Below are 72,089 nucleotides of genomic sequence, written 5' to 3'. Positions count from 1 at the left end.
TCCGCCTCGGCCCCGTTGATGCTGACGGGGGTGTATACAATACTTTGCTTCCTGAAGTCAATTACCAGCTCTTTAGTTTTGCTGGCATTGAGGGAGAGATTGTTGTCGCTACACCACTCCACTAGATTCTCTATCTCCCTCCTGTATTCGGACTCGTCGTTATTCGAGATCCGGCCCACTGTGGTCGTATCGTCAGCAAACTTGTAGATGGAGTTGGAACCAAGTTTTGCCGCGCAGTCGTGTGTGTACAGGGAATAGAGTAGGGGGCTAAATACACAGCCTTGCGGGGTGCCGGTGTTGAGGACTATTGTGGAGGAGGTGTTGTTGTTCATTCTTACTGATTGTGGTCTGTTGGTCAGAAAATCAAGGATCAGGTTGCAGAGTGGGGAGCCAAGTCCTAGGTTTTGGTGCTTTGATATGAGCTTGGCTGGGATTATGGCGTTCTTGCATTTGTCCTGATGAGTATAAGATGAAAGTCTTCGGCAGCATGTCTTTTTTTCAGCAGCATACTGGTCATTCAAAACGTTCAGTGTGCTCCTCCTTTGAATTTAGCAAGATATAATTGGTTTGTAAGTCTGACACTCTAAATCCATATCTAATATGTTATAAAGTATGGGTTCCAAATAATTTTTCTGTATTGAATCAAAACATCAGCAATCAATAACATAAAGCTACTTCTGTAATGCACATATTCTAACATCCCTATTTCATTGTTAGTTATCAAACAGTCTGGTCTGGAGCTTCCACTTCTTTCCACCCTTTTTATCAGCACAAATGACCTGAAAACGGCCAACCTAACTCTGAAGACTGTAATTTTAACTGCAAATTATCTTCAGCCTAACTCAAGTTTCCATGATCTTTGTGCTAGTTTGAGAAACATTGCACTAGAAGCCAACCCAACCCACAAAACCGCAAGACTCCAGATAATTGCCAGTTCTTGCTCAGGGCAAGATCTGGGGATTTGGGTTCAAAGCCTGCCACGGCAGATGGTGAAATTTGAATTCAATACAAATCTGGAATTGAAAGAAGACTCTAAAAATTGAGTTTTTGTTTTGATGCAATGACAGTACCAGGCACCTTTTAAACATTTACTGAGAAATTACACCAGTGTAGGAAATAGTTTTGTATCTATTTTTAAAGCTGTTTCCAGTCATTTAAAATTCAGATATTCACAGGTTCTGGACAAGACACACTTGATTAAAATGCTTCTTTTTTTGACAGACCTTTTAAGTCTATTCAGGATACTGTAAAAAGTTACCACTCTTAAATATTCCAAGGGATATTTTAAACTTTTTTAAATGTTGCCAGATTTAGCTAGTTCTTGGAAGATTTTGCATTCAGTGATAAACAAGTGAGCTTGAGCAGAAAGCTCAGAAAATAATTCACTTCTCAAAACTTACCCCCAAACTGCTGTCTGTGGCCAAAGCAGAGATCCTACTACCCTGCTATTTATTAAGATTATGTTAGTGTCCTTCCTTTTGATGTCCCTTTGTTGCAATTTCTTTTGTTTTATTTTATTATTTTTGGTCAGTGGACTCATAATCGGAATGTGCCTTTAAACAGTGGACTTAATCTGAGGCAGCCTGATGGTAAGGGCAGTGTGTTTCAGGATGTGTTTTATTGGAGTGGGGAACGCAGACTCATTGGCACTGAGGGAATCTTAAGAACCAGCTTTGGAGGAAGTCAGTTTTAATTGGCTGGCTGGTAACCTGCGGGTTGGCCAGGGATAGTGTTCTGGCTGACAACAGTCAGTGATTGGTTCCTGCGTTATGCTTCTGCCAGAGCTGGGCAGAAGTGATTAGGCCTTGAACGAAGAAGGAATTCTCTATCCTCTCTCTCTCTCGCTTTGCTGAAGTAAAGGACTGCTTTATTGTTCTAAAACCAGTGAGTGCCCGGCACATCTTTACTATAACGTTGAAATGATCTTGAATCTACAAAGAAAGTAGATAGCGTTTCCAGAGAAAACCCTCTCAAGTGTAGAAGGAAGAAGTGTCAAAGCAAAATCTTTAACTTCAGAAAGACTTTAGCGGGAAACCATCTGGTGCACCTTCATCCTTTTTATTTTGTCACTATTTTTCTTCCCTCTTGACCACCCTTTCCTCTATGTTGTCTGTATGTGTGTGTAGAGTGGGGCAAGTTGGAAAAGCGGGATGGGGAATAGGGGGAGGGTTGGGTAAGGGGTGTTATGTAGTCAGTTACATTTACTATCAGTTTAAGTTGTATTACTGTTATATAATAAAGTTATTTGTGTTAAATTTACAAGCCTGGTGATTATAGATTATTGGGCTCAGCCAGGGCCCTCACGTGTTTTGAAATAACATCTAGGACACAATTCAATGGAAAAATGTCAAAGTCGTTTTAGCTTAGACGCGTTTGAAAGGGAGTTTCACAAAAGCCTCGTTGACAAAATCGTGGTCGGTGTTCAATGGCACTTAGTGCCACAAATGAACCCTCACGTGTTTCTCAACATTACTGGCTTCCTCGCCGTCTAATTTGCCCGCCTCAGCAGCTCACCACTGACAAAGGGGAGCTGTTTTTAAACGCTCCCTCACTACTCACACCCAGTCAACACACAAGCAGGGCAGCGTGTACACCTGCTCCTCACTTTGGGGATGCCAACCTCTCAAGGCTTCTCGACGCTGTGGATGAGAGATGGAGAACTCTGTTCCCCCTTGGGAGGATCAAAGAACCAGCAGCAGGGTCAGCAATGCTGCCTGGGAGACAGTGGCAGTGCTGTCAGTACGGCAGTATGACAAGGAGGACTGCCGTCCAATGTTGGAAGACCAACGACCTCCAATGAGCTGCAAGGGCCATGCTAAGTTGTCCAAAGATTAGGTGCGGTTACAGAGATAGGGTGGGGGAATGGGCCAATGCGGGTTCTCTTTCGGAGGGTTGGTGCAGACCCAATGGGTCAAATGACCTTCTTCTGCACTGTAGGGATTGTATGATAGTTCCGCCTGCCACCCCTCAAATTACTGAACCTCGTCTCCCCCCCCCCCCCCCCCCCCCCCCCCCACAAACAACCGGCTGTCACCTCACACCCTACCCACATCCGATCTTTGTGCTTGTTCCTCTGAACCCCGGCACCCACCACAACCCTTTGATGCCCAGCTGCGATAGACCCTCCTGACCCATCAAGTGTGCGGCTCACAATGCTCTCTCTTTGTCCCCGCAGGAGAAGATAGACCAGAATAAAAGGTGAAGGGACAAGATTGGGGGGAGGAATCCCAGAAATTCAAGTCCTCGCCCTCAATGAGAAATGGACCATGGAAGTTATGGGGTTGCCTGAGAAGAGAGCAGTCACCGACAACGAGGTTGACCTGCAATAGAGAGGTGAGGGTGCACTGCCCTTCATACAGATGACCTGTCTCAAGTGAGTTGTTCATGTCAGACAAAATGATTGCGATGAATGCAGGATTTTAGATATATTGGAACATTTGGCAATTTAAAGGTTAAAAGTCTGGGGTAGAGTGTGTTTGACAGCAGTAGTCATGTTTTTCAAAGAATCTTGTTTTGTGAGACAAGAAAGTTTTTAGGAGCCAGAGTTGAAATTGACCATCGTATAAGCCTGGGCTAATGCACTGTTAGCTGACCAGATGAGTCTGAGGGAGTAAATGTGTTTTCAGCCGGGGAAGTTAATTGGTTTCAGTTTGAGGAGATGTCATTGGTGGGTGGAGCTAAGGTTTTCAGACATTGTGAGAAAGCTTTCGAATGGAGTTCTCACCTGGCTAACAAGTAAGGTATTCTGCTCTTACAGTAGGATTGTTTTTTTTTAAAAGTAAGTTTTGAAGCAGTACAAACTTGTTTGAGGACAAGGAAGCTGAAACAAACCAGTTGAAACAAATTTTGAAGATATCCAGCCAGAGTCTGCAGGGGTTCTAACAGGAGCCAAATCTGTTCTGGAAAGCAAGTTTTACTCTGTGCCATTGGGAAATAGGATGTAGGATGGATTGAGAACTGTATGTTTTTTCTTTCTTGTTGTTTGATTGGGAATAGAGATAGTAATTAAGGGTATTCTATTTACTGCATTTAGTAGTATTGCTTGAGGGATAATTGTAAGCTATTTTGGGATGTGATTGTGATGTTAAAGAGTTTGATATTGTGTTAATAATAAAGTTTTATTTAAAAAATACCAAATGCCTATTTGCTTCGTGCAATCACTCCTGGAACGAAGTATTCTTTTTGCACAGTATTACAATATAAACTAACATATTGGAGTTTTGGCCCAGTATCCGAGACACTGTTGGGGTCTTGACTGGGATTGTAATATGATCTTTCCCTCTCACTGACCACATGTCCATTGTCTCGCAGGATCATCATCTAAAGAAGCCAGACCAATCAGAGTCGTTTCGCCACCTCTGCCACCCAAGAAAACACCTTGGAGGAGAGCTCCGAGGAGACCACCAGTGATGCGTCACAGCTATCACCTGCACCGTCCACCAACACAGAGACACAAATTCAGTGGGTGACATTAGTGAACAGGCTTCTGGGGCACAATCTGGTGAGCACCACACATTTGCTGATGTACACCAGGTGGAAGCAAGAACATCCAAGGGAGACAGCATTCGGGGGTCTGCTAGATCCCATGACACAGCTGGGTCCCAGCCAGATGCCGAGCATCTGGACAAGGTTCTCCCAGAGCTGATGCAGATGATAAGGCACAGCCATGAGAATCAGGCGTGTGTGTCAGTCACATTCCAGTGACTGCAAGGCCGATTGGAGGAGTCCGAAAGTCTGCAGGAGCAGGAGATGGAGCAAAAGATGCGTTGCACCGAGGCCAACACTGCTAGGCTGGCAACTACAATAGAAAACCTGGAGCACGATGTCCATGTCTTGAGTGGTGATGTCCAAGGCATGGCTTAGTCTGTGATGACCATGGCTGAGAGCCTTGACATCCATGTCCCAGTCGATGAGGAATGTGTCCCAGACACTGTCCCGAAAGACGTGCTGTTAGGTAATTCGGACATTCTGAATTCTCCCTCTGTGTACCCGAACAGGCGCAGGAGTGTGGCGACTAAGGGCTTTTTACAGTAACTTCATTGCGGTGTTACTGGAATGTTAATATGACAACAAAGATTATTATTAAATCATGGTCCAGTCACTGAGAAACATCAATGAGGACATCGACACCATGGGCAGACAATGGCGAGCCTCCAGGACTGGCAGCGCCAAATACGACAGAGGCCTCTGGAGCTCACTGCAGCAACACCTCCGTCCCATGGAGTCCTCAGGGGCCCTCAGGCACCATCATAGGGTAGGAAGCGCTGGAGGCCAACCTGGGACGTTCCACCAAGGAGACCATGGTGGTCTGCAGTTCTTCGGAATCCCCCCTTCTGACGCTGGTGCATCTCGAGGGCAACGGGCAGAACAGGATGGCATGGCAATGCAAGTGACACCAGTAAGTCGGCCAGAGGTCTCTGCCAAGGGCATCAAAAGCCACAGGGGATGAAAGGCAGCAATCTGATTGTTGTTCACTGCATTTAGTAGTATTGCTTATCTGATGTGCATCCAGGGGTACACTTTCACGCAGTAGTAGACCATGGAAGATCAAGAAGTGCGTGGGTTTCCTCCGGGTGCTCCGGTTTCCTCCCACAGTCCAAAGATGTGCGGGTTAGGTGGATTGGCCATGCTAAATTGCCCATAGTGTCCAAAATTGTCCTTAGTGTAGGGTGGGGTTACTGGGTTATGGGGATAGGGTGGAGGTGTGGACCTTGGGTAGGGTGCTCTGTCCAAGAGCCAGTGCAGACTCGATGGGCTGAATAGCCTCCTTCTGCACTGTAAATTCTATGATAAAAAAAAAGTGTGAGGAGCACTGATGGGCACTGATGATCTCTGAAGCCGGGGAATGGATGTCTGTCATAGTGAAATGATCACTATTAAAACATGTCACACCTCATAAATGTGAAGCCTCTGTCACGTTAATCTTCACAAAGGACCTGCCTGCAACGTCCCATCCCACCCCACCCTGTTGCCCTATGCTCCCCCCTCCCCCCCCCCCCCCCCCCCCACGGGTACGATGGTCCAAGATCAAAAGACCCCAATGCAAGGGCGGCACGTGGTGCAGTGGATAGCACTGGGATTGCAGCGCTGAGGGCCCGGGTTCGAATCCCGGCTCTCGGTCACTGTCCGTGTGTAGTTTGCACATTCTCCCCATGTCTGTGTGGGTTTCACCCCACAACCCAAAGATGTGCAGGTGAGATGGATTGGCCACTCTAAATTGCCCCTTAATTGGACAAAAAATAATTGGGTACTCTAAATTTAAATAAATAAAATCCCCCGATGCAGACCCCATTCAGAGGATGGGTGTGAGTGCGCCGTCATCAGAAAGACAGGAGTCAGGCTTTAACAGAAAATTAGGAGCAGCAGAGTTTTCCTCACAGCAAGTTATCATCACTCTCCTGCCTTGTATGGTGACTCGCTGACAGTGACGACACAGGCCCATCACCTTGGAGTGATGTTACACAGATCCTTGGAGCACGAAAAGGGTAGTCTGGAGGGGGCGGGAGGAAAGGGGCGTTGGATTGGGGAGGGAAAGGAGAGGGGTTCTTTTTGACCACTAAGGGCAATTTTAGCATGGCCAATCCACTGAACCTGCACATCTTTGGACTGTGGGAGGAAACCGGAGCACCCGGAGGAAACCCACGCAGACACGGGGAGAACGTGCAGACTCCACACAGACAGTGACCCAAGCCGTGAATTAAACCTAGAACCCTGGAGCTGTGAAGCGACAGTGCTAACCACTATGCTAATGTGCTGCCCGGTAGCACAATGGTGCTACCTCGGGAAAGTCAAGTACACAGCGAAGGGAGCATTTGAGAGGGGGGTGGGGGGAGGGAGTTGGGGGGGAGGGTTAAGTTTTGTGAGGGGTTAGGTTGTGCCTTGGGGGATGTATGTGTGCATTGGTGTTTTATTCTCTTGGTGTATTATTTTGTATTGTATAAAATAATAAAAATATATATTCTTAGATCTTATCCGTCCCAGGATCTGAGATCATGTATCATGTTCCTTTCAAAGAAAAACTTCTGTGCATTTTGAGCATACACATGAACAAACAAATTAGCTGCAGGGGTATTCCATTCAGCTGTTCGCGCCTGCTTCGTGTCATTGGAATCTTGACGTTGAACATTGCAACTCACACTTGAATACATTGAAATCTAATTGTCAGGCCTTTACGCCTGCTAGTTCCTCCAGGCATATCCCCCAGGCACTGCCCCACGGCATTGCCCCAGGCACTACCCCTTGGGAACAGCCCCTTGGCACTCTAGCCACTGCCCCTTTCCACTGTCCTAGGACTATCGCTTTGCACTGCCCCGGCAATGCCTGGGGCATTGCCAATGAGCAGTGCCAAGGAGCAACGTCAGAATGGTGCCGGGGGCAGTGCCAAGGGCAGTGTTGCGACAGTGTCAAGAGTGCTAAGGGGTAATGCAAGGGCAGTGCCAATGGGCAATGCCAATGGCAGTACCATGACAGTTCCAGGATTAATGCCAAGGGCAGTGCTAGGTTGCAGGTCCTGGACAGTGCCAGGACAGTGTTGGGGCAGTGCTCTTGCAATGCCAGGGGAAGTGCCCATGCAGTTCTAGGGGGCAGTGCCCATGCAATGCCAGGGAAGGTGGCCAGACAGTGCCAGGGGCAGAGCCCTGGGCATGACTCTCTCCTCTGTGGTGGATGTACTCACCTGCCCAACTCCTACATGTTGTGCTTGGCTGGTGCATGTCATGGGGAGCGGTCATGATGCACGTCAGCATGCCCTCACCAGACCAATTGAACAGGGAGGAATTATCAGGCGCAAAGGTAATTAGATTTAAGTTTATTCAAATTGGGATCCCAACATTCAGTGATTGGCAGGTTGCCTGGGACAAACAGAATGGGACATCCTGCCCATGCAAACTGTATTTTGGAACTTCCTCAGGATTTTCTGCTCCCACCACTGATACCATCCCCTGAAAACAGGAGTGGACAATCCATCTAACCCCCCCCCCCCCCCGCCCCCCCCCCCGCCCCCCCCCCCCCCCCCCCCCCCCCCGCCACCACCCCCAGCTCTTTGGCCAAGCATTTAATCATCTACCCTATAAGTATCTTTGCAAATGCGTGATCAGTGATCTAGGATCAAGTTCCTGTCAAATAGAAACTTTGGTGTGATATGAACATGAATACGAACATACAAATTAGGAACAGGAGTATTCCATTTGGCTCCCCAAGCCTGCTTCACCATTCAAAAAGATCATGGATGATCCGATTGTGGACTCAATACAACAATCTTGCCTACCCCCGATATCCTTGGACTTCTTTGTTCGTTAAGAATCTATCTACCTCGTCCTTAAAAAATATTTAATGACCTTGCCTCCACCACTTTGAGGAAGAGAATCCCACAGACTCAAAACCCTCTGCTGATAACCCCACTTCCATCTTAAATGGGAGACTGCTTATTTTTAAACTGTATCCCCTCGTTCTGCTCTCTCCTTCCAGATCCATCTTGTCAACACCTCAGGATCTTACATATTTTTAAAAAATATCTCATTCTTCTAAACTCAAATGGATACAGGCCCAACCTGCTGAATAATATTACTACATTACTAATAACATACATGAATCATAATATATTCATAATAATAATAATCCAAGATATTTTTAGATTGGATGGTTATTTTTTGTGATTTCAGTAAGCATTTGTTTAAGCCAAGCCAAATTCTTCCTCAACTCTGTCTTCAATGGGCGACGCCTTACTCTGAGATTATACCCTCTGGTCCTAGACTGTCCTACAAGGGGAAACATCCTCTCAGCATCGACCCTGTCAAACCCCCTGAGAATCCTATTTGTCTCAATAAGGTTGCCTCTCATTCTTCTAAATGCCAATTCGTCCAGTCCCAACCTACTCAACCTCTCCTCATAAGAAAATTCCTCCATACCCAGGATCAACCTTGTGAACATTCTCTGGCCTCCAATGCCAGTATATTTCTGAAATAAGGGGACCAAAACCATTCACAATGTTCTAGCTGTGGTCGAACTACTGGATTGGATTAGATTTGATTTATTGCCACATGTACTATAAAACAGTGAAAAGTAATGTTCTTTGTACAGTCCAGATCATTCCATACACTTTAAATATATAGGCCAGGCATTGGGTGAAATATACAGAGTGTAGTACTATTTTTTAAAACTTAGACTACCCAATTCACTTTTTCCAATTAAGGGGCAATTTAGTGTGGCCAATCCACCTACCCTGCACATCTTAGGTTTGTGGGGGTGAAACCCACTCAAACACGGGGAGAATGCCCAAACTCTACACGGACAGTGACCCAGAGCCGGGATCGAACCTGGGACCTCGGCACCGTGAGGTAGCAGTGCTAACCCACTGCGCCACCGTGCTACTCTCGGAGTATAGTACTAATCAGTAGAGAAGATGTGTGAAGAGATCAGTTCAGTCCATAAGAGGGTCATTCAGGCATCTGGTAACAGTGGGGAAGAAGCTATTTTTGAATCTGTTTGTGCGTGTTCTCAGACTATTGTATCTCCTGCCCAATGAAAGAAGTTGGAAGACTTCTAAGGTGGGAGCGACAATGATGTGTTGACTAGTCTTGCCAAGCCTTCCTTATATTAATGCTCCATTTCCTTTGAAGTGAAGGCCAACATTCATTTGCTTTCCCTATTACCTACTGAACATGCATGCTAGCTTTTTGTGATTTATGCATGAGAATCCCCAAATCCCTCAATTGTGCAGATTTCTGCAGTCTTTCTTCATTAAACTAATATTCAGCTCCTTTATTCTTCCTACCAAAGTGCATAGACTCACATTTTCCTACATTATATTCCATCTGCCAAGTTTTTGCCCATTCACATAACCTGTCTATATCTCCCTGTAAACCCTTTGTGTCATCGGCATCACTTGCCTTTCCATCTATCTTTGTGTCATCCGCAAAGTTGGCAATAGTGCATTCCCTTCCCTCATCCAAGTCATTAATATATATCGGAAATAATTGTGACCCCTGCTTAAAGCTAAGTCCTGGAGAGGGACTTGAATACAGAAACTTGTGATTTGGAACAAGTCATGTTATCAACTGAGAAGCAGCTGACAATAACCTGCTTATGGAGGCTCAGTTTGGGTTCCGCCAGGGTCACACAGCTTCCAACCTCTTTATAGCTTTGGTTCAAACATGAATAAAAGCTGATTGCCAGAGGTGAGGTGTTAGTGACTACCCTTGACATTAAGGCAGTATGCATCAAGGAGTCCAAACTAAACTTGAGTCAACGGGAATCAGGAGGAAAACTCTCCGCTGGTTGGAGTCATACCTGGCACAAAGGGAGATGGTTGTGGTGGTTGCAGGTCAGTCATCTCAGCTCCAGGGCATCACTGCAGGGGTTCCTTGGTGTAAACTCCTAGGCCCAAACATCTTCAGCTGCTTCATCAATGACCTGCCTTCCATCAGAAGGTCAGAAGTGGGGATGTTTGCGGATGATTGCAAAATGTTCAACACCATTTGTGACTCCTCAGATAATGAAGCAGTCCATGTCCAAATGCAACGAGACCTGTGCAATATTCAGGCACGGGCAGACATGTGGCAAGTTACAGTCGCGCCATACAAATGTCAGGCAATGGCCATCTCCTATAAGAGAGGAACTAACCACTACCCCGTGACATTCAATGGCATTATCATTGCTGAATCCCCCACAATCAATATCCTGGGGGTTACCACTGATCAGAAACTGAGCGAGACTAGCCATATTAATACTATGGCTACCAGGACAGGTCATAGTCTAGGAAACCTACGGTGAGTAACTCAGCTCCTGACATCCCCCCCCCCCCCCGCCCCCTGCACAAGAAAGCTTAAGGGACCTAAGGCTTCTTGATGTGACAGATGGATAATGCAGGTAAATCCTAAAATTAAACTGGGAAATTTCTATTAGCCTGCTACCTCTTGGTAGGGGAACGTAGCTGGTTGTTATATGCCGGTTCACAATGGAAGTATGTGACCCATACAATAACTTTAACATTGCTTTTATGAGAATGTAGAAAGTGGAGGCTGAATTTGATTGAGTTTCTTAGGATTTTGAAAGGAACTGGTAGGGTAGGTGGAGGAAGCCTTTTTTGATGGGAGAGTCTCGGACAAATAGCAGCAGCGAGTGTTTGACAAGAAAGAGGCTCCGTAAGTAAACAAACGTCTTGTGTACAGAGTCGTTGTCGGCAGCACACTCCTGTATTGTAGTGAGACCTGGACTGTGTGTCAGCAACACACAAGATAGCTCATTCAGTGCAATGTTCTGTCAGTACTGCACTGACGTGTCAGTTCTAATTGTTGTGCTCAAGCCCTTCGAGACTTGAACCCAGAGGCTTGTGAGTCAAAGACAAGTCATATTACCAGCTGAGTCGTTGTTGACACAAGAGATACAAAGCCAAAGAAGATGGATGGAGTTGGGGTACAGATCAGGTATTATCTAAATCGTTGAAGAAAGAGACTCAGTGGGCTGAATGGCCCACGTTCATTCCTATGGGCTGGATTTTCCCTGCCCTGGGGTGGTGGGGTAACCTGGGAAAATAGAGGCGAGATGTGTTGGCATGACACCCTGACACATTCCAACTGTGAGAACGTTCCCATGTCTCCTGATGGGGACACTGTACTGCTGTCCTCCGATGGGACCAGTAACATCAGGAGCCCACCTATTGTCCTTATTAAGATGGCAAAAGTAGAGTCAACCAATTAGAAAGATTGCATCGCCAGTCTTGCTGTCAGCAAGTGTGGTTTCAGACACCCATTTGGTCCTGATGTTGGCGACCCAAAGCCTGGGGAAAATGCAGCCAAATGTTTCCAATGCACTGAAAAGTCTAAACAATATAGAGACAAAGTTTAGAAAATTAAAGATGAAAGATGTGCCTTCTGAAAACTCAACCATAGATTACATAGATTACATAGAACATACAGTGCAGAAGGAGGCCATTCGGCCCATCGAGTCTGCACCGACCCACATTAATCCCTCACTTCCACCCTATCCCCGCAACCCAATAACCCCTCCCAACCCTTATGGACACTACGGGCAATTTTTTTTTTTTAGCATGGCCAATCCACCTAACCTGCACGTCTTTGGACTGTGGGAGGAAACCGGAGCACCCGGAGGAAACCCACGCAGACACGGGGAGAACGTGCAGACTCCGCACAGACAGTGACCCAGCGGGGAATCGAACCTGGGACCCTGGCGCTGTGAAGCCACAGTGCTATCCACTTGTGCTACCGTGCTGCACAAGTGGTAGCGCTGCACAACCAGCGAGAGAAATCTTGCCCATCATTATAGCTATTAGTTTTTCAACTAGATCCAGGCTTTTACAATGCTGTGGATATAGCCAAGGCTACGAACAGAGTCCTGTACCCTCCCCGTGGCAAGTTTGGTGACAGGGGGCATTTAATTGGGCAGGAGGATAGCTACACCTTCCCGCCTCCACTCCCATTTAAGGACCTTATCCCACCGCTGCTGCTATTAACCCAGTGGCGGGCAGGGAGCTCACCACGCGGGAAACATGACAAATAAACTCCAGAATGTTTGCTTGCAAATTCCTCGGAGGAATCCTCATTCAAAGTCGCTCAATGTCTGATCGAGGGCCCACTGAAAGCCATCACAAGACTTCGTCAGGAACACAGAGGTGAAGTGGGGGTACTGGAGAGAGCAGGCAAAACCTCCAAACAACTCATCCTCCCGGTAGTCCATTCCCCAGCAGCTCCACATGTGGCAGAAACTGCAGATCAAACTGGATTCATCAGCCATCTCAGAACCCATTGAAACACAATGGAAGCAAGTAATCTTCGATTCCAAGGGACTGCCTAAGCGAAGAGATGCATCCTCTGTATAACGCATAATTTCATCAATCCAATCATCTCCCAAACTGTGACATTGCTTAGGACAAAATGAATGGAAAGTGGGGCGGCATGAGGCGCATTGGTTAGCACTGGGACGACAGCATTGAGGACCCGGGTTCGAATCCCGGTCCTGGGTCGCTGTCCGTGTGGAGTTTGCACATTCTCCCAGTGTCTGCGTGGGTTTCACCTCTATAACCCAAAGATGTGTTGGTTAGGTGGATTGGCCACGTGAAATTGCCCCTTAATTGGAAAAAGAATAATTGCGTACACACAATTTAAAAAAAAAAAAATGAATGGAAAGCTTTTGCACTGATTGTTCAATATACACAGTTAACTGAGAAGGGTGAGGAATTTGGAGTTAGGATTCAAATAGAATGCCTTCAATCTTGCTGGTAGTAAGTTCGAATAATTTATGTTCTATGTAATTTGATGCCACACAGGCACGGTAACCATGGGTTGGGTAGAGAGGTAAAGCTGGCAAATATTAGCTTATGTGGAGAAGCTGGCCCCAAGCTCAGAATAATATCAGGAATGGGCAACGTGCAGATAACAAATGGGGGTTGGGGGCAAACACAATGAGGTATTGAGGTACGATGAGGATAAGGAGGGAAACCATTCCAAATGAGCTCACAATGTTGGGATAGATTGAAGTCAAACCATGACAGGGCAGTGCCAGGCAAATGTACTGCCTAGGAGAGGTGATGGAGGAGAACGGAGTGAATGACTATTAAAAGATGCAACAAAGATTATATTATTGAGGAAGGTGAGTTGTGCCAGTCAAAGGAATAGTTTTACCAAACCCAAACCACATACAACACATTTATTGGGTATGTTTATGTATATCAACAAACATAACATCTTAATTAAAGTTTCAGTAGAGAAACAAAATGCTGCAAGTAATATTTTGTTGAAGAAAAACACACTGCTGCAGATGGAACTGCACACCATGGTTTAGCATCCAACCATGAAAGTGCAGTGTTCCTAATTGAGAACGCAACAACTGTCAAGGTATTTGTTTAGTCATTTTTAGTGGCGTTTTTTAAAATGAATTTTAATCATTTGTTGGGCCACTTCGATTTTGCATAATTTCAAATGATCTCTTGGGTGGCACGGTGCCGTGCCCGCGTTTGATCCTGGTCTTGGGTTACTGTCCTTGTGGAGCTTGCACATTCTTCCCGGGGTCACACCCCCCACAACACAAAAGCTGTGCACAGTAGGTGAATTGGCCACTCTTTTGAGGTCCACCAAAAAAATATAAGAAAGGAAATAAATTTTGGGACAAAGCAAAAAGGGCCGCTCCTGTTAGGGGCACTGCTAAATAGACTTATCAGTGATAGGCAGCATGGTTTTGTGCAGGGAAGGTCATGTCTTACAAACCTAATAGAATTCTTTGAGGAAGTGACAAAGTTAATTGATGAGGGAGGGGCTGTAGATGTCATATACATGACTTCAGTAAGGTGTTTGATAAAGTTTCCCATGGCAGGTTGATGGAAAAAGTGAAGTTGTATGGGATTCAGGGTGTACTGGCTAGATGGATAAAGAACTGGCTGGGCAACAGGAGCCAGAGAGTAGTGGTGGAAGGGAGTGTCTCAAAATGGAGAAAGGTGACTAGTGGTGTTCCACAGGGATCCGTGCTCGGACCACTGTTGTTTGTGATATACATAAATGATCTGGACGAAGGTATATGTGGTCTGATTGGCAAGTTTGCAGATGATACTAAGATTGGTGGAGTTGTAGATAGCGAGGAGGACTGTCAGAGAATACAGTAAAATATAGATAGATTGGAGTTGGGCAGAGAAATGGCAGATGGAGTTCAATCCAGGCAAATGCGACGTGATACATTTTGGAAGATCTAATTCAAGAGCGGGCTATACGGTCAATGGAAGAGTTCTGGGGAAAATTTATGTACAGAGAGATCTGGGAGTTCAGGTCCATTGTACCCTGAAGGTGGCAACACAGGTCAATAGAGTGGTCAAGAAGGCATACAGCATGCTTGCCTTCATCGGACGGGGTATTGAGTACAAGAGTCGGCAGGTCATGTTACAGTTGTATAGGACAGGGCAGCACGGTAGCATTGTGGATAGCACAATTGCTTCACAGCTCCAGGGTCCCAGGTTCGATTCCGGCTTGGGTCACTGTCTGTGCGGAGTCTGCACATCCTCCCCGTGTGTGCGTGGGTTTCCTCCGGGTGCTCCGGTTTCCTCCCACAGTCCAAAGATGTGCAGGTTAGGTGGATTGGCCATGACAAATTGCCCTTAATGTCCAAAATTGCCCTGAGTGTTGGGTGGGGTTACTGGGTTATGGGGATAGGGTGGAGGTGTTGACCTTGGGTAGGGTGCCCTTTCCAAGAGCCGGTGCAGTCTCGATGGGCCGAATGGCCTCCTTCTGCACTGTAAATTCAATGATCTGTGACTTTGGTTAGGTCACATTTGGAATACTGCGTGCAGTTCTGGTCGTCACATTACCAGAAGGATGTGGATGCTTTAGAGAGGGTGCAGAGGAGGTTCACAAGGATGTTGCCTGGTATGGAGGGTGCTAGCTATGAAGAAAGGTTGAGTAGATTAGGATTGTTTTTGTTGGAAAGACGGAGGTTGAAGGGGGACCTGATTGTGGTCTACAAAATTATGAGCGGTATGGACAGGGTGGATAGCAACAAGCTTTTTCCAAGAGCGGGGGTGTCAATTACAAAGGGTCACGATTTCCAGGTGAGAGGGAGAAAGTTTAAGGGAGATGTGCGTGGAAAGTTTTTTCACGCAGAGGGTGGTGGGTGCCTGGAACGCTTTGCCAGTGGAGGTGGTAGAGGTGGGCACGATAGCATCATTTAAGATGCATCTAGGCAGATATATGAACGGGCGGGGAACAGAGGGAAGTAGATCCTTGGAAAATAGAAGACAGGTTTAGGTAAAGGATCTGGATCGGCGCAGGCTGGGAGGGCTGACGGGCCTGTTCCTGTGTTGTAATTTTATTTGTATTCTTTGTTTTGTTTTTTAAACAAAGATCAATGGAAACTTAAAAACATCAAGTAAGCGTGCAGCTAAAGGGTGCAATAAAGCACCTCAACCCCTGCAGTGCCCACCGGGCACGGAAGGCCTTGATGGTGCCCGTGGACACCAAATGCTCCCTTTCTAGGGACTTCCGGCCAGGAATTTAGCCGCGAGTGAGGGGCAGACAGTCTGGCTGGACGACCCTGGTCGCCCGCTGCCTGGACCTGTTTATGGCAAGCTTCGCCAGGCCCAGGTTCACAAGGAGGTCCTCCGCCATACCCGCCCCTCTCCGCACCGGGTGCCCATAGATCAGGAGCGTGGGACTCAAGTGCAAACAAAACTCCAGGTTGGTCCAAAAAACTGGAGTGCAGCCCATAACATGTAACATAGACATGGTCCACGGACTCCATGAGGCCACAAAAATGGCAGGCGTTTTAGGAGTCCCTGGACCGGTACAATCAGTGGTTGTATGGCACTGATGCATGCAACACCCTCCACCCCACGTCCCCAAGATGGAGAGGGAAGAGAGGGACCTCAGCCGCCGGACGGCAACAAGGCACGCCACGCCTTGTCCGGACGAGGGTAAGGAGATGAAGGGTGCGCAGCAGCAGCCCGTACAGGAAATCCCTCCGGGCACTGCGAAAAGGCACGGAGGTATTGCCACGAGACAGGATAGAATAAAGAAAGCTTTGTCCTAACTGAAGGAAATAGTGATCAGCTGGGAGAACAGGGAAGGGCCCTCAGCCCAGGAGGGGCCCAGCAAACAAGCAGTCCAAAGGGTTTTACTCCCACCTTGATGTTGAATTCACCTTCTTGTTGTCCCTCTCTCTTCCCCTCATCCCTACTCAGCTCAGCAGCAACCAACACTGGAAACAGGCAGCAAACTGAGTAGCAGCAACAGGGAGAGGGAGAGAGCAGCAATAACAGCAGCCACTCTCCACCACAGCCACAACCTCACAACTCCAAAGTCTGCACTGGCCTTGGATTGGCCTGCCAGATTTACTATGCTAAATTGTCTATGCCAAATTGCTCCTTAATTGAAAAAAAATAATTGGGTACTCTGAATTTATTTTTAAAATACAAATGATCTCTCATTTTGATTTATTTCTTTGGAGTGTTCAGAGATTTAACGTTTTTTGGCAAGAGACTTGTCGAACAGCAATGCTAGTCAATAGTGAATTAACTGGCTTGTAAAGTGAGCAAAATGTGTTGGTGGCGCCATTGTTAACCATGATGAGTGACATGTAATGGAGCCACAAGAGGACGCTGTCTGGTGCATCCGCAATACATATCGCCTTATTAGTCATCTTGCTCATTAGGCCACTGTGGGGCGTTTGGTGCTGGAAGCTTTGAAGACCTCAAATGGTGTACCTTCAGGAAACCGTCTACATGTAGTATTCAGTCGGTGCATTCTCAGGTATTATTTATTGCTTTTTTTTTTGTGGGGTGGCGTTTTTTTTTTAAAAAAAAGCTTTTACAGGTGTGACTTCAAAGTAAAATCTCTTTTATCTTCTCTTCCTGATATGTTGAAGGTACATAGATCTCGGTCTCAGAATGACCAGTTTGAACTTTCATGTTAATTGTAGCGACTTGGCTGGTGTGTTTCATAGGCCAACTGTGGGTTTATTTATCTATTGTTCTAAAACCAGCGTTGCGAAGTAATTTAAACCCAATCCTTATAGCACGAATCAGAAGGTATATGTTTTAGCACTATAGATTCTTTCTGCATAGTTGTTGAAAAAAAATACATGGGTACTTTTAAGATCATGTTAGCAGTTGTTATGGTTGTTTAACCCTGCTTGGCTGTATTCGATAGGCCTATGCCTATGACCAAAGCAAGAAGCAGAGTTTTGCTGATGCCTGGAGATACCTTTCGTATTTATTGAGGATCTTGGAATACTAATTTGTTATAATCCATAATTGAAAGCCATTTACATAAAATAGTCAAAATGCCAGCAGCTGTTCAGAAGTACAATACGTATGATTTCCATCATGCAAAGAATAAAAACAGCTGAATCTTAATTAAGTGTCTCTCTAATTCCCCCTAAACAATTCTGCTTGGATGAGGATTACATTTTAATTGTGTAAATTGCAAATGAGAGCCCGAGGAAGTAGATTAGATGTTTGGGTGGGGGAAGTGAGGGGAATAGAAGTTTTTGTTTTTAATATTGCAAACTGTTGTGTGATGTGAAATGATGGTGTTGGTAATGCGTGTTTTTATGTTGTTGTTTTTTTTTGCAGAGAGGAGCTGTGCTCCAGCAACCGGGACTCCAGCCTCTCGCTGCCGCGAGCTCCGGGGGATGGGGCGCATGCGCCTGCCGCTCTGCTCCGGGCCCTGTGACTGAGCGGCCCGGCCTTTTGATTGACAGGTGGAGAGCGAGGCGCGGGCCCGGGGGGTGCTGGTGGGGGGAGGGGGCAGCGCTCGCTCCCGCCCGCCGCCGCCGCTGCTCCCGCAGCATTCCCCTCCCCCACCCCCGCACCCCGGCGTTTACCCCCCCCCATCCGCCAGCGAACATGGCGGCGCTGAGCCCGGAGCCCACAGCGGGGCGGCTCCGAGCGGGCGCTCGGCTCTCGGTCACGGTGGAACACATCGTCAGCGGCACCTTGGTGGTGTCCACTAACTATGGAGGGAGCAGCTTCACCGGGATCCTGATAGACATGGCCAAGAAGTAAGTCCTCTTTCCACACACACGTACACCCAACACCCTGAGCTGGGAACCACCCACATCAGACAGAGTGAGCACCAGGCCTTCAGCACCAAGAGGGGGTGGGTGGATAATTGGCATCAAATCAAACACGCACTCGGTTTTGACCAAAGATTTGGGGGGGGGGGGAAGAATCATTAAAAATATGTATACAGTTCCTCCAGTGGAACCTAGTTCATCACAACATCGAACTATTTTATGATGTCCAGTACGCCATTCCACATAACCATGATATTAATGGCACTCTTGTCATTGGAACCCTTGTGTTATCCAGACCAAGAATCTCAAATTTTGGGAGTGTCATCCGACCAGGGTCAATTAAAACTGTATAGGGTAACAATTATTTTTATCATCAAATGCAATTTCTTTGAGGTAACACCTTTACAAAACCTAGTTTAGAATGGGCATTGTACAGTAAAACAATTACTGTATCTGCTATGACCTACTTTTTAACCTATTGATTGACACCATTATCTTAAGCTTGCAGCTGCATTTTTCTTTAACACATAGTTAAGTTACCATTAGTAATTGTAAGAATTTACATTACAATGTATGGTATGTAGACCCCCCTCCCCCAATTGTTTATTAATAAAGAGCAGCATGAAAATGCATATGCATCTTCACAAGCAGGTACCTGGTTGACTTGTAAACCTTGAATTCAAATGTTAGCGTGACTTTCACATGCATTGCCGTAATCTAAAAATGTAATGAAAATTGCAAGCTGGAATAGTGCATTTTAAAAATCTTTTTTAATCGTGGCATAAACATGAGATGTTTTATTCAGACTGGCTGGATGCTATACATTCAACCTTGTTTAAGGATAGCTAGGCATGATGCTTACAATATTTCCTGATATCCTATCTCATTGTAGTAATGAGAGATTTTTGGATATGTTTTTGTAACCAATGCATATTTTAAAAGTTGCAAAAGAGAAAACGAATGTATTGACTCAAACTGGAAGAAAGCCTTAGATAGTAATAGTGGGCTCTATCCATGTAGTTCCGAGAAATCAAGCTTTTTAAAAAACTAAAATCTGCAGAATTTTGCTGTTTCTCAACTTCCCTGTCAAGTACAAATGGTTCTCCACTTATAGCTTGATTCAGCTCAAAATGTACTTGAACGACACTCTTCACATTGTGAATGTACTAGGCACAATATGTGCACTACTATTTTTGGCCCTTTTGAAGGATAGAGGTGGGAGGGCAAAAATTACCTTTTGAATTCGGCTTCATGGCATTGGAAAAGGTTATATTGTCTTGTGTCTCTTGTTTTCCTCTTCTACTGCCCCCCTCTTTAGAATAAGAAAAAAATCTGCAATAGAACAAGAAATAAAATCAAACCTAAAATGTTCATTACTGTGGCGCAGCTGTAGTGCAGTTGCAATCCTTTTCCCTGGTGAGTCTACTCCATTAAAATAAAATGCGTGCCCTAGGTTCAATCTCAGTTGTGCAGGGCTAACATTGATTAGGGCATCAATAAGGAAACAAATTGTTAAGCATCAAACAAAACAAACAGATTCCCACTCCTAATTGTTATTGGGGATTTCAGTTCTGGCTGTAATACTGCCAACCCCCTCCCAAGATTTGCATGTATAATAATGGCCACTTGGATGACTCATGAAATGTCCCATCTATGTATTTTTCTTTTCTTCACCTGCCCCTCCTCCACACCTTTCCAGATGTTTATTTTGGTTTAGGGCAGAAGAAGCTGGCTGTACTATTTTGTAAGATGTTCTCATTTGAGTTTTTGGCAGATGTGCATAACCTATGTGGGTGATTGGAGCAATGCGTTGAGTTTCTCAAGTTCCTTTTTTCCAGAAGGGAAATTTAACTATCACTTAATGTTTCTCCACCACCACCAAACCTCCATAGCTTATCTATTTATCATTACTGGCTTATTGCAGCTGCAGACCTGAATGTGATAAGTCCTAGGCAGTTATCATTTGCAAATCAGAACTGCCTGGGTACTGTCATGGAAATGCTGCAGTTAATCTTTTGAATTCACCTGAAATATCACCCTAATAAAATATTGTAAACTTTGTCTAAGTTTCTTTAATTTCATGAACAATACTTTTTTTTTTAAATTTGCAAACGTGATCTGATAGTGTTCAAATCTGCTTCCTCCCGAATGTTTGCTGGAAATAGAATATTATAGAGAAGTTTTTAAAAAACAGTAGGTTCTGCTTTGTTGTTTTTTTCAACTTTCATTTTTCTCACTTCTAGCTTCTAGCCTATCTAGCCTTGGAATATTAGAATATTTAATCCCAGGGAATCTAGACAATAGGATAGTGAAAATATGACTGAGCGGCCTTCAGTGACTACGTAACTAAATTTTCATGATTTGATTTATGCAATATCAAAACCTTAAGCCTTGCAATTGGATTTAAGTGCAGGTATTAAAAATGAGAATTTACATGCAGTATTAATGAATACACTTTTATGAATTATGTTCAGAGTCAGGGTGGCTATTCATTTTATACTTGTATTTGCCAGGTCTGGTCTGTACGGTTTTCTCCCAAACCAGTTTGCCAAGCAAGAGGAGTTTCCTGCAGAGTCCTGTACCAGTGAAGTCCTTGATGGTAAAGAACAGACTGTCTGTCAAACTGAGTCACAGCCTTGCAATGTGCAATTTTCCAAGATAACAGTCACAGAACCAGCTTCACCCTCTTCAGCAGCCATTAACAGAAACTGTGCCTTGCCTTCCACCTTATTGTGAAGGTGTACCTCTACCACAACCATTAGTATTGAGACAGACTTACAATCAACGGGTGCCCCAGCCACCACTTCGGACAATCAAGCGTACAAAAAGGCGTTTGTCAAGGAATCGTGACCCTGGTAAGCTTATAATGAGCACCATTAGATTGCGCCCGAGGCAAGTACTTTGTGAAAAGTGCAAAAACACACTAAATCGAGAGGAGGAGGACGATGATGACAAAGATAAACTCAACAGTAAGAATGAGAAAAAGACTAGTATGGAGGAAAATGAAAAAAGGAAACCTGAGGTAATGTGCTGTGAAAATAGGAAAATTAAAAAGGAAAAGAAGGATGATAAATTTTTCTGCTGAGCTGGTGCATCGAAGCCCAGTGATCAAAATATCATATAGCACTCCTCAAGGTAAGGGAAAAGTTGTAAAAATTCCCTCACGGGTACATGGTTCGGTTGAGCCCTTTTGTCCTAAACGGTTATTGCAAAATGAAAGGGTGGATGACGGCAAGCATTCAAGCTATGAGGAAATGGAAGTTATTCCAGAAAAGTCATTCTCTAATCCACCTGGAACCATTCCAAAGCTAAAACTGACTAGACCTTTGCATTCCAGTGCAGACATCCCACCACCTAGAATTCGATTAAAACCTCATCGGCTCAGTAATGGGGACAGTGTTGCAATTTATAAGGCTGAGCTTGTAGATAATGTAAATAATGATGTGCAGCCTACAAGGAGATCCAATAATGGTACACTTCATTCTGAAGAATCTACAGGAAAGAGTTCAGTAGAGACATCAGGGAGTTCTGGAGAGGAGGACCAATGGCGGTACAAAAGGAGTCGTCGAAGCAAGGATCAAAATGATCTGACTGTGTATTTAAGTTATAGGAAAAAAAGAGCAGATTCGTCTAGTTTATCCGTCTGTAGTAACGATAGTCTCGATGAATCAAAGTCTTCTAGTTCAGAGATGACTTCGCCAGAAGTATGTGATTTTGCACCTGGAGATGATGCTTCTGTATCGTCTTCTTCCAAAGAAGAAAAGACAGTGCCTCCTTTAACTGTGAGACTTCATACCAAAACTGTAATGAAATGTGTAACCGCTGAAGGCAGGACTATATCTGTCGGAGATATAGTATGGGGGAAAATTCATGGCTTCCCCTGGTGGCCTGCACGCATTCTCAGCATTAGTATTAACAAGAAAGAAAATGGGGCTCCACAGTGGCAGGAAGCCAGAGTGTGTTGGTTTGGATCACCTACAACGTCGCTACTTTCTGTATCAAAAATCTCCCCATTTTTGGAGTATTTTAAGTTGAGGTTTAATAAAAAGAAAAAAGGAGTATACCGCAGGGCGATTACTGAAGCTGCCAAGGCAGCTGATCACCTGACACCTGAAATTCGATCTCTCCTTTCGCAATATGAAACTTAACTGAGCCACAGAAAACAGGTAAGTAGTGAACACTTTTTTTTGTGCACTTTTAAAAATGTTGAAAACAATTATTCATATTGAGGAAGGCTTGCATTCCAATATTAAATTGCTCTCTGTGAAGCTAAAAAAATCAAGTAAACCAAGAATAAGATTGCAATGCATGTTTCTGGCTGAGCACAACACACCACCAAACAGTAGGAAAAAGAGCCTTTGATTCATCAGTCTTTGTGCTACCATCATGCCTCATGACTATTTCATGATTTGGTAGCACCTACACCCAAAGTCCTCCGGCATCAAAACAATGTTTAACACCCATTATCAATTAGGAAGTGAGGAGTTGGGGGGGGGCGGGGGGGCGGGGGAGGAGGAAAGAAGGGGGGAGCAAAATTATTTTCCTTGGATGGTCAGAACTAGCCCAGTAGGTAACATTGACCAGACTTATTGCCTGTTGTTTCACCATATTTTATAAAATGTGATTTCTGGCGACTGGTGCAAGTTTCTAAGATATGCAGAGTAATCAGTGAATAAAAGAGCTGGCAATTTGTTAAGTAGGTCTACTATCAATACAGGATTTGGATTGTTGGTGGGCAGATTAGAAACAAAGCGTCAAACATCTATCCTGGCCCTCGATTTGAGAAACATGTACACCCGACCCCTCCTGTTACGCTTAACCCCGATGCCTGTGTCTGTGCATTTACATTGTGTTCATGTAGGGCCCTATGTTTTTTTCATGTATGGAATGATCTGTCTGGACTGTATGCAGAACAATACTTTTCACTGTATCTCAGTACACCTGACTATAAACAAATCTAAATCCAAAATTTATAGAAACACAATATAGTGCATGAATTATTCAGATACCTCTCAAATAAGCCCATTCTAATATCTGCAAGGACAGCACGGTGGCGCTGTGGTTAGCATTGCTGCCTCAGTGCCGAGGTCCCAGATTCTGGGTCACTGTCCGTGTAGAGTTTGCATATTCTCCCTGTGTTTGCGTGGGTTCCGCCCTCACAACCGAAAGATGTACAGGGTAGGTTGATAGGCCACGCTAAATTGCCACTTAATTGGGTGCATTAAATTTAAAAGTCTAGTATCTGCAAAGTGAATAGATATAGCTTTTAAAGCCTTTGCATGAATAAGGTTATTTAAGCCAGGAATCATTCTTGATGATGAGGGGACCAAATCCAAATATAATATTCTAGATAAGGTCTAACCAATCAAATAAAAAAATATTTGATAGGTCTATTGATTCAACCTAATTGTTTTGGCTACAGCTCCATGGCATTGGTCATGATCATTTTTTGTGTAGTATGAACTATAACGCCGAGATTGTTTTCACAACTGATTTTTATTTTAAATGTTACATGCCGTCTGAGTGTATAACACTCCACTTTATCTTGGTTAAATACAAGTTACTGGAGTTTGGCCAATTCACCCAGTGAATTCACTAGCAGAAATTTGTTCCCCTCCACTCTCCCAACAGCTACATAAATTTTCTTGTCATCTGCAATATTCTTGCTAAGTTGTGCACAGCCGCTTGGAAGGTAACATACAGACCTTGTTCCATTTAAACACCGTGCAACCATGTGTGGATGGAAAACAAAAATTTTCAAGGGAACATTCATCATCTGCTAACTTGTGGACCATTCCATGAGTAGATATCCTATGAAGATGAGGCCTTTTTTTAAAAGCTAGCATTGTTCATTGGTGTCCTGAGCAGTTCCATAGCCAGTAACGTTCTGCTTATGGGAAATCAGTCGATTCTTAATCCATTCAGTGGCCCACTGATTTTTAGAAAATGGGCTACTTTATTCAAGCATTTCTAATGTTTCAGAGTTTTTAAATTAGCAAGGGTGTCAATCATATTACTTTTAATAAACATTCAACTAGTGAGCCTAATATTCCTGAATCTTGATTGTTATCCTTTGAAAACTTGACGTTGCCAGAATCCAGTGAGTGACCTCTCTCTCTCTCTCTGTGTAACACAAAGCAGGTTATTGAGCAATGTCCACTATAGCAAGAACTGAAAGTCACCATTGAAACAGAATTTGAGATGTTTTTTTTAAATGGTCCTTTTGCCTATCTAAACGAAAAGGATTTTCTCATTCCTACCACTATTGTCTTTTTAATCTTCTTTTAGCTGCTCATTTTTCTGAATTGCATATGGTATTTGACTATCCTCCTGTGAATTTCCTCTTCATCAGCTGGTGTTCCCTTTCACATATATCTAGTTAGCATTTTTGGTTTGTTTGGCCTCCTCTTGTGCGCTCCCTTTTTCTCTCTTTTCCACCCCCCACCCCCCCCCCCCCCAAAAGAAATTTGGAGATGGTGGCATTCGTTTTAGTGGTGTTTGGTATTAAATGAAAATTAATATCCTCAACTAACAGTCTATAATTCTAACCCAATCAGGTTTTTGGCCACTTCTATAAAATTAACCCTTAAATGTTATCTTGTACATTTGATGCTTGCAATTTATTCTGCAGAACCACATCCCTTGACAAATGCACATTACATTTTGTTTTGCCGAATTCGGTCTTCAATTTTGAATAAAGATGTGATCCCAATATCCACTTAAGGACGATGTGGTGGCTAGGGTGGGCCATCCTCTGTAGTACAGATTTGGGAGGTCGAAAAATAATTTGAGTGAATGATTATTTGTAGGGCTACAACTTTCAATTTTTTTTTTTTACATTTAGAGTACCCCATTCATTTTTTCCAATGAAGGAGCAATTTAGCGTGGCCAAACCACCTAACCTGCACATTCAGAATGGCTAAATTAGCTAATAGCATATCTTTCGGGACTTGTGTCAGGAAACCGGAGCACCCGGAGGAAACCCACGCAGACACTGGGAGAACGTGCAGACTCCACGCAGACAGTGACCCAAGCTGGGAATCGAACCTGGGACCCTGGTGCTGTGAAGCCATAATGCTAACCACTGTGCTACCATGCTGCCCACGTATGTTGGCGTATTTGCAGCTTGTATGAAGTTGACTTTTGATTACTATTCCTAAAAAATTTTTTGCGTTAGTAAAAACACACTTTTGTGAATTTAAACTTTTTTTTTCCCTGAATAGTTTGCATAAACCAAATACATTTGAAGATAGTTTCTTCACTTCAGACTTTTCCAGCAAGTAGCTAAGTAACTATGCAACATTTTGCATCGCATCAGCAGTGCCCTGAATAAAAACTTATTTTATTTTCAAATTTTCTGGTATAACTCTTGAAAATTACCTAAAGTAATTCTACTGGGATTAAAAATTTGTTCTGAGCTTTATTATGGTAACCATAACGAAGATGTTACAATGTTTTGTTTGGCAGTGAGGAGTTCGAAATAGGTTTTGTGTAAGTAAAAAGTGAGAATGTGGGAGGGGGGGGGGAAGACAGAGAATGGGGACAGGAGTGTAGGCCTGTGATAGGGTGAAGGGCAGGAGAGATTAAGTAGCAGAAGGTTTCAACATGCAAAGCCAAAAGGAGTGGACATGCAAAGGGTTTTCTGTCTTTTTCTTCTTACAATTAGCATAACTCTGTTTCTCTGTACAGACCTGAGTGTTTCCAGTGTGTTCTGTTTTTATTTGACTTCCAGCTGCAGTATTTTTTTGCTCTTCAATCAATTGCCATTCCTTTGGTCCTTGCAGCATGTAACTTAATCTCTCCCCCTCCAATTTTCCTGTTTATCTTTTCATTCACTTTTATGTTTCTAAATTATTCCCAGTTCTGATAAAAAAGGGTCTCCGATCTGAAATGTAGCTGGTTGCTGTTTTCTCTCTCTCTCTCCACAAATGTGACCTGCTTGAGTATTTCCAAAGATTTTCAGCATTTTGCTTTAATGGTTGAAAAGTTAATATTGCAAATGCTGGAAATTTGAAATGGGGGGGGAAAAAAACGAAATGGTCAGGCAGCATCTGTGGAGAGACAAACAGTGTTACCATGTCGGGCATGACCTGAGTATTTCCAGTATTTATTATTTTTCTCTTTCTCCCCCCAACAACCTTTTTCCTTTTTTATGTTTGTTTGGTTTTGGGTGTTATCAACTTTAATTCAATGAATTTGAATTTAATTTTCTGAGTAAGTAGCTTTCCTCTGTTACCAGCTATGTTTGTGTTTTGCAGTCAATTTGTGATGGTCAATTCCATGTTTTGTGAAGGATTCAACCTTAAGAATAGCCTTCAAAATGCCACGTCTATATTTGGATTAATCTCTCTCTAAATAGATGTTGATTATGCTACGTGGAACTCATTGCCCTGCATTGTTCTAGCATGTTTGTTTTTTAAATAATGCTTGTTAAGGCCATGCAAGAGGATTTTTAAAAATGAATTGATAACTCGTATCCTTTTGTGTTAACCCTGTAAGTAATGAATGTACTACTTTCTGGAGGCATTATACAAGAATGCCATACCTTAGTTATCTTTGTGACATTGTTTAGTCCTGATGGCTAGTTGACATACATTCACAAAAAGTAGCTTGCCAGATGTAAAATTGCTAATCGTCTTTGCCTTGAATGTGACTTTGTCAACATGAATCTCTTTCTACATCCTGTTTACCTGGCGTTGGATATTGCAAAGCTTTATTGTTGATCTGAGCAAATACTGCAGCTTTTCTCCATATCTTAACTTTGTTAGTGCTCTGTTGTGTTGATTGGTAGGCAGTTGTTCAACATTGTGTTGAGATGCGTTGTGGGCTCTGATACAGTAGGAAATATATGGATAGATTGGTTAACTGATGCAAGAGACGAGGATAAATGGATGATATTTGGATTGAGCAGGGCTAGAAATGATGTACTTGGTGCTGGGATCCACTTTTCTTTGGAATTCTATAGATAATTTGGATTAATATGGAGGTGACTTGAGAGTGCTTTGGAAGATAAGACAGGATAAGTAAAGATGTGTTGTAATGTTTGGAGATGTATAATAAAAGTGAATGAACAAAGCTATGGATTCAAATACGTATTCCCTGAAAGTGAGTTCAGATTGATGGGCCATCATTTTTGATTTTTATTGGTAATGCAAAAATAAAGCAGTTTTATGCAAAATCTCCGTTCCACTGCAGTTCCAAATATTGATGTGCTGTTTTACCATAGAAATGATTGCATAGATGTACCATGATGGAAAATTGTAATTATGGGACGAAGTTGCTTGGAAATGGGAAGATGCTGCTTAGATTTCCAGTTGGGCACAGGAGAAGGTTTATTGATTTTTAAAACTGCAGAGCTTTAATGGAACAGTAATTGAGCAATCGTCCATTTTAGAAAACGAGATTGTTACAGCATGAAATGGTCGAGGCTGAAATGGTTTAGTTGGAGGAAGATACGAGGCTAGTGGGAGAGGGAAAGGTATTGAGGTTATTTTTGAATCTATTTGTCAAATGACTGATGCTGGCTGCATGTTCCATGTTTAATGCAGGCTGAGGTACACTTTTTTTTTATTTACAGCACAAAAGGAGGCCAGTTGGCCCATTGTGTCCTCACTGGCTCCCAAAAGTGCTCCCCAGCAATTCCCATTCTCCAGCTGTATCTCTGTAGTCTTCTAAATTGATCACTTTCAAATATGTATCCAGCGCACTTTTGAAACCTACTATGAAATCCACCTCCACCCCTCCTCCTCGGCAGCGCATTCCAAATCCCAACAACTGAGTAAAGATGTGACCGTGGTTAGCACTGCAACCTCAGATACATAGAAGATAGGAGCAAGGAGAGGTCTTTTGGCCCTTCGAACCTGCTCTGCCATTCACCACTATCATGGCTGATCATCCAACTCCATTGCCTAATCCTGCTTTCTCCCTATAGCCTTTGATCCCGTTCTCCCCAAGTGCTATTTCTAGCAGCCTCTTGAATATATTCAATGTTTTAGCATCAAACTACGTCCTGTGGTAATGAATTGCACAGGCTCACCACTCTTTGGGTGAAGAAATGTCTCCTTTTTATATCTGTCTGAAGTGGTTTACCCTGAATCCTCAGACTGTGACCCCTGGTTCTGGGCACAACCATCATTGGTAACATCTTCCCTGCATCTCTCCTGTCTAGTCGCGTTAAAATTTTATAACTCTGACATTCCCCTCTCATTCTTCTGAACTCCAGCGAGAATCCCAACCTAGTCAATCTCTCATATGATAGTTCCTTTCTTTCTCCCCCCCCCCCCCCCCCCCAAATCCCTGGAATCAGTGAGGTAAACCTTCGCTGCACTCCCTCGAGAGCAAAAACATCCTTGCCTCTGAGAAGGAGATCAAAACTGTACACAATACTCCAGGTGTGCCTCACCAAGGCCCTGTATAATTGCAGCAACACATCCCTGCTTCTATACTGGAAATCTCTCGCAATGAAAGCCAACATACCATGAGCCTTCTTTACCGCCTGCTGCACCTGGATGCTTACCTTCAGCGACTGGTGCACAAGGACACCCAGATCCTGCTATACATTCCCCTCTCCCAATTTACAACCATTCAGATAGTAATCTGCCTTGCTGATTTTGCTTCCAAAATGAATAACTTCTTTTATCCAAATTATACTGCATCTGCCATTGATTTGCCCACTCGCTCAACCTGTCCAGATCATGCTGTAGGATCCCTGCATCCTCGTCACAATTCACCCTCGCACCTAACTTGGTATAATCTGCAAACTTTGAGATGTTACATTTTGTTCCAGCATCCAAATCATTAATATACATTGTGAATAGCTGGGGTTCCAGCACCGATCCCTGTGGTACCCCACTAGTTACTGCCTGCCAATTTGAAAAGGACCCATTAATCCCTTCTCTTTGTTTCCTCTCTGTCAACCAGTTTTCTATCCACCTCAAAACATTTCCCCCAATCCCATGCCCTTTAATTTTGCACAATAATCTCTCATGCGGGGCTTTGTCAAACATCTTCTGAAAGTCCAAATATACCACATCGACTGGCTCCCCCTTGTCAACTGTACTGGTTACATCTTCAAAGAATTCCAACAGATTTGTCAAGCATGATTTTCCCTTCATAAATCCATGCTGACTCTGACTGATCCTGCCACTGCTTTCTAAATGTTCCGCTATAAAGTTCCTGATAATGGATTTCAAGCATTTTCCCCACTATCGATGTTGGTTGGGCTTACTAGTCTATAATTCCCTGCTTTCTCTCTACCTTTTTGAATGTTGGAGTGACGTGAGCTACCCTCCAGTCGGCAGGGACAGTTGCAGAGTCTATAGAATCCCGGAAGATGACCACCGATGCATCCACCATTTCCAGAGCCACCTTCTTGGTGCAGATTCTCAGGCCCTGGGGATTTATCCACTTTCAATCCCATCAATTTCCCCAGCATTTCTCTACTAATGTTGATTTCCCTCTCACTAAACCTTTCATTCTCCAACATTTCTGGTATCTGATTTGTGTCGTTTGTGCAGAACCAAAGTATGTATTCAAGTGCTCAGCCATTTGTTTGTCCCTTATTATGCATTCCCCTGTTTCTGTCTGTAGGGGGCCTACATTTATTTTTCCACTCTCTCTTTCTCTTCACATATCTATAGAAACTCTTAGTGTCAGTCTTTATGTTCCCTGCAAGCTTCCTTTCATACTGTACTTTCCCCTTCTTAATCCATCCCTTTGTCCTTCTTTGCTGAATTCTAAACTGCTTGCAATCCTCAGACCTATTTTCTTCTTGGCCAATCTGCATGCTTCTTTCTTGGACCGGATATTATTTCTAATTTCCTTTAAGCCATGGATTGGCCCTCTTGCCCCCTTTGCTTTTGTGCCAGACAGGAATGAACAGTTGCTGTAGATCCCCCATGCGTTCCTTGACTGTTTGCCATTGTCTATCCACTGACATCCCTTTAAGTAACTCTCTCCAATCTATGAAGGCCAACCCGTGCCTCATACCTTCATAGTTCCCTTTATTAAGATTCAGCACCCTAGTCTCCGAATCAACTATTTCACACTCCATCTTGATAAATTCTATCATGTGATGGTCGTTCATCCCCAAGGGTACCTCGTCCTCACGGCGCTGAGGTCCAGGTTTGATCCCGGCTCTGGGTTACTATCCGTGGAGTTTGCACATTTTCCCTGTGTTTGCTTGGATTTCACTCCCACAACCCAAAGATGTGCAGGCTAGATGGATTGGCCACACTAAATTGACCCTTAATTGGGGAAAAAATGAATTGGTTACTCTAAATTTATTTTTAAAAGAGTAAAGATGTTTCTCCTCCTCCTCACTCCTAGCTCTCTTGCTGACTATCTTGAAATTGTGAACCCCTAGTCACTGACTTACCAACAGAATATCCTTCTTTACCCTGTCAAAACTGTTGACCTGTCTATAAGGTCACCTCTTAATCTTCTCTGCTCTAAGGAAAACAAACCCAATTTCTTGAATCTTTCCTTGTCTCTGAAATTTCTCATTTCTGGTATCTTTCTAGTAAATCTCCTCTGCACTCTCTCTCTGGCGCTTTAGCATCCTTTCTTAAATAAGGTACCCAGAACTGAATACATTACTCCAAATAGGGGACCAATGATTTGTAGAGATGTAACATCACTTTTATACTCTTCTGCTTCTGTTTATAAACCCAAGGATCGTATAAACCGCCGTACCTGTTTCAACTTGCCTGATCACCTTCAGATAATTATGCACTTGAACCCCGAGGTCCGTCTACTCCTGGACTCCCCTCAAAATTGTACCATTGAGCCTATATTGTCTCTCCATGTTTCTTACATCAAAATGCATTATCTCCCATTTTGCTACATTGAGGTTCATCTGCCAGAATGTCTGCCCATTTGGTCAACTTATCGATGTCTCAATTCACTATTTCCCCTAGCTTGGTATCATCTGCAATTTTAGAGATTTTGCCCTCTACACCCATCCCGAAATCATTTTAATAATACGAAAAAGCAAAGGTCCCAACACCGACCAGGGGAACACCACTTTCAACTTGACTCCAGTCTGAGAAATGACCATCTATATACCCTCTGTATCCTGTCTCTTGGCCAATTTCTAAACCATGCTGCCAAGGACTCTTAAATCCTAAACATTTTTAATTTGCTAACCAACCTGCCATGTGGCACCATATCAAAGGCTTTCTGAAAGTCCAAATATGCAACATCCACGGCACTACCTTAATCCACTGCCTATGTCACCTCGTTAAATAACTCGATTGAATTTGTCAGACATGACCTGCCCTTGACAAAGCCATGTTGACTGTCCAGTATTAAGTGTATATTACATCAGTTTTCCCACTATTGATGCCAAGCTGACAGGCCTGAGTTTCCTGTATTATCCTTTGCCCTTTTCTTAAACAATGGCATCACATTTGCAATTCTCCAGTCCTGAGTTCAGAGAAGCCTGGAAAATTTCTGTCAATGGCTCTGCAATATGCTCAAATCTAGGATGTGTCCCATCCAGGCGACTTCTCCACCTTTTCACTACTGTTCAGTTGCTCAACACCCACCCTTTCAACTGGGCGATTGTCACCATCTTCTAATTTAGTAAAGACAAGCAAAGTACTTGTGTAGTATCACTGTCATATCCTCGCTTCAGTGAGCTTGTCCCTTATGGGTCCCACTCTATCCTTCACTAATCTTTTTACCATTAATATGTTTGAAGAACATTTGCAATTTGTTTTAGCGCAGCCTATCATCTCATGATTCCTCTTAGCCTTCCTTAGTCCAGCCTTGGGGCGCCTCCTGCATTTTGAGATGCTCTTCCTGATTTCTATTGCTAATATTATTCTGGCTTGCTCATACACCATTTTTTTTTTTTTTGTTATTTTATCATCAATATCCTTAGTCATCTAGGATACTCTAGCTTTGGATACCTCATATTTATTTCTCATGGGTGTGTACCTAGCTTGCACCCTACTCATCTCTCCTTTGAAAGTCTCCCATTTTTCATCCACTTTTATCCACCAGTTCAACTTTTGGAGACTCGTAAAATTTACCCTTTTTCAGTCTGGGATCTTAATCTGTGACTAATTTTTATCCATTACCAACTTCCTATTGAATCTTAATATAATTATTTTTTTAATTTTAGAATTAATTTTTCATTTTTTCCAATTAAGGGTCAGTTTAGTGTGGCCAATCCACCTAGCCTGCACATCTTTGGGTTGTGGGGGCGAAACCCACGCAAATACGGGGAGAATGTGCGAACTCTACATGGGCAGGACAGTGACCCAGAGCCGGCATCGAACCTGGGACCTCGGCCGTGAGGCAGCTGTGCTAACCACTGCGCCACCGTGTTGCCCCTGAATTATAATATATATTTTTTTTAAAAATAAATTTGGAGTACCCAATTATTTTTCCAATTAAGGGGCAATTTAGTGTGGCCAATCCACCTACCTTCACCTACCTTGCACATCTTTGGGGTTGTTGGGGCGAAACCCACGTGGGGACCACACGGACAGTGACCCAGGGCCGGGATTCAAACCTGGGTCCTGCGTCGTAGGCAGCAATGCTAACCACTGTGCCACCATGCTACCCTTGAATCGTAATATATTATGATCGCTATTTCCCAACGGCTCTTCCACCTGCTCTGTCTCGTTTCTGAGGACCAAATCCAGCACAGCTTGCTCCCTGGTAGGACCGGAAATGTACTGTTACAGAAAGTTCTCTTGCGCACACAAGAAATTTCTCCCCTACCCTGCCCCACACTCTATCCTTTTCTCAGTCTACTATGGGGTAAATAAAATCCCCAACTATCAAAACCCTACTTTGCCTATAAATGCTCTCTTCCACTTCCCACCCACTATTTGGAGGTCTATAATAAATGCTAAACAAGGTCATCGCTCCCTGCCTGTTTCTCACCTCCAGCCATATAGATTCTAATTCAGGAACTGTATCTCGTTCAAGGACTATGATAATATTTAGCTGGGGGCCGGTTTAGCTCACTTGGCTAGACAGCTGGTTTGTGATGCAGAGTAAGGCCAGTAGTGCGGGTTCAATTCCAATACCGGCTGAGGTTATTCATGAAGGCCTGTCTTCTCTAGTTTGACCCTCGCGTAGTGATCCTCAGGTTAACTCACCACCAGCCAGCTCTCTTTTTTTTCTTCCCCCCCCCCCCCCCCCCCCCCCACACACACACACACACACACACACACACACACACAAAAGAGGAAAGCAGCCGATGGTCATCTGGGACTATGGCGACTTCACTTACTTTAATGATACTATATTTGACCAAAACTGCTACACCACCTCTCTTTTTACCCACATTGTGTTTTTAAGTGTCCTGTTCTGGCTTTAGCCTCGTTTCTGTCAATGCTCCTATGTCATTTGCCCCTAGAGCAATTTCTACTTCCAGTTCCCCAATTTTGTTCACTATGCTCCACGCATTTACATACATACAATTTAACCCTTCCCTTATCCTCTTTCTTGACCTTTGGGAGATGACCATTTCTTTGTTCACTGTCAACACTAAAGCCTTCTCTCACTACTTTTTTCACTGGTCGCCATCTCTCTTTTTCTCTCGTATGTTTAAAACTAGGCCTGTTAGTCAACGCACCCCCCTCCCTTACAAGTTTAAATCCTGCCCACTATACACTATTTACTCCTCAGCCAGGAGATTGGTTCCATTCTGGCTCAGTTGAAGCCCATCTCTTCTAAACAACGTTCTCCTTTCCCAAAACTGATCCCAATGTCCCAAGCCATGCATTTATCTCCCTGATCTGTTTTTTTGCCAAAATGGTGAAGCTCGTAGCACAGGTAATATTTCTAAGATTACTACCCTAGAGGTCCTACGTTTCAACCTGCTCCTAACCCTTGTAACTGATTCCCTGCTAGACCTCACAACTGTCCCTCCCTATGTTGTTGGTTCCCACATGAACCACAACCTCTGGGTGTTCACCTTCCCTTTCAGAAGTTGAAACCCTGCACCTGGGAGGCAACAAACCATTACGGGACTCTCGATCTCTAATGCAAACTAGACTGTCTATCCCTCGAACTATTGAGTTACCCACTACTGCCACCTTTCAAAATCACTTGCCAGCCTCCCCCTCTTTTCCCAGAGTAGACTCTGGTACCATGGTACTCTAGTTTCCCCTCGAGTCATCTACTCCAGATTCTGATGTGTTGCTCACTTCATAGACATCTAAAATTTCATACCTTGCAAGCAACCTCCAAGTTGTTAGATTTATAGAATCTTAAAATATAAATTTTCAGTGAAGTAGTTAATGGGGTTTATTTTTTTGATTCTATATTTGTCTTGTGATATCAAGGTCGCGTTTGACTGGGTTGTGGTCTCCAGGAACCGTAGAAAAACTGGAATCGATGGAAACTGATTGGGGTGGTGGGGGGAGAATGGGATTTTCTCTGGTTGGAGTCACAAAAAGAAGATTGTTGTGGTTGTTGGTCAGCCATCTCAGTTGGAGCACATCACTGCAGGAGTCCCTTGCGGAAGTATCCTGAGCCCATTCATCAGCTACTTCATCCATGACCTACCTGCCATCATAAGATTAGAAATGGGGGTGAGCAGTCATCAGCGAATATGAGAATTACTGCGGATGCTGGAATCTGAAACAAAGACAGAAAATCTGGGCAATCTCAGCAAATCTGATGGCATCTGTGGAGAGAGGACAGAGCTAATGTTTTGAGTCTGGTTGTCAAGCTGGAGAGAACTGGAAAGACAATGTGATTTATACTGTTGTGGAGGGGATGTTGGAGTTGAGGTGTAGAGCAGTGGGGGATTTATGCTGTTGTGGGGGTGGTGGGGGTGGGGGGGGGGGGGGGGGGGGGGGGGGGGGGGGAGGTGCAGAGCAGTGGGGATTTATGCTGTTGTGGGGGGGGTGTGGAGCTGTTGAGCTGGATAGAGGGCGAACAATAAGTGATGGAGATTGACAAAGATCTCTTAGATAAAAGGAATGTAATGGTGCTGATAATGACTAACACGCGTGCACGACTAGTGGATGCAATTTTTTTATTTTTAAAACAAAAAAAATAAGGGTCTCGCATTGAACATTGAGATGAGAAATTCCTTCTGGGAGGGTTTTTAATCTTTAGAATTCACTTCACTACCCCAGAGAACAGTGAAGCCTCTCTTTTTCATTGGAGTGAGCATCACTGGCAGGGCAGCATTTGTTTCTCATACCTACCTACTTGCACTTGAGAAGGTGGTGAGTTTTGGGAATTGCTACAGTCTGTGTTGTAGTTACATGCACAGTTCTGTTAGGAAGAGTGTTGTAGAATTTTGACCCAACAAATGACAAGATAGTTGGAAGTCCGGATGGTGCGCAGCTTGGGAGGGTGAGTGACCACCAAGTGTGACATTTGAGCAGATGCCGCAAACTCTTTCCTCTGGTGGGAAACCAGAAAAAAGATGCATGACCCACAAAAGGCTGTGCATGTTGTCAATTTGTGATTTTTGTTGGGCAAGGGTATTGAGGTATACAAGAAAAACCTGGTAAAGGGAATTGAGGTCCAAATTCGTTATGATCTCGATTGAATTGATTTTGAGTCACCTACCAGAATGCAGGAGAATTTCCACCAGTAGTGTCTCCAAGGTATTCAAAATCCAGTGGGAAGAGAGATGCACCAATTCCGTGTCAATTCCTCCAGCTTGACAATCACATTGTGTGAAATCGACCTTGCTGGACTGGATGTTGCCGCCACGTGCCAAATAATCTGTTCCCAATGCAGACCCTTTCTACAACTTGGTGATGGCACTTGATCTCTGAGGATGGCGAAAAAGTTTTTAAGGATACTTGAGGCCTCATTGGAAAGTAGACTAATTGATTTTGCGTGGGAGGAATGAACTTGCCACCAATACTATATGATAACCCATCATCAATAACCCACAACTGCATCTCTGGGCATCTTTTTTTTTCTCTGGGCAACTCTTTTTATATACGCTACCCAAAGACCTGCGGCCCTCACCCCCATCCCCATAACCCTGCACATATGATCATGACCAATCCACACAACCTGCATGTCTTTGGACTGTAGAGGAAATGGAGCACCCGTGAAAACCCATGCAGACACTGAACATGCAAGCTCCACACAGTCCAAGGCTGCAATCGAACCTGGGTCCCTGGTGCTGTGATGCAGCAGTGCTAACCATTCTGCCACTATGCCCCTTCTTCCTATTAGACAGAACTAACTCTTTAGTGAACAGGGAGTTCTGGTCAAGTTCTTTCTTCATCTAAGATTTGTAAGTGGCAGTTAATTCTATTTGATTGTCAGATCATGCTGAACACAAAATTGGTTTCCACCGTTATCTGCAAGTAGATACACAATTAATCGGTTGTGACACAATTTAGGCTGTCCTAAAAATTTATTAATGGCTTTAGGTAGCATCCTGGATAAATCCTTAAAGTAAAATTCACCAATGCAATTGTATTGATATCGTGCCTATGTTGAATAAGCTCAGTATAAGTTAAATGTGGTGTTTTTGGAAGAAGATGGTAATATTAGACAGTCCTGTTTTTCCTTTGGGGCAGCTGTACATGGCAGTGATTTCTCTATTGTTCTTGGTGAATGAGCCAAAATCAAACTGATCAGGAGCATCTGCAAATTGGGAACCACGTGGTCTGTCCTCTGCTAACTAGGTTTCAAATTTCTGTACTTGGTTTTGACTCAAAAGAAAATTTAAATGTGTGCATTTTTCTTACATTTTAGTCTTGGACACATTAACAACAAGTGCTTGTTAATTTAAAGTACCCAATTCATTATTTTTTCCAATTAAGGGGCAATTTAACATGACCAATCCACTTAACCCTGCACATCTATTGGTTGGGGGTGAGAACCATGCAGACACGGGGAGAATGTATGAACTCCACACGGACAGTTCGCTGGGTCCTTGGTGCCGTGAGGCAGCTGTGCTTGACACTGCTGTCCAAACAAGTACTTTGTTGGAAGGAGGTAATTTCGGCTTTTATACAGTGGTTGATTCAGTAAATGCTGGTACATATATCATTAGTCAACTGGTCCTGGTGTGAAATCTAAAACGAGCAACTGCTGCAAACCTGTTACCTTCTTGGACTTGAATGTTGATTTAAACTTTGGTCTAGACTTGTCAATATTCATAAATACTGTACCTTATTCCACTTAATTGCTTAACTCCCTTTTCTGTCATTATATAAACTGGATACACCCTCCAGATAAAGAGAAATATTGAAACATGTGACACTGGTGTGAATCATATTTCATAATTTAAGCATGACCTCACCTGACTTTTGCTTTACTGTTTGTGTATCTTTTTACCTTGATGCTTGCTATTGGATATATTGAGATAATTTGAAGTCTTGGAAAGTAAATTAGAAATAATGGTTGAGCATGTAAAGTTTAAGATTTGAAAAGTCCAAAAATCCAGATGTAAGTGAAATCTGAAATGATCAGTAGCAGAATAGAGAACCAACAGATGAAATAGTGATTGATTGTAGTGTGAAACATTGTTGTTTGGAAGCAATTATGTGAATCTGTAGCCATTGTAGGAAGATCATTGAAATGGATCATTCAAACAATAAATACAGAATCTTTCTTAATCTCAGCTGGTCTGGCTTCTCTTTCTAATCATTTAGACAAATGCATCCGTAGAGTGGAGTTTAATGAAGCATTACATTACAGTGGAAATGTGATGTATCAAAATGGTCAGATTTCAAAATACATTACAAATATGTTGTGCAGTAGACTTGCAAAGATTCTGTTGAAATACTTTTCAATTCTCCATTGCAGACTAAGTGCCTAATTGGCATTTCAAAACTAGTATTAATTTAATTTTTGCGAACACCAAAGTATATCATGGAGTTCACCTGACCCACAATTTTTAATAGATTTTGGTTATGGGGAGCACAAGGGCCCACTTTACAAGTGTGATGCAAAGTATTTTTTAAACAAAAACATTTAAAACAATGTTTATTCTATGAATCCAGTTAACATTTTATAAACCAACATTGATACCCTTCCAAAGATGCAGTACTCTATAGGTAACCCTTCGTAACTTTCCTAACAACATCCAGAAGTCAAAGACCCTTTTTAACAAAGACAGTAGGTTTGCATTCCTTACAGAAACGGGTATTACTTTGAAATCATCAAGTGATCTAGAAAACATTCTTTAGCAGGCAGAGAGAGAGAGACTAAAATACACCACCTTGGTTTGAATGCAGCTCTCCATCTGAAATGAAGCTAAAACTCAGAGCCAAAAACAGCTCCCAGCTCAAAACGAAAGTAAAAAGCAGAGCCAGAGCCCAGCCCTATCCACACAATAACATCACTGCAGCCACTTGAAGACAAATATTTCTTAAAGTGACAGTCCCATGACGTGCTCAAAAATTTTTTGTATAGGTGACAGCAATTTGCATTAATGTAGCAAGCTGCTTGAGGGGAATAGTCAAAAATAGATAACTATTCTGCTGGGTACATATGGGGTGATCAATGCTTAAGAGATTAATTTTTTTAACAAGAGTTTCCAATTAAGGGCAATTTAGCATGGCCAATCCACCTAACCGGCACAGTTTTGGATTGTGGGGGTGAAACCCACACAGACACTGAACTCCACAGACAGCGACCTAGGTCCTCAGTGCCGTAGTCCCAGTGCTACTCACTGCGCCACGTGCCACCCCCTATAGATAAATTTTAAGGAATACCTTGAGCGGAGAAATATGCAGTTTAGCAAGGAAATTGGTGAAGAAAGCTGATAATGGTAGGGTAAAGAGAAAGGATTGTAGAAAAGGTCAAGAGTCTTTTTGTGGTGGAGTGGTTGGAGGATTGAAGGGAGGGCCATGATTTAGAACTCCAATGTAGATTGACAATGGGTGAGACCAGATATGAGATAGGAGACGAGCAGTTTTAGCTGAGCTGAAACGTGAAGGATGGGGGAAACCCAAGATAACATTGGAACAGTAACCTGAGTGACCGGGTTTTGGAAGGGGTTGATTTACGAGTGAGCACTAGTATTGTGAGAGTTAGGCTCTTTGGGATGAGGGTGTTCAACATGTGCTCTAATAGAATTGTCTGATTCAGCGAGAGACCGGCTGGAGAGCAAAATGGAATTGGTGAGGGTGCCTGCAGTGGTGGCTTCAGTCTTCCCCTGTGTTTTTAGTGGAGGAAAATGTAGCCAATCATAACTTGAAATCAAGTTGTAGTCTGACAGAGACTGTGGTGGAGAGGTTAGTGACTGGAGTAAACCACTCATCCAAGTCGTTACTATCATTCAGTTACATTGCGATTGCCCCAATACCTTGGCTCCTGCTATCGACTTGATTCTATAGCCCTTAATACCCTTGCCTAACCGCCTAACCACAATCTGTCATTTAGGGCTGCTGTGGCTAGTCAAAACTTTATAGCTATTCCTTTTCAAACCAGGAACAATACCTGGGTATTTTATGACTAACATTGACAATTTCCTCACCGTATCTACCATGTGATGGAAACCATTGGATCTTGACCTGGACATTTGTCCCTGTCGAACCATTTTTTTGATTGGTATTTTCAATTTATACACTAACACTTCATGTTCAATATTTACAGCACGTGCGGTTCGTTATATGCATATTGTCGATCTTGGTGTTTCCTCCCAGGCCCCTCCTTGGCATTCCCTTCTTTTGTTCAGAGTGTTCTGTCCTCTCTGCCTGTGTGTCTCTCTCTCTCTCTTTCTCTCTTTTTTTTTTTGCTCTCTTTCTTTTTTCTCTCGCTCTCTTTTTCTCGCTCTCACGCTCTTTTGCTCGCTCTCGCTCTCGCTCTCGTTTGCTCGCTCTCGCTCTCGTTTGCTCGCTCTCGCTCTCGCTCTCGTTTGCTCGCTCTCGCTCTCGTTTGCTCGCTCTCGCTCTCGTTTGCTCGCTCTCGCTCTCGTTTGCTCGCTCTCGCTCTCGTTTGCTCGCTCTCGCTCTCGTTTGCTCGCTCTCGCTCTCGTTTGCTCGCTCTCGCTCTCTTTTGAGATGCTGGGCAATCTCAGCAGGTCTGAACTCATTTGTAGAGAAGGGAGCTAACGTTTTGATTCTGGATGACTTCGTCAACGATCAGAGCTTTGATCCAGACTCAAACTCAATGTTGGATCCATTAGCTGACAGATCTACTGAGATTGGATTGCTAACAAAAACAGAAAATGCTGGACAGAGACCCAGGACAAGATTTGGGGACCTGGGTCAAATCCCACCATGATAGATGGTGAAAGTCTAGTGATGACCATGAAAGCATTGCCAATTGTTGTTTCATTTTTATCTGGTTCATTAATGTCCTTTTTACTGAAGGAAACCTGCGATCCTTGCCTGGTCTACATGTGACTCTAGATCCACAGCAGTGTGGTTGACCAAATGCCCTCATTCAAGGGCAATTGGGGATGGGCAATAAATGCAGGCCCAGCCAGCAATGCCTGCATCCCATCCCATAAATGAATTAATTAAAAAGAAAAATAAATCCTGGTCAATTCCACTATCCACTGTTTCAACAGCAATCACATGTTTCCCTCTTCAGTTCCAAAGAAGTCCTAATGGACCCTGCGTTAACTCTTATCTCTCTTCACAGATGGTGCCCTGCTGAGTTTACCAGCACTTTCTGTTTCTTTTTCAGATCTGCAGCATCGGCAGTACTTTGGATGTCTTTCGGTTTATCAGCTTATTTTATCTTGGTTACTATTTAGTAGATATAACCACGTCCAGATTTCCAATAGCAGTAAAATTTGTTCTTCATGAAATCCTGTCTGTGACCTGTCCTCCTTTTTCTATATCTGATTATAGTTGCTATTCTCTTATTGATTGCTCAAGCCTCTTCGCTTTGTTCAAGAACACAAAATTTTTCCAGAGTTTTCAAGAACAAAGATTTCCTAGAATCAGCCCATCGAGTCTGCACCAACCCGCTGAAAGAGCACCCTACCTAGGTCCACTTTCCCCACCCTATCCCTTTAACCCCATCTAACCTAAGCATCTTTTGACTGTGGGAGGATACTGGAGCACCTGGAGGAAACTCGCACAGACATGAGAACTAACAAATTCCACGCGGTCACCCAAGGCCGGAATCGAACATGGGTCCCTGGCGCTGTGAAGCAACAGTGCTAACGACTGGAACTGTACTGCCTGTTTAATTCTTTACAACCAACCAGAAATGTGAATGAGGGTTTTAATTGGAGCCTTGCATCTCTGACCTGTTTATATAATGCCTTTAACATAATAATACATCACTGGAGCGTCCTCCAACCCATTTTAACACCAAGTGACTTGAGACATTGGGGCAGATGGTCAAAGGCTTTGTGCACTAGATGGGTTTTAAGACTCCTCTTGGAGGTGTAAGTAGAGAATGCCAGAGTTGGGTGGCATGTGGCGCAGTGGTTAGCACTGGGACTACGACACTGATGACCCGGGTTCGAATCCCGGCCCTGGGTCACTATCCGTGTGGAGTTTGCACATTCTCCCCATGTCTGTGTGGGTTTCACCCCCACAACGCAAAGATGTGCAGGTTAAGTGGATTGGCCACTATTATTGCCCCTTAATTGGAAGAAAATATAATAATTGGGTACTCTAAATTAAAAAAAAAGAGAGTGCCAGAGTTTGGTAACTCGAGGCCGGATACTCAATATGCCAGAATTGAAGGAGCACAGATATCATGGGAGGGTTGAGTGGTTAGTGGAAAGGTAGGGAAGAGTAAGATTGTGGAAGGATAATTTAAGAAAACCAAGATGAAAACTTGTGTAATGCTTAACTGAGAGCCAATGGGTCACTAAGCATGGATGTACAGGACATTTTGATGGCTTCAAAAGTTTTATGGCGGGTAGCACATACTAGTTATATGTTGGGCTAGTCAAATGTAGAGAAAAAATGCATGGACCTGGGTTTCAGCAGCAGATGATGTTGGCTTCTTTGATGACTTGAAATTTACTATTTCTTCAGGTCTCTAGTAGGTGTTTTAAAAATATGCAAATTAAAGTCTCCCGTTAGAAGTTTGCCCTATGTCTGTGGATAATGTCACCTGGCAGAGCATGACTAGAAAGAGGGAGCTAAGGATACTTGGGTGTGAAGGGTGGAGAAGAAGTATCACTGAGGTAGAAAAAAACTGTAGGTACAAATACTTTTGTAGAACTAAAAGTCTAATCACATTAAATAGGGCACAACTCAAAACACTAGTCGAGGATGACTTGTTCCCACACTAAAAATGTTTTCGGATGGCTGAGGAATCCAATGCACAACATACAGTCCTTTTGTGGGAGGGTGGCACGCATGGTGTTGGAGGAGTGGGTGGGTGCCTGGGTTGCCATGCTCCTTTTTGCTGTTTGTTTCTCTTAGCTTGTTCTTGGTGATGAACCTCTTGTTCAGCTCCTTCTCAGTTGCTTTTCCTCCAATTTTTGGATAGTTTTGGGATTCCCAGGTGTTGGTTGGGATGTTGCACTTTTTCAAGGAGGCTCTGAGGGTGCCCTTGAAGCACTTCCTCTGCCCTTCTGGGGCTTGTTTTGGGAGTCTAGTGTCAGGCATGTGAATGATGTGGCCTGCCCCGCAGGCCCCCACATGGTTCAATGCTTCGATGTGGATGTTGGCCTGAGTGCGAACACTGATGTTGGTGCGCCTATCCTGCCCATGGATTTGCAGGATCTTGTGTCGACAGCATGTTTTGAGGTACCTGCTGTTTATGTCTAAACCATATAGGAGGGCGGGTATCAATACTTCTCTAGACCATGAGCTTGGTGTCAAGTCTTGAGGTTTTGGCACATGGCAGTGTTGAATCTTGTTGTCTGTCTGCCCTTGTTGATATTAGGCTCCCAAGATATGGAAAGTGATCCTTGTTGGGAATATTGTTAACTTGGGTGGGGGCATGTGGTGGAGGAAGAAGGTTGGTAGAGGACCGTGGTTTTATGGGATGTTTAGTGCAAGGCCCATGCTTGCATGTGCCTCGGTGAAGGTGTAGGCAATGGTTTAGAGTTTGATCTCTGCCTCTGTGCGCAGATGCAAGCATCATGTGCATACTTATTTTTAAAAATGTTAATTAAATTTTTCATTAATCAAAGCTACCCAACAGAAACTGATATATACAATAGAAGAGAAAAAGCAAATGCATACACACCTAATTAACTTTCACTAAAACTAACCTAAACTGTCTAACAGCTGATGGTGACTAGCTCTGTAAAGGAATGAATGGTTGCCATTTGGGTAGATAATCTCCACTGACTCCCTGATGGTGTATTTGACCTTCTCCGAATGCAGAAATGACGAGATCACCCAGCCAAACCCCAAATACCCTCTCCAGCCTAGTTTGGTCTCTGACTCGCAAATGGGTCTCTAGCCAAAATACCACATCAAGAGTTTTGAATTGTTATAGTCAGCAAATGCCCTCTATCTTTTCACTGGCTCATTAAAACTCCGAACTTTACAGGTGACCAAGCAAATTGGGGATACTTAAAAGGTACACCCAACCAAGTCAAAAGACTGGATAAAGAAATAATCTACAGATTCCGCCGGGCAACTAACCATCATCCTTAAATACAACCACACCCAAGTACAAATACAAGCGAGGTAAACACAAACTTCTCCAGTCTACACCCTATGAAACCCAAGCAAATTAAGCACTCTTAAGCTCATTATCTAAAAAAACTGCTATAATGAGCTGCAGATGGGCAGCACAGCGGCGCATTGATGAGCACTGCTGCCTCATGGCGCCGAGGCCCCAGGTTCAAACCTGGCCCTGGATCACTACCTGTGTGGAGTTTGCACATTCTCCCTGTGCCTGCGTGGTCTCACTCCAACAGCCCAAAGATTTGCAGGGTAGGTGGATTGGCCATGCTAAGTTGCCCCTGAATTGGAAAAAAATAATTGGATACTCTAATTTAAAAAAAATAACGAGCTGCAGCGAACCCGTCAACTGCTCATGTTAGCTGACTTTTTAAAATTTAGAGTACCCAATTTTTTTTTTTCCAGTAAAGGGGCAATTTTAGCATGGTCAATCCACCTACCCTGCACATCATTTGGGGGCACAATCCACGCAAGTACAGGTAGAATGTGCAAACTTTTTAAAAATATAAATTTAGATTACCCAATTATTTTTTCCAATTAAGGGTCAATTTAGCGTGGCCAATCCACCTACTCTGCACATTTTTGGGTTGTGGGGGCGGAACCTATGCAGACACTGGGAGATGTGCAAACTCCACATGGACAGTGACCCAGACCCGGGATCAAACCTGGCACCTCAGCGCCATGAGGCAGCTGTGCTAACCACTAGGCCACCGTGCTGCCCAGAATGTGCAAACTCCACAAGGACAATGACCTAGAGCAAGGATCGAATCTGGGACAGTGCTATCCACTGCCACTGTGCAGCCCTTTGTTAGCTAACTCTTGCGTTAGCAGGGAGGCTCCCGACTGGAGATAAAGTAAAAGTTCTGAGCAAGAAAATAACAAGACCCTAGATACCTTGCGCTCCATTATATTGTTATATTATATTATAACAAACAACCCCACATAGTGCAAAACCCCAAATCTAAACAAGAACTATAAAAATTCAACCCCAACAAGAACTAGTATAAAACCCCAATAATGTAACAATTCAACATGCCCGTTGACAGATCCGAAAACTCAGTTTGCACCTTGTCCGACGTGTTTTTTTTAAATGGCTGCCTATCCCAGCGTGTCTTTTTTTTTTAAAAAAAAAAGTATTTTCCCTTGAGTTACTCTGAGCCGACTTCACTTTTATACAGGGTGGTCTTGACTCCATTGAATCCAGCCCTCTTCTTCGCCAGCTCCAATACCCATTCCTTGATGGAACCTAATGGAGCGGCATTTCCACTTATTGTCATGGTTTTCCTTCACCCATCTCCAAATTCTCTTCTTTTCCCTAAAGATGTGGACTCGCGCAGACATTGGGAGAATGTGCAAACTCCACGTGGACAGTGACCTGGGGTTGGGATCAAACCCAGGACTTCAGCGAGTGAGACTAGTGCTACTACTGTGATGCCCTTTGTTTGTGTGGCATGATGGACATTTTGAAAGGAAGGAGACCGTACCCAAGGGGCACCCATTGTCAGCTAGCAAGAAACGAGGGCAGGTAGTGCTCCTCCATTTTGAGAAAATATGATTGGGGAAGCAGGCAGTGAGGTGAGTCTTTTGGCCAAAAGACTGCAGACTGAAGAGAAACCAAAAGGTAGAGTTGGGGAATTGGGATTCATGGTTATGAAAGGGATAGTCATGGTAAGGGTTTAGCTTCGGCAGACCACTTAAATATGGTCTTAGCTGAAGATGAGTTTTAGAAAGGTGGTAAGATAGTTGGTAGAGTTGAGGAATTAAACCCATGATGATTTTCCAGTGTGAATCTGGATTGGTGTGCACTTTTAGCAGAGGGGCGTATCATTTGATGCGTTTTAGCTAGATCTAGTGATTGAGGGTAAACCAGTTGTGCCCAATATTCTCAGTATGTGAACCTTCTAATGAGGGACCTTATCCTCAGTATGTGAACCTTCTAATGAGGGACCTACCATGATATTGACCAGGATATGTAGTTGAAGGGATTAATGGGAGATGAATGAGGGTGATGCAGCAGAAGAAAATGAGGGCCAAAGGCTACGCATGCATAATTACATAGAATGGAACTTTGTCCTGAGCGAAGATGATCTGACTAGACCATGCTTTTGTGTCTTTGATTTGCCTTTGGAAATTCCCGTGAGCTGCTTGTGTAAACAATTGCTCTTTGGGAGTTTTTTCAACAGTTGGATTTACAGATTTTCTGACTTCATCTTGCCTATTTTTCAGTAGATTTGGGCCTGCTTTGTATTTCACCATCGGCGCATCATGGCTACATTTCTTTCTGATTTTTGATTTGGGGCTCCAGCAACTGAGGTTAAAAGCGCAGCAGAAGAGGCCAGGAAAATGTTACTGCTAACTCAGGCCTTTGCTGTGGCTTTGCTTTGCTCAGTTTCCAGGAGCAAGTAAAGAATTGTAGAATATTTGTTTTTAACTGGCAGCTTTTAGAGTTAGCAAACATTGTACTAATTGCTTTAAGGCAGCAGCTAGGGACAGGAAAGAGTTTGACAAAGGGAAAATTAGGGCTGTGGATATGTGATTATGTCAATACTTTTTGGCATGCTGTGAGCAAAACCATAGGAAGTTAGTCATTTATTTTTTACATGGAAACCTGTACCCTAATTTTGAAATTTTAGTTCAGGGAGTGGTAGTTTTGTGGGTGTGAAATTGAGTAAGCTGACCCCTGATGTCCTTGATTATCTTGTTTGTCCTTGATTATCCCAAGTTTAAAAATATATTAATTACGTGGATAAAATAAATGTGGAATTGTGTGTGTATCTGTAAATTTCAAGACCTGAGCTTATCTTCGAGTAAGCCTTGGTCCAAATCTGGGCAAGAGTTGACATCCAAAGGTGAACAGCGACTGTTTTTGACAACCAAGACAACATTTGACTCCTTGAAAAATTGAAGTCTGTGGGAATTTGGGGGAAACTCTCCATTGTTTGAAGTTATACTTGACACGCAGGAAGTATGGAAACCAGTCATCTCAGCCCCAGGTCATTGCTGCAGGAGCTGCTCCAGGTAGCTTCAGCCCAACCATATCAGCTGTTTTACCAATACCCTTCCCTCTATTGTGAGGTCTAGGGATGTTCACTATTGCATTTATGTTTTTATTTTATTTTTATTTTTTACAAACACATTTCCCATGCTCTCTCTTCCAAAATGAACATTTTTAACTGCTTGGCACAACTTATTGGAGAATGAGTCTCATCTGCTGTCCCTTCACTTCAGCATTCTTTTGGTTTTGTTCTGCTAGTTTAAGTTTATTTCCTCCAATAGTTTAAAGTGAATGATGACCTATATCAGGATACTGACTTCTAACCTGCACAATCCGAGAAATACACAATTTAATTCTGTGGCACCGAGCTAACCATCAGATAACCAATTAAGTTACATTAAAGACACATACCACATGGAGTTGGTTAACTCCTTCATCAATATCCCCAATAACAATTGCCCCTCTAGTAAACTTAGATGTCACAACACACAAGGAAAGCATTAAGTTACTAGACATCACAATATTTAAATTGCAGCCATGATGTGGAAATGCCGGTGTTGGACTGGGGTGAGCACAGTAAGAAGTTTTACAACACCAGGCTTGTTTCAAATCACTAGCTTTCGGAACATAGCTCCTTCATCAGGTGAAGGATGCTCCTCTTTCCATGCCAGCCTCGGCACACCACGCCAGCACACTCACCTGATGAAGGAGCTGCGCTCCGAAAGCTAGTGATTCGAAACAAACCTGTTGGACTTTAACCCAGCGTTGTAAGACTTTGACCGTGGGCAGCACGGTAGTATAGTGGTTAGCACAGTTGCTTCACAGCTCCAGGGTCCCAGGTTCGATTCCTAGCTTGGGTCATTGTCTGTGGAGTCTGCATGTTCTCCCCTTGTGTGCGTGGGTTTCCTCCTGGGTGCTCCGGTTTCCACCCACCGTCCAAAGATGTGCAGGTTAGGAGGATTGGCCATTCTAAATTGCCCTTCGTGTCCAAAAAGGTTGGGTTGGGTTCCGGGGATAAAGGGGATATCATAGAATTTACAGTGCAGAAGGATAGGGTGGAGGCATGGGGCTTAAGTAGGGTGCTCTTTCCGAGGGCCGGTGCAGACCTGATGGGCTGAATGGCCTCCTTCTGCACTGTAAATTCTATGATTCTATTACTGTAATATTTAAATTGGCACATGATGCCAAGCAAAAAGCTAGCAGCAAAAAAATAACGTGACACTCTTGGAAATTATGATGATTAACTTGTGTGGGAAAAGTCAGTGGATTGCAAAATTTAGCAATAGTTACCAGAAGGTTTGAATAGAGTATAAGCCAGAACTGTTTTCACCTAGATTTAAAATGAAAATGCCTATTAACAATCCCCTGCGTGACAGGATTCTTAATCGCTGTGGGTTTATCCCTATGGGTATATTAGAAGAAGAAGCCATTTCATACCTCCCTGAATCATGGGAATTACCATGAGTGCGACTGTTCTCCCTGTACTGATCATGAATTTCTTGTGTGTGGAGGGAATCTGCCAGCACCATGCCACTGATTGAAGTGATGGATTATAGCAGCATTGCTGTTTAGAGGAGACATTGCAAAACTCCGATCTCGCTCGCTCTTGTTGCTCCTCCAATCACTAGACCAACCATTTCTGAAGCTCCTCCAATCCTACATTCGGTCTCTGGAGGAGCAGCGAGAGAGGGATCCTGTGATTGGGAGAGCTGAAGTATTGAGCAAAGGAGAGACTGAATCTGTGATTTTAAAAGTAGTTTGGGTGCGTCTTTTCTCTCATTCTTCGACTCCATGATTGATTGTCTTGGGGGGCTTGAGGCAATTTCTATTTTGGGATGCTTGGGGCAAAATCACCTTGTACCCCTGCGTATTGCAATGACTATCTCCAACATGAAATCTTTTTTTAAAAAAATATATTTATGCAAATGTTTCAACAGATTTTCAACAACCCCCCCCGCCCCAACAACAAAAAAAGAAACAACAATCAAAAATTATACATTGGATTTCCCCCATATACAATAACCCCCCCCCATGAGCACCAATAGGGAAGCCCCCCCCCCGCCCCTGGGCTGCTGCTGACCTCCTCCTAACGCTCCGCGAGATAGTCTAGGAACGGTTGCCACCGCCTGAGGAACCCCTGCACAGACCCTCGCAAGGCAAACTTTATCCTCTCCAGCTTGATGAACCCTGCCATGTCATTGATCCAAGCTTCCACACTAGGGGGCTTCACATCTTTCCATAATAGCAAAATCCTCCGCCGGGCTACCAGGGACGCAAAGGCCAGAATACTGGCCTCTTTCGCCTCCTGCACTCCCGGCTCGTCTGTTACCCCAAATAATGCCAACCCCCAGCTCGGCTTGACCCGGGCTTTCACCACCTTGGACATAGTCCTCGCAAAACCCCTCCAGAACCCATCCAGTGCCGGGCACGACCAGAACATGTGGATGTGATTTGCCGGGCTTCCCGAGCACCTCCCACACCTGTCCTCCACCCCAAAGAACCTACGCCACCTCGCCCCTGTCATATGCGCTCTGTGAGTAACTTTGAACTGTATTAAGCTGAGCCTGGCGCAAGAGGAGGAAGAATTAACCCTACTCAGGGCATCAGCCCACAGACCCTCATCTATCTCCTCCCCAAGCTCCTCCTCCCACTTGCCCTTTAACTCCTCCACCGAGGCCGCCTCCTCTTCCTTCAGCTCCTGGTAAATCACTCAAACTTTGCCTTCTCCAACCCATACACCCGAAATCACCCAGTCCTGAATCCCCTGTGCCGGGAGCAGCGGGAATTCCCTCACCTGCCGCCTCACAAACGCCCTGAACTTGCATGTACCTGAAAGCGTTTCCCGGGGGTAACCCAAACTTCTCCTCCAGCGCCCCTAGGCTCGCAAACGTCCCATCGATGAACAGGTTCCCCCATTCTTCTAATCCCTGCCCGATACCAGCTCTGAAACCCCCCATCCATCCTTCCCGGGACGAACCGATGATTCTCCCGAATTGGGGACCAAACCGAGGCTCCCACCTCACCCCTGTGTCGTCTCCACTGCCCCCAGATCTTCAACATCGCCGCCACCCCCGGACTCGTGGTGTGCCTTGTCGGCGAGAGCGGCAGCGGTGCCGTCGCCAGCGCCCTCAGGCTACTGCCCACACAGGACGCCATCTCTAACCTCTTCCACGCCACCCCCTCTCCCTCCATTACCCACTTACGGATCATCACCACATTGGCTGCCCAATGATAGCCGCACATTCGGCAGCGCCAGCCCCCCCCCCCCCCCCCCCCACTCTGTCCCTGCTACGCTCCAGAAACACACTCTTCACCCTCGGGGTCTTATTCGCCCACACAAAACCCATGATGCTCCTACTTACCCGTTTGAAAAAGGCCTTGGGGATCATAATGGGAAGGCACTGGAACACAAAGAGAAACCTTGGGAGGACTGTCATTTTGACCGACTGCACCCTACCCGCTAGTGAGAGTGGCAGCATATCCTCCTCCATCTGCTCCACCAACCGGGTCAAATTGAGCTTGTGCAGGGCCCCCCAACTCCTAGCTACTTGGATCCCTAGGTACCGAAAGCTCCTTTCCGCCCTCCTCAGCGGAGCTCGTTTATCCCCCTTCCCTGGTCCCCTGAATGCACCACAAAGAGCTCGCTCTTCCCCACGTTGAGTTTATACCCCGAAAAGTCCCCAAACTCCCTTAGGATCCGCATGACCTCCGCCATCCCCTCCACTGGATCTGGCATATACAGCAACAGGTTGTCAGCGTACAACCACACCTGGTGTTCCTCTCTTCTCCCCCCCCCCCCCCCCCCGACCAGTCCCCTCAATTTCCTGGACTCCCTTAGTGCCATGGCCAGAGGCTCAATTGCCAGTGCAAACAACCAGGGAGACAGGGGGCACCCCTGCCTCGTCCCCCGGTACAGCCGAAAGTACTCCGACCTCCGCCGATTCGTAGCCACACTCCACCGGGGCTCTATATAGCAGCCTGACCCAGCTGATGAACCCTTCCCCGAACCCAAACCTCCGCTCGCCACTGGGGCTCTATATAGCAGCCTGACCCAGCTGATGAACCCCTCCCCGACCCCAAACCACCGCAACACTTCCCAAAGTTACTCCCACTCCACCCGGTCAAAGGCCTTCTCTGCGTCCATAGCTGCCACTACCTCTGCTTCCCCTCTCCACCGGGGTCATCATAATCACATTGAGGAGCCTCCGCACATTTGTATTTAATTGCCTACCCTTCACAAATCCCATCTGGTCCTCATGGATCACCCCCGGGACACAGTCCTCAATTCTCGTAGCCAGCACCTTTGCCAGCAACTTGGCATCAACATTGAGGAGTGAGATCGGTCTATACGACGCACATTGCAGTGGATCCTTGTCCTGCTTCAGGATCAAAGAAATCAGCGCCCTAGACATTGTTGGGAGCAAGGTTCCCCCCCCCCCCCTTCGCCTTATTGAAAGTCCTCACGAGCAAAGGGCCCAGCAGGTCCATGTATTTCCTGTAGAATTCCACCGGGAACCCATCCGGCCCCGGGGCCTTCCCTGCCTGCATGCTCCCCAATCCTTTAACCAGCTCCCCCAAACCAGCCACCTCCTCCTCCTCCACCCTCTGGAACCTCAGCTGATTTAAAAATTGTCGCATCCCCTCCTCCCCCGCTGGGGGCTCAGACCTGTACAGATCCCCATAGAAGTCCCTAAATACCTAGTTTATTCTCAGTGCACTCCGCACAGTGTTCCCCCCTCTATCCTTAACTCCACCAATCTCCCTCGCTGCCTCCCTCTTACGAAGCTGATGTGCCAGCATCCGACTCGCCTTCTCCCCATACTCATGCGTCACCCCCTGCGCTTTCCTCCACTGTGCCTCTGCTTTCCCTGTGGTCAACAGGTCGAACTCCATCTGGAGGTTCTGTCGCTCCCTGAGTACCCCTTCTCAGGGGGCCTCTGCATACCTCCTGTCCATCCTTAAAATCTCCCCCACCAACCTCTCTCTTCTCCCGCCCCTCTCTCTCCTCCCGCCCCCCCTCCCTCTCCTCCCGCCCCCCCTCCCTCTCCTCCCGCCCCCCCCTCCCTCTCCTCCCGCCCCCCTCCCTCTCCTCCCGCCCCCCCTCCCTCTCCTCCCGCCCCCCCTCCCTCTCCTCCCGCCCCCCCTCCCTCTCCTCCCGCCCCCCCTCCCTCTCCTCCCGCCCCCCCTCCCTCTCCTCCCGCCCCCCCCTCCCTCTCCTCCCGCCCCCCCTCCCTCTCCTCCCGCCCCCCCCTCCCTCTCCTCCCGCCCCCCCTCCCTCTCCTCCCGCCCCCCCTCCCTCTCCTCCCGCCCCCCCTCCCTCTCCTCCCGCCCCCCCTCCCTCTCCTCCCGCCCCCCCTCTCTCTCCTCCCGCCCCCCCTCTCTCTCCTCCCGCCCCCCCTCTCTCTCCTCCCGCCCCCCCTCTCTCTCCTCCCGCCCCCCCTCTCTCTCCTCCCGCCCCCCCTCTCTCTCCTCCCGCCCCCCCTCTCTCTCCTCCCGCCCCCCCTCTCTCTCCTCCCGCCCCCCCTCTCTCTCCTCCCGCCCCCCCTCTCTCTCCTCCCGCCCCCCCTCTCTCTCCTCCCGCCCCCCCTCTCTCTCCTCCCGCCCCCCCTCTCTCTCCTCCCGCCCCCCCTCTCTCTCCTCCCGCCCCCCCTCTCTCTCCTCCCGCCCCCCCTCTCTCTCCTCCCGCCCCCCCTCTCTCTCCTCCCGCCCCCCCTCTCTCTCCTCCCGCCCCCCCTCTCTCTCCTCCCGCCCCCCCTCTCTCTCCTCCCGCCCCCCCTCTCTCTCCTCCCGCCCCCCCTCTCTCTCCTCCCGCCCCCCCTCTCTCTCCTCCCGCCCCCCCTCTCTCTCCTCCCGCCCCCCCTCTCTCTCCTCCCGCCCCCCCTCTCTCTCCTCCCGCCCCCCCTCTCTCTCCTCCCGCCCCCCCTCTCTCTCCTCCCGCCCCCCCTCTCTCTCCTCCCGCCCCCCCTCTCTCTCCTCCCGCCCCCCCTCTCTCTCCTCCCGCCCCCCCTCTCTCTCCTCCCGCCCCCCCTCTCTCTCCTCCCGCCCCCCCTCTCTCTCCTCCCGCCCCCCCTCTCTCTCCTCCCGCCCCCCCTCTCTCTCCTCCCGCCCCCCCTCTCTCTCCTCCCGCCCCCCCTCTCTCTCCTCCCGCCCCCCCTCTCTCTCCTCCCGCCCCCCCTCTCTCTCCTCCCGCCCCCCCTCTCTCTCCTCCCGCCCCCCCTCTCTCTCCTCCCGCCCCCCCTCTCTCTCCTCCCGCCCCCCCTCTCTCTCCTCCCGCCCCCCCTCTCTCTCCTCCCGCCCCCCCTCTCTCTCCTCCCGCCCCCCCTCTCTCTCCTCCCGCCCCCCCTCTCTCTCCTCCCGCCCCCCCTCTCTCTCCTCCCGCCCCCCCTCTCTCTCCTCCCGCCCCCCCTCTCTCTCCTCCCGCCCCCCCTCTCTCTCCTCCCGCCCCCCCTCTCTCTCCTCCCGCCCCCCCTCTCTCTCCTCCCGCCCCCCCTCTCTCTCCTCCCGCCCCCCCTCTCTCTCCTCCCGCCCCCCCTCTCTCTCCTCCCGCCCCCCCTCTCTCTCCTCCCGCCCCCCCTCTCTCTCCTCCCGCCCCCCCTCTCTCTCCTCCCGCCCCCCCTCTCTCTCCTCCCGCCCCCCCTCTCTCTCCTCCCGCCCCCCCTCTCTCTCCTCCCGCCCCCCCTCTCTCTCCTCCCGCCCCCCCTCTCTCTCCTCCCGCCCCCCCTCTCTCTCCTCCCGCCCCCCCTCTCTCTCCTCCCGCCCCCCCTCTCTCTCCTCCCGCCCCCCCTCTCTCTCCTCCCGCCCCCCCTCTCTCTCCTCCCGCCCCCCCTCTCTCTCCTCCCGCCCCCCCTCTCTCTCCTCCCGCCCCCCCTCTCTCTCCTCCCGCCCCCCCTCTCTCTCCTCCCGCCCCCCCTCTCTCTCCTCCCGCCCCCCCTCTCTCTCCTCCCGCCCCCCCTCTCTCTCCTCCCGCCCCCCCTCTCTCTCCTCCCGCCCCCCCTCTCTCTCCTCCCGCCCCCCCTCTCTCTCCTCCCGCCCCCCCTCTCTCTCCTCCCGCCCCCCCTCTCTCTCCTCCCGCCCCCCCTCTCTCTCCTCCCGCCCCCCCTCTCTCTCCTCCCGCCCCCCCTCTCTCTCCTCCCGCCCCCCCTCTCTCTCCTCCCGCCCCCCCTCTCTCTCCTCCCGCCCCCCCTCTCTCTCCTCCCGCCCCCCCTCTCTCTCCTCCCGCCCCCCCTCTCTCTCCTCCCGCCCCCCCTCTCTCTCCTCCCGCCCCCCCTCTCTCTCCTCCCGCCCCCCCTCTCTCTCCTCCCGCCCCCCCTCTCTCTCCTCCCGCCCCCCCTCTCTCTCCTCCCGCCCCCCCTCTCTCTCCTCCCGCCCCCCCTCTCTCTCCTCCCGCCCCCCCTCTCTCTCCTCCCGCCCCCCCTCTCTCTCCTCCCGCCCCCCCTCTCTCTCCTCCCGCCCCCCCTCTCTCTCCTCCCGCCCCCCCTCTCTCTCCTCCCGCCCCCCCTCTCTCTCCTCCCGCCCCCCCTCTCTCTCCTCCCGCCCCCCCTCTCTCCTCCCGCCCCCCCTCTCTCTCCTCCCGCCCCCCCTCTCTCTCCTCCCGCCCCCCCTCTCTCTCCTCCCGCCCCCCCTCTCTCTCCTCCCGCCCCCCCCCTCTCTCTCCTCCCGCCCCCCCCCTCTCTCTCCTCCCGCCCCCCCCCTCTCTCTCCTCCCGCCCCCCCCCTCTCTCTCCTCCCGCCCCCCCCCTCTCTCTCCTCCCGCCCCCCCCCTCTCTCTCCTCCCGCCCCCCCCCTCTCTCTCCTCCCGCCCCCCCCCTCTCTCTCCTCCCGCCCCCCCCCTCTCTCTCCTCCCGCCCCCCCCCTCTCTCTCCTCCCGCCCCCCCCCCCCTCTCTCTCCTCCCTGTGGGCTCTAATGGAGATTAGCTCTCCCCTGACCACTGCCTTGAGCGCCTCCCAGACTACCCCCACCTGCACCTCCCCGTTGTCGTTGGCCTCCAAATATCTTTCAATGCACCCGCCCGCGCACCACCTCATCCGCCAACAGTCCCACATCAAGGCGCCACAGCGGGCGCTGGTCCCTCTCCTCCCCCAACTCCAGCTCCACCCAATGCGGGGCGTGGTCCGAGATGGCTATGGCCGAATATTCCGTTCCCTCCACTTTCGGGATTAGCGCCCTACTCAAAATGAAAAAATCTATCCGGGAGTAGGCTCTTTGGACCTGGGAGAAGAAGGTAAATTCACTGGCCAGCGGCCTGACAAACCTCCATGGGTCCACTCCCGCCATCTGGTCCATAAACCCTCTGAGCACCTTGGCTGCAGCCGGCCTCTTACCCATCCTGGACCTAGAGCGGTCCAGCAGTGCTGGGTCCAGCACCCGTGTTGAAGTCTTCCCCCCCCCCCCCCCCCCCCAATTATCAAGCTTCCTACCTCCAGATCCGAAATCCGACCCAGCATCCGTTTCATATATCCGGCATCATCCCAATTCGGGGCATATACGTTCACAGGTACCACCCGCACCCCCTGTAACCTACCGCTCACCATCACATATCGGACCTCCATTATCCACTGCAATATTCATTGCCTCAAACGACACCCGCTTCCCCACCAGTATTGCAACCCCTCTGTTCTTCGCATCCAGCCCTGAATGGAAGACCTGCCCTACCCATCCCTTTCTCCGCCTAACCTGATCTGCCTCCTTCAAATGTGTCTCCTGGAGCATAACCACATCTGCCTTCAGTCCCTTTAAGTGCGCGAACACCCGGGCCCTCTTGACCGGCCCGTTCAGGCCCCTCACATTCCAAGTTATCAGTCGGAACAGGGGGCTACTCGCCCCCTTCTCCCCCCCCCCCCCACACACACCCCTGCCGACTAGCCATCTCCTTTTCTAGGCCAGCCACGAGCTCGCGCCTCCCGCACCCTCCAGTCCCCCCAGGCGGCGGACTCCCGCCCCGACCACCTCTCCTACCTCCAGCTCCCCTTTGGCCAATGCAGCAGCAACCCTGTTTCCCCCCCCCCCTCCCTCCCCCCGCTAGATCCACATCTAGCCATTTTGCTCCCCACATAACACTCCCCTAAGTCAGCTGACTCCTGCTGACCCCGGCCCCTCCCACCATTCCATCGACCCCTCCCAATGTGAGAATCCCCCCTCCCCTTGGCAGTCAGTATGCGCTCCTCTCCAGCACCGCCCTTCGCCCGTCCTTCCCTAACGCGGGAAAAAGCCCGTGCTTTCCTGAGCTGGCCCCGCCCACTCTGGCGCAGCTCCTTTTGGCGGCCTTACCCCAACTCCCCATCCCCGGGCCTCCACTCCCCCTCTTCTTCCGCGGGGGCCAGCCCCTCCAACACTGACGTCCACACACTCCCACAGCCCCAACATCAAATCCATTCACCCAGCCCCACCCAGCACTCGAACCAAAAGAACATTCCCCAAACGTAATAAACACAGTAAACATCCCCCCACGACAAACCCTCAATTTTAGCCCAACTTTTCAGTCGGTATAAAGTTGCATGCCTCATCGGGCGTTTCAAAATCGTGTTGCCGATCATGGAACGTGACCCACAATCGCGCTGGCTGCAGCATACCGAACTTCACCCCCTTCCGATGGAGCACTGCCTTAGCCCGATTGAAATCAGCTCTCCTCTTAGCCACCTCTGCACCCCAGTCCTGGTAAATTCGGATCTCTGTTTTCCCACCTGCTGCTCCGCTCTTTTTTGGCCCATCTCCGGACACACTTTCTGTCCATGAAGCGGTAGAACCGCACCACTACAGCCCTTGGCGGCTCGTTGGCTTTGGGTCTCCTTGCCAGGACCTGATGAGCCCCCCCAATTAGCTCCAGGGGCCTCGGGGAAAGCACCCGCGCCCATCAGCGAATTGAGCATCGTGCTCTTGTATGTCCTGGCATCGGGCCCCTCCAATCCTTCAGGGAGACCCAGAATCCGAAGATTCTTCCTCCTCTACCTATTCTCCAGGTCCTCAAATTTTTCCGCCGCCCACTTATGCAGCGCCTCCACCTTCACCGCCAGGCCCGAGATCTCATCCTCGTTCTCCGAGGCTTTTTGCTGCACCTCCCGGATCGCCGCCCCTTGGGCCTTCTGGGTCTCCACAAGCTTCTCAATCGCAGCCTTCATTGGCGCCAGCATTTCCGTCTTCAGCTCCTCAAAGCAGCGTTTAAGAAACTCCTGCTGCTCCTGCGACCACTGCGCCCACGCTGCTTGGTCTCCACCCATCGCCATCTTGCTTTTCCTCCCACGCACGTTTTGCTGCCCCAAGATCACTTTTTTCACCGCTCCACTCCTGGTCCAATCCATATAATGTCGGGGGGACCTTGCTGTTACCTTCCCACACTGGAAGCCGTCGAACAATGGCCGTTAGGGCCCCTCTGGAGAGCCCAAAAGTCCTTTCCCAGCGGGTGCTGCTGAACGTGCGACCTACCTAGGCATAGCCGCAACCGGAAGTCCTCCAACGTGAAATCTAATCAACTCTCCTTGCCATTCAGTCGCAATCCCATTGTTGAATTCCCCATAATCAACATCCTGAGATGTACCATTGACCAGAAGCTCAACTGGCCCAACTCCCACAACACTCAACGTGCAGTCCCCTAAATTGGCATTCCAATATACTCTCTGCAGATATGTTGCCATGGACTTGTGAGAACAGAAACAGCTGCATGTTGATATGTCTAAATGTCTACTGGAATTTCTAAATTGTTTTCTACGATGCATTATTTAACTCCTCCTTGTTTCGATTCCTCAGCTGAATCCAAGCGTGCCTTTCTTAATTCTGCTGCACTATGAATGGGACTCCTAATGAAACGTCAAATGGTTACAGCACAGAAGGAAGCCATTTGGCCCATCGTGTCTGCTGACCTGTCTGCAAGAGCAACTCAATTATTCGCATAGCCAGCATGGTGGTGCAGTGGTTAGCATTGCTGCCTCACATCGCCACGGTCCCAGGTTCGATCCTGCCTCTGTGTCACTGTCCATGTGAAGTTTTAAGATGTGCAGGGTAGGTCGATTGGCCACGCTAAATTTCTCCTTAATTGGGGGAAAAATGAATTGGGTACTCTAAATTTATTTTAAAAAACGAAACCAATTCCCATAGCTCTGCAATTGTTTTCCCTTTTTCAGGTGCTGATTAATTCAGTTTAGAAAACCCTGATGTATATGTCTCTACCACAAACTCATTTCAGATCATAGCCACTCACTGGACATGTAAAGAAGTTTGTTCATGCCACCTTTGGTTTTACATACGAACAGGATGAAGCCATTTAGCCTGTGGAACCTGATCCACCATTCAATTAAATCATGGCTGATCATCTATCTCAACAATGCTTCCCCCTGCTAGCACTGTTGCTTCACAGCACCAGGGTCCCAGGTTCTATTCCCACTTGGGTCACTGTCTGTTTGGAGTCTGCACGTTCTCCGTGTCTGCATGGGTTTCTTCCGGGTGCTCTGGTTTCCTCCCACAAGTCCCGAAAGACGTGCTTGTTAGGTGAATTGGACATTATGATTTCTCCCTCGGTGTACCAGTACAGGTGCCGGAAAGTGGCAACTAGGAACTTCATTGCAGTGTTAATGTTGAGCCTACTTGTGACAATAATAAAGATTATTAAATCTTTTCATGACCACTGGATGTTTCAAGGTGCTTTCCAGCAGAAAAAGTACTACTTGTAGTGTAATCGCCATCATAATGTAGGAAATGATAAGGGAACTTCCCTTTATCCTGCACTGACACTCAAAAATTCCCCAAATGCTATGCATTGTAAAATGAGCTATAATTGGATTTCTAACACCGTTACTATGACATAACTACTACTGAACGACATCTTTAGCTCTGATCACTTCTTCGCCTTTTGGTTAAGATTAAGCCCATGAGGTCCAATGCCTTTTCTTGTCTCTCTTAGGTCTTTCTTGTAGGGACCATGAATTGACTTCAATTTGAATTGTTTTTCGGAGCAAGCAATGAGATAGATTATGGGTTTTCCCTGTCCACTCTGTGCATTGGCTTTGTAACTTTAAGGATGGGATTAAAAAAACACCTATTAGTTCTGGAAAATTTGACTAATGAAATGCCAAATGTTTTATTATGATAATTCCACAGTTTCTATAAATCTATCTTAATTCAATGCCAATCAATCACAACCTCTGTGGAAGTGAACAAAAGCTAGTGCAGGTCTACTGCTGTAACAAACCAATGCAGTAAACAGCAGTCCATGAAAATGGGTTGCAACAATGAAAATGTTGGGGCTGCACGGTGGCACAATGGTTAGAACTCCTACCTTACGGCCGAGGGCCCAGGTTCGATCCCAGCCCCGTGTGGGGTTTACATGTTCTTCCCGTGCCTGCATAGGTCTCATCCCCCACAACCCATAGATGTGCAAGGTATGTGAAATGGCCACGCTCAATTGCCCCTTAATTGGGGGGAAGAAAACGCTGAAACACCTCAATCTAAGGATAGACTTTCCACTCATTTTACCCTGGTATTATCCTCAAATGACATTTGTGTCTTGTGATCTCTTTTATGCTGGTTCAAGATTTAGTTCGCCCAAACCCCATGTGACAATTGATATTGAACTGATTCAGGGTAATTCTTCAGGTATACGAGGTGGCACTTTTTAAACTTAGTTATTTCTGTGGCTGAAGATAGTTGCAAATGCTTTGACTGGAGTAACTCAATTCAAGCAACTGAAAATAACTTCAGTTGCAGAGTGGATACCCCATCTCGGCCTTCCTTAAGGTCCCAAGAATGCAGCAGCATTGTAATGTAAATTGAATTTTGTTGAAATGAGAGACCTGTTGCAGAAGCTTTTAGCCTTGCGCTCATCCGGCCAAATGCCGAATTTCAAACTATCACAACAGTTTATTCTACTGGAAAAAAGCATGTTGGTTTGTTGACATGTTAACTCCGGCCAAGGTGTTGCTATGGAGAAAGTGACAGGAAACTGGTTTCCAAGCTCCTGTGTATTAAGTGTTGAACGTATTCCTTGTTTGTAGAGAATGGATTGCTTTATGAATTTGTCACTTCTAGCAAGAGTATCTGAGCTGATCCAAATGTTCCTACTTATGTGCAGCAGTGAATAAAGCGATGGTGCTGTAGTATTGAGTTTCAATTTGGGATCTGTTCCGTTAATTCTGCAAACTTAAAGAAGCTGCACATATCAGCAGAACCTTTTTTTTTCACTTGTGTGCAAGGATGCATAATATCAGATGAGAATAATTACAGACCAGTGGTGAAAAACCACCTTTTTTATATTGCTAGTTTGTCACCATCTGGATTTTGCGGACAGTGATGAAGCAAGATTGCTCGCTGTTCCCGGAATGGGTCTGGGTAGAGTGCTCTTTTGGAGGATCAGTGCAGACTTGATGGGCCAATTGACCATCTTTTGCACTGTAGGGATTCTATGAGCTTTCAAAAAGAGAATTGGATAAATAATTTGAGGGTAGAAGTGGCAGGGCTGTTCTCTTTTTCCTCTTTTCTCCCCCCCCCCCCTTCCCCAAAATGAGAAGGCTCGCCTGCCTTGACTCTCCCCTCAGCCATCCCTGTGCTTTAGGATTCTAGGTTAAACGTCCATTGTCTTGTGCTTATCTATTTAATCCACTACATCATCAGGAGTTTATTTTAGCTCACCTTCTCACCCACACACTTTTCTTACCCTTTAGAGAATAGTGGTGGAAGGATTCCCAAGCTGATTATCAGCCTGTTAAACCACATATGAACGCACCTGCTGTGACCAGCGAGTCCTGGCATTGGACTCTAACCTGGGACTTCTGGTCCAACAGGATACTAGCATTGTGCCTCAAGGCCTCCTACATCAGTGGTGAACGTAAAATGCTAGTTGCTTTATTTTTAATATTGTTAATCTCTTAGGGTTTTTAATATGGTGCGCCCTGCCCATACTAAAATAGCCATGATTTTGGCTGCATTGCGTATTTGTGTATGCCTTGTTGTGTTTCTGCTTGTTTCTGATAATTTGGCAAGATCTGAAAGCTTGTTATCCTGTGGAGCCTGTCTTCCAGGCCATTTGCCATTTTGTCTCTACATTTGGGGAGACCAAATGAAGATTTAGGGTGGCAGCACTGCTGAATACCTCCGCTCAGAGCCTGAGCTTCCAATTGCTTGCCATTTAATTCATCTTGTGTCAAGAAACGGGTAGTTTTAAATAATTTATATTTGTGGGTCTTGGCATATACAAGTTTAATTTAGTTTAATTTTGTATAATTTCAGTTTGGTTTAGATGCATGCATGGAGGGTTTACACCATGAAAGCAAACGGCTGAAAAGGAAAACTAAGTTGCTAAACAGCCAGGGACCACTCTTATGGCAAATAAATCGAGTTAGTTGTAAACTTGGACCAGGGAGCTGCAGAAAGCTGACATCCCAAAAGAAGAAAATCCAAAAACTAGGCAGTGGGGTCAAAAAGAAAGGAACGGGCAGCACGGTGGTGCAGTGGTTAGCACTGCTGCCTCACGGCACCGAGGTCCCAGGTTCGATCCTGGTCCATGTGGAGTTTGCACATTCTCCCTGTGATTGCGTGGGTTTCACCCCCACAAACCAGAAGATGCAGGGTAGGTGGATTGGCCATGCTAAATTGTCCCTTAATTTTTTTTTTAAGTTAAAAGGGAAAAAGGTCCTGTTCGGGAGAATTCAAATAATAAACCGAGAAAGTGCTCTGAGTTAGAGACCACTGCTGGAACCAGATTTAAAATTGGCTGCGTGTGAAGCCAGTAATTAAAAAAGGTTTGATGTCATCCAATACAGCCATGTTCTGTTGGCATTGCTGGGGACCTGAGAGATTGTTTAGAAGCTTGAATACACGTGACAATCCAAGACCGGAATACTGAACGAAAGAAATAGAAATCTGAAGTGGATCCTTGGTGAAGTTGCCCAAGAGAACTTGTTTGGGAGAAGATTCCAAGATCTGTTTTTTCATGAGTGGAGTTTGGCAACGCTTGTGTGGAAGTCGGCGTTCCAGTGAGACCCAGTTGCCTGCTATGTGTGATATGTGTCATGGGGAAATTTTAATGAGGGATCCATAGAAGTTGTTTTGGGTGGCATCTGTCACTTGGTTTCAGAGTGTGGTGTACCTGACTGCAGTTGGCCTATTTGTTTACACGGATATGTACTTCGAACAGTATAAGATATAGATTGTAATCTGTGTTATCCGTACAAATTTGTAAACATCTGTAAAGATATAGGTGGGGTAAAGTAGTGTAATCTTGTTTGTTGTTTTATTTTCTAAAATATTAAATTGTCAGTTCTGCAGCTCGCTGATCTAAGTTTTTCATGTTTTTCATCAAACGGCCAGTGTTCCATTCTGGGACCTGATTGTCCAGTAGTAACATCAGCTGGGATCGTTAGCACACTGGGCTAAATCGCTGGCTTTTAAAGCAGACCAAGGCAGGCCAGCAGCACGGTTCAATTCCCGTACCTGCCTCCCTGAACAGGCGCCGGAATGTGGCGACTAGGGGCTTTTCACAGTAACTTCATTGAAGCCTACTCGAGACGAGCAATTTTCATTTCATTCACTTGCTTTCATGCTCACATTTCTTGTCCTCTGCTTGCTGCAGTGTTCCAGTGAAGCTTAACACAAGCCCGAGGAACAGCGCCTCATCTTCGTGTTAGACAGTTTATAACCTTCTGGACTTCATATTGTGGTCAACAGTTTCAGGCTGTGAATTCTTTTTTTAAATTTTGATTTGTGCTTATTTTTGGTCTTATGCTAATTTGAATCCTTTTTTCATGACTTGGCTTTTGTACAAAGCTGTTAATTATTCTGATTATAGGGCAGCATGGTGGCACAGTGGCTAGCACTGCTGCCTCATGGCGTGACGTCCCAGGTTCGATCCCGGCTCTGGGTCACTGTCCGTGCGGAGTTTGCACATTCTCCCTGTGTTTGCGTGGGCTTCACCCCCACAGCTCAAAGATGTGTAGGCGAGGTGGATTGGCCGCACTAAATTGCCCCTTAATTGGAAAAAATGAATTGGGTACTCTAAATTATTTTTAAAATTATTCTGATATTTACACTTCTTTACAATTAATGCCACTCCCTTTGCCTTTTTGTTCCTTTACATCTTTATTGTTTAACCTCTCATTCCCTGTATCCTATCCCAGGCTTTCTCTTGTCCTTCTTCCCCCATTTTCAATGGCATTCTCTCCACTCACATTCCACCCTCCTTCAGTTCTGAAGAAGTCTTATTCTACTCAAAACATTAACTCTTTCTCTCTCCACAGATGCTGCGAGGCCTGCTGGGTATTTCAGCAGTTTCTATTTTTATTCCACATTATAAATAAAATTTCTTGTGAACATTTCACAGTATATTATATTTGCCCTTGTATGTTTTTCAAAATGGTGCCCTTGACCTGCGAAAACGACTTCACTAAAATATTGCTATAGTTGGTAAGCTTATAATTATCATTCTTCAGCAGCCATAAACCTATTGCAGGCTTCCCCATCATTCAGTTACTGAAGTTTTAATGATCCTTGAATTTCTAGATTTGTAGTAAAGCTCTGCATTTCCAAGGAAGGAAATGGATAGAAAGCTGTCATTGAAGCTTCTGTTATCTAGTAGAGTTATCCTACTGCAACTTCCCAGGCAAAGAAAAATACTTTTGTGTGGAGAGAGTTCAATTATATCTAAATGCTCAGTCAACGCTGGCCATAATATTTGAGATATGCTAATTAACCTCCATGTTGATATTTTAATGCTTTATTTTTAGTATTGGATTTTAATTTTAAGTTCAAATTATCGGGTGCTTTTTTTGTGTATATAAGCTCAGTTTTTATTGAAAGCCGCCATATTTCATTTCACTCCTGACTATTTGTTTATAGAGGACTAGAAGTAAATTATTCATTCAATGGTGATTCAGACAAGCTCTTACTGTCTAGCCAGGTTGAATGGTTTGGTTTCCAAAGGGATTTGTGTACATAGTTGCCATAGAAAATTAATGTGGTTAAACTGAAGTATTTTGCTTCTCTGAAGATGTCTCCGTCACAGTACAATTTTACATGTATACTCTCCTTTTAAACCACAATATATTGCATTGTGAATATTTACTAATGAAACTTATTTTAAAGTTGCTTTTATAAATGTGAATGAATACAAAGCATCAAGAAAATATTTCAAATTGTTGATAAATACTAGGGTTTAGAAGCATACACATGGGCATAGGTATGCTTTCTGAATAGATGATTAGGATGGCAGACTATACCAATGTTTGGACTGTGCTTTATACAGCAACTGCATAACTATTTATGGCTTGTATTGTCTAGATCTAATTTGCAATTCTTTTCAATAGCTAAGCAAGATGGTAATTGAAGTGATCTATAACTGCTTTGCTAACGTCCTCTTCTGACTACTTGTTTCTTTACTCATTCTTTTTTACTTGTCTCTATTGAACCATGAATGTTGCAAATTGACCTAGTTGCCTAATCTAAATCAGTTTGAATAATTGCTCTATCCGCTTGACATCTATCTGCAAACTTCACTTGCTATATATCAATTCGGAGTCAGAGAATTAATCCTTGGTCTCCTGCATAATACCTCCCATGCCTTTGTGGCACCTGTTTCTAAAACACACATTTTGGGCGGGATTCTCCGTCCCGCTGCACCAGAAATCTGGTGCGGCGGGCCCCTGGGATTCTTTATCTTGCCAGCCGGCCAGTGGGGTTACCCATTGTGGGCAGCCCCACACTGTATGGAAATCCCCGGGCTGCTGGTGAATAGGAGAATCCCAACAGCGGAGAATCCACCCTTCATTTTATTTACACATTTATTTGTCTACATACTGGAAGAGTAAATGTTGGAAAATCTCAGCAGGTCTGGCAGCACCTGTAGGGAGAGAAAGAGCTTTTCTCTCCTTATAGCTGCTGCCAGACCTGCTGAGATTTTCCAGCATTTTCTCTTTTAGTTTCAGATTCCAGCATCTGCAGTAATTTGCTTTTAATTGTCTACATAGTTTTTCCTGCACTTAATGTAACCTTGTTAGTCTATCATTTCCGCATTGTTTCTTTAATTGACTTATGAGAGACTTTAAAATCCTCTGCAATCTGTCTTCCTCTATTCACTAAACTTGGTACCCATAAGAAGAGGTGGAACCTCCTGCAAGTGAAAATTGTCAGAAGCAAGCAATTGAGCTAATTTCCTGAGATATTAACCCTGAAGCACTGTTTAAGCTCTTGGGTGGATGTTTGGATCCATGGCACTCTTTGAAGAGGTGGGAGAGAGAGGTACTTGGGTCCAGGCCAATTGTTTTTTTTCTTTTCCCAAAACGACACTAAAGCAGACTCCAACAAGTCCTTTAAAGAAAACAAACAATGCTATATATTTATTGAAATTTAGCTGATGGTATTACATAAATTTATATTGCCAACCACAGGCCCTGAGTAGTCTCTAGTAATTGGTTGTCTTTTTCATCCTTTTCTTTAGCAGCTCATAGAAGTATGGAACTAGTTTTGAGATGATTTTCTTTATCTAACTGCAAATTCCATGCTGTTTAAAAATAAATCAAATTGGCAAGAGTTGTACAGATTTGCACAGCAACTTTGCATCCCAAAATGGTTTTACTTATAATGGCTACAGAAGCATTTGCTGTGTGCATCTGCATAATATGATTAGCTTTCTATAATATCGATATTCAGTAACTGAAATGTGTTTCTCTGCAGGTACTTGTTATTGCAACTTTAATCAGTCTATGATGTAGTAATTTTTCTTCCTTTCTTTATGATAGCTGAAGATCAGAGGAAAGATGAATGGATATCCTTCCTACTTTTGACTGGCTCTGAGCTTCAATTGATGTTGTATATGGCAATTAGATGGCTGTTGAATCCTGCCAGGTTATTTTGAAGAACTGAGCTTGAGCTGTAACAAGCAAGAGAAAGGATCGGGCAGAAGGAAGTCTGACTTTATTTTTGGACTGTTAATGGCTGTGATGTCATCTAATTCTTGGGTGAACAGTGAATAGTATGATTTGGAATGTATCTACTTAAGTCACTGTTTTCATTGTCTAAGACTTGTCTCCATTGAATAAAATTACTGCAAAAAACAATTTCCAGGGTGAATAATGGATAAAGACTAACGCCTCCTTTATTTTGATTCAAATGATTTTTTAAGTGATCTAGTGCAGTAGTTTTAATACAGTGAGTATAAGATGTCTTTACTGCATATGCCCATGTGTCTCCATGATTGCAAGGCACACTGGGTATTGTTTGCAACTTCATTGACATTTAGCAGCATATCGTTATCAAAGTACATTAGATGCTAGGCTTGCAAAATGCTAATGTTTTCTCTTCTACAGTAACACTCAGTGGGCATATACCCCCCAACACTCAGTGGACATATAGCCCCCCCCCTTCCCAATGCACAGGTAATGTTGAAATAATGCATTTAAAGCCTTTCCTGGTATAATAAATCATGAAATTGTAATATTGTGAATTTAGAGGGGTAAAGTTAGATCCAAATTGCTTGGAGGAGCCCATATTGAGCAACATTGAATGTTGGCCCTTCATTTGCCATAAAGCAATATCATAGATTGTATTAACTTGTATCACTAATTCAATCTTTCAGTGTAGCAACAAAAGGTCATGACTTGCTTTAAGGAATGTTGTGCACAATAATGTTGAAGTAACTGAGCAAACCATGATATTAAGTTCAGATGTACTGTTAACAGCACTGGACGCTGCATAAGCAGATTGTGTTGGAGGAGGGAAGTGAAGTCTAGGCTACTGTATTGTAAATCAGTAGAGCTGCTTTGTTGTTCCACCGTTAAATTGTCACTCCTCCTATACCACAGCGTGCATGAAGTTTACCAAAAACTGAAGTGCTTCCATAGAAATAAACCAAAATTATTTGATGAAGAGGAAAGTGTATTTTGAAGCAAATCAGGCCATATAAAGATTGTTTGCATAATATCTGACTTGTTGCATAATAATATCTGACTTGTTGAAAGGGTTAACAGCTTTGTGGAGTGCATTCTTTTGTCTTCTGAATGGTAAGTGTGTCTCTAGTATGTGTGTTTTAAGTCTTGTGTACAGTGAACCTCAGTATGATTGAGCCCAAGTCCTTTTAATTAAGCTGTGAATTATCCTATCTTATTATGTCCCAAAGGGCAGCATGTGGCACAGAGGTTAGCACTGCTGCCTATGGCACTGAGAACCCAGGTTCAAATCCTGGTCCTGGGTCACTGTCCGTGTGGAGTTTGCACATTCTCCCAGTGTCTGCGTGGGTTTCACCCCCACAACCCAAAGATGTGCAGGTTAGGTGGATTGGCCATGCTATATTGCCACGCTATATTGCTCCTTAATTGGGGGGGGGGGGGGGGGGGGAATGGGTACTCTTTATAAAAAATGTTTTAAAAATTTATGTGTCTGAAAAAGCAATACCTGTACATGCAAGTGTACTGGTGTCTTTTTGCTCCATTTAATGCTTTGGAACTGCTCTTTAGAACACTTCCACAATATGTCAGTTGGCAAATGCACCTCCAATATTGAGCCATACCTAAGGCACCATATTCTGTTGAACTTTTGGGCAGGTGTAGTGTTTGGAACTATGCAGTTGGACTTGGCAGCTTTGGTGAGGAGTGATGAAAATTTGATCCTGCTGCAAAATACTTGGGTGCAGATGTCAAACAAGGACTGAATGGGGCTCAGCTGAAATGCACTCCTCCGATGAATAGCACATGTAAAGAAGGAAACAAGGTTTTGGAGGTTGCTGTGGAATTACTTCAAATCATGAGTTGGTGCCATCAGAAGGGATGAGGAGAATCTGAGAAATGGGATGCAAAATATTAAGAAGTGGGCTTTTACATGGAATGTAGATGACATGTGTGGAGCAAGTGGATTAGCAGCTATAGTAGCTTGATTTTGCTGGAGCTGAGTATCATTGCATAAGGAACATTCTAGACAAGACATCTGCCCATCTTAAGGCTTCACCTTTTCATTATGATCATTTAGAAAGTAGTTATTATCTGCTCACTTTTTCGAACTGGATTAATGGGATAATTCAATAGTTTTTCAATCTCCGTTACTGAGGAAATAGCTGGAAGAATCCTTTTTAGACCGGAGTCTCTGGTTTCTCAGATGTACCTCAGTATGCCATCCATTTTTGTTGCAAAATTGGTATGCAAGGAGTCCCAAATGATCAGTGTAGTTCAAACTTGCTGATCTTCATGTTACATCACTTGTTTTGTACAGTTCGTCAATCTTTCCTGTCCTTTTGCCTTTTTGTCTGATTATTTGCTGTACCTTCTGAGAAGGAATGTTAAATAATTCCTATTGTTGTATCCAGTGCAACAAAAAGTGACTTGACTTGTGTCTTTACCCCATTTATAACACCAGCTTCAAAAAGCTCTGCACGTTCATACTTCTGGTAAAATCATTTTTTGGGAGGGCAATTTGAGTTTGGCAGCAAAAACAGGACAGCTGCTTTCTTGGTGGATAACTCTTCCAATCTCCTTTACACTAGTACTGCAGCCGTGAGAGCTTTATTTTGAGGGGGGAATTAAAGCTGCATGTACAATAGCTTTCATTCATCAATTTACCCAATTGTTTACAGACTTGATACAGATGATAGGTGCCTTCCTACTTTATACAGGGACAATTAGCCACTGACTGCTACCAACTACAGGTCTTTGTTTCCAGTAGTGTGGAGACGAGAGACATCCTATGTGCATCTGTGAAACCATAAGACTTCCATGTTGTAAACAACAAATTCTAGATTTGTATTACCAATCTGCTGTCATAGGTTAATTTAATTTTCTTTACAGAAAAGGGGAGAACATTTGTAAGGGAAATTGAATTGAAATAAGCTCTGTCTTGCTTATTGACTTATTTACTTACAGTGGAGCTCTTCAATGTGTGTTAAAATATACTGTGACATCAAAATTGTCAAAGGCTACTGCGGGACTTAAATGTTTTTCTATGTGACTCAACGTTTCTAGACAAAATCGCAACTCCCCCCTTCGATAGCATGACCAAACCAACTGGATTTCCGTAAGATGCAGGTATTAAAAGACTTCCTGGAATCATTAACTAGCTGTGGCATGTAAGGGACAGCATAGAACCTCAAACTTCAATGCACCTGCACTGAAAATGTCAACCTAAATTGGATTTAATTTCCTGGGTTGTAAACTGCAGTGAATGGTAATAGTTTATATACTACAGGATTTTTTTTTTTTTTAAATTTTAAGTGATTGTATCAGTTAATTTTAAAATGCTGTACTTGTAAATGCTAGTGAATTGTATTCGGTCTTTGTATGACTTGCTTTACACCAGATTGACATTATGTATTTGCTAGTGCACTTCCACTGTACAAACTGCTGATATATTTGGGAATAGCAACAAGGTTTTAAAAAGCTAATCAGCAATAAAGTCTATTGAAACTCTTTGCATTTACTATAATTATTATAGCTGCAGCAAAGCATGTTTGAAACATTGTAAAGTTTTTGCATCTTCCATTTCAGTGATTTAATTGGTTAGGGTGCTTGATCGTGGTTTTTCTGATTCTGCTATGCTTGCTTCAGGAATTTTAGCCAATAGGAAATAATGAAGTTTTGTATACCAGCTTGATTTGTTAAATACTCAAGGAGCTATGCTTTTGCTTTTATTGCAAGTGTTGCTGCTCATTGAATAAAATGAAGGGTCGGAAAGGCCATTGACAAACATTGCCCTTTTTAACTGATTCAGATAAAGATTTGGGTGGAAATTAAATGCAGGTGCATCGTTTGGCTTTTTGTCCATTTGTGTTCTCCGTATAATCTGACGGGGCTTATAGTAGTGGCTGGGAAGCAGTCAGTTAATTTTTTAAAACTTTGTTCATGGGATGTGTCGCAGGCTGTGCCAGCATTTATTGCCCATCCCTAATTGCCCTTGAAGGGCAGTTAAGAGTCAACCACATTGCTGTGGGTCTGGAGTCGCATATAGACCAGGTAAGGACGGCAGATTTCCTTCCCTAAAGGACATTAGTGAACCAGATGGGCTTTTATGACAATCGGCAATGGTTTCGTGGTTGTCACGATTTTTTTTTTTTATTGAATTCAAATTTCACCATCTGCAGTGATGGTATTTGAACCAGGACTCTAGAGCAGTACTCTGGGTATCTGGATTGCTAGTCCAGTGACAATACCACTACGCCACCACCGTTCCAAAATAAGCTGCCATCCATCTTCAATGTTCTTTTATATAGTCTATGAGTGATTTTTGAATAAAATTGCAGCTGTTTGAATCAAAAACATTTCACAAATGGAGACTATTTTGGTGACTTTTCCACCCCTCAAACTACAAAAACAAGTGCTGATTTCCACTATTTTATCTAAGTCAGGATATTACAAAGTGCGGGTCGCAACCCGCTGATGGGTCGCAGATAGATGTCCGGAAAGTCTAGGAGCGATGAGTCACAGTGGTCCTAATTGGGGGAGAAGTGCCCAACAGCTGCGACCAGTATTCTAAATTGACAATGGCAGCTGCTCCCAGCTATAAAATAACAAAATAAGGCTGTGTGCAGTCTTCCGACCATAAATGGCAACACTGAGCAGGTCAGCATGCCCTGTATGTGCGTTTGGTGCAAAATCAGAGGTGAGTTTATTCCATTTTCTAGATGCTGGCAAGCAAGGCAAGAGGACTTCTGAAGATGGATCATTTTGTTCCAATGAAGAGATGGCCAGAGACACACACACACGCAGTGTACACGCTGGCCAGGATCTCCCATCTGAATCTTTTGGAGAGCTGCTGAGGAGAGTCCATGGCAGGACAGAGCAACGCTAGTGTTAGCTCTGTACAATGCTCCAGGGCATCTGGTGAACAAATCTGAACAAAGCAGTGTAAAGATGATTTCTTGAGGTACGGTTTTATCAATTGTGCCAATGGAAATAAGGATGCAAAGCCCATGTTCATTGTAGGCAGAGAAGTACTAGCAAATGAGAGGAGAAATTTAAGATTTTGAAAGTGCAGTGTGGATCAAAAAATCTTCCTTTGCGGTTATGACCCCAGAGTCAGTTTGCCAAATTAAAAGACAGTACTTTAAAAACACTAAGTCCATGAGGCTGCCAACATTCTGGAGTAGCATCTCCCAGAAGTATCCAGTACGGAGTAATAAACAAGCATTTTGCTGCTATTTCCCTTCATGACAACCAACACGTGCGAGGCTGGATTTTCCGTTTTCACAAAAACGAAAACTGCCCAAAGGAACTGGCTGAGAACCAATAGCAGGCTCCCCTTTCACATTAAAAGTAAGCGAACATATGTGTTGCAATGGTCGGCCAGCATGGGTCCAGGAGGTCCGCCAGTTGACAAAAGTGGGTCCCGGGGGAAAAGACTTAGAAAAACGATATTGTCAGGATATGGAAATTCAAATGCTGGGTATACCCAACAGGTCTAGCAGCATTTCTGGAGAGAAACCGCTAAATGTTTCAAGCCAGTGGCCTTTCATCCACTTTCTCTCCCACAGATGCTGACAGACACATGAGTATTTCCAGCGTTTCCTCTTTGTCATGTGTTACTGTATCTCGCATGTGATCAGATTATGAGACTAGTATTGTCTACCCAAAAACGCAATCTGTTGCAACTGAGCATGATTTGGATTGCTTCTGTATAAATCCAGTCACCTTGTTTCAGCCTCCTGTCTTCTGAATCTGAAATCAGTGGGGGGTCTGTCTGACTTATCAACATTCAACAGGATGAGGCTGTTGTACTGTTTTTTTTTAAATCTTGGAGGAATAGAAAATTTGTTCATATAATAGCCTTTGTTTTGCTTATGTTTGAAAGCACCAAATTATGTCAATCTTTTTTTCCTTGAAAGGGTAATAAAATATTCTGTGACCTTCAATACATGTTTTAAGGAATGATAATTTATTGAGATAAAATAAAGTGCCAGAATAACTCAGCAGGCTTGGCAGTCAGAATCTGTGGAGAGAGAACCATTTAGTCTATGACTCTTTAGAGAGAAGATTCTTTGAAGTCATCATCCACTCTGTTAATTCTGCAAACTAGGGCAGCGCAGTGGTTAGCACTGCTGCCTCACTGCGCCCAGGTTCGATCCCGGCTCTGGGTCACTGTCTGTGTGGAGTTTGCACATTCTCCCTGTCTTTGCGTCA

The 72,089-nt window shown here is 45.4% G+C and overlaps 1 protein-coding gene across 1 annotated transcript; it reads left to right on the top strand.

Annotated features, from left to right (window-relative positions):
* Positions 1-17,145: 17,145 nt before the first annotated feature.
* Positions 17,146-69,383, top strand: pwwp2b (PWWP domain containing 2B). The gene is given in 6 exon segments (XM_072479146.1): positions 17,146-17,243; positions 18,068-18,495; positions 21,024-21,191; positions 21,193-21,583; positions 21,585-22,676; positions 65,733-69,383. Coding segments are annotated over 4 exon segments (1,788 nt in total). The 5' UTR covers positions 17,146-17,243; positions 18,068-18,340; the 3' UTR covers positions 22,659-22,676; positions 65,733-69,383.
* The last annotated feature ends 2,706 nt before the right edge of the window (positions 69,384-72,089 follow it).

The sequence above is a fragment of the Scyliorhinus torazame genome, chromosome 16 (genome assembly GCF_047496885.1).
Source record: "Scyliorhinus torazame isolate Kashiwa2021f chromosome 16, sScyTor2.1, whole genome shotgun sequence".
NCBI classification, from domain to species: Eukaryota; Metazoa; Chordata; class Chondrichthyes; order Carcharhiniformes; family Scyliorhinidae; genus Scyliorhinus; species Scyliorhinus torazame.
The sequence above is the reverse complement of the archived record's forward strand: the minus strand, read 5'-3'. Positions and strand labels throughout refer to the sequence as shown.